The 71,938-nt window shown below is 42.3% G+C and overlaps 1 protein-coding gene and 1 long non-coding RNA gene across 4 annotated transcripts; one reads left to right on the top strand and one right to left on the bottom strand.

Moving 5' to 3' along the window:
* Positions 1-27,846: 27,846 nt before the first annotated feature.
* On the top strand, positions 27,847-66,350 carry LOC138106798 (uncharacterized). Of its 3 annotated transcripts, none has more exons than XR_011149113.1 (5): positions 27,847-28,196; positions 56,159-56,347; positions 60,768-60,974; positions 61,146-61,203; positions 61,938-66,350. It is a non-coding gene; the product is annotated as an uncharacterized lncRNA (long non-coding RNA). The 3 variants fall into 3 exon arrangements; XR_011149114.1 differs by lacking the exon at positions 27,847-28,196 and adding an exon at positions 53,641-53,723; XR_011149115.1 differs by lacking the exon at positions 56,159-56,347.
* On the bottom strand, positions 40,027-53,960 carry CD83 (CD83 molecule). The gene is made up of 5 exons (XM_069008033.1): positions 53,835-53,960; positions 53,580-53,710; positions 43,747-43,963; positions 43,538-43,641; positions 40,027-41,769 (listed from the first exon to the last, which is right to left on the bottom strand). The coding sequence occupies exons 1-5, from the start codon at positions 53,875-53,877 to the stop codon at positions 41,611-41,613; spliced, it is 654 nt and encodes a 217-aa protein (XP_068864134.1). The 5' UTR covers positions 53,878-53,960; the 3' UTR covers positions 40,027-41,610.
* Positions 66,351-71,938: the final 5,588 nt, after the last annotated feature.

The following is a 71,938-nucleotide window of genomic DNA, read 5'->3' as shown; positions in this document are numbered from 1 at the left end:
CTGGCTAGTGCTCACCCTTTGCAATGACACACCTACCACATACAGTGACAGGGATGTGGGCTAGAGCCCTTTGGGTAGCTGGCACAGCCAGGCTTGTCTGGAAGTAACGAAGGAAATGTAGGAGGCAGGCCTTGTTTCTTGATGAAGAGGTCTGACCATTATTCCTTCAGGGATAAACCCAGGCTAACAACTTATTTCATATCAGTTAGTGCCAATCTGGCATCTGAGGGGCTGTGAGAGCTCTGCTGCTGTGAGCCTGCATCGGATTCAGGCAGCTGACCTCGAGGTGAAAATCTCTCTATCCCATTATACACCCCCTGAGACACCCAGGCCTCATCTACTTTGTTTTCTCTGCTCCCTGTCATTTATTTTCATCTCTCGTTTTAATCTCCTTAGCGTGTCATGTGTGCCCATCAAAGAGATGCTTTCTGTGCAGTCTGGCAAGCACATTAATAGGGTTCCTTCCTCTCCACGTCTGGGTATCAGCGGTGTTTTTTGGCCACTTGTCAAATATTTCCGTAAAGATTATCTTTCAGGGTGTTATATCATCACATTAACAGGGCAGACGTTAAATAGAAGTGGGGAAAAGGTGCTCAGAGGGACTAGGGGAAGAGAGAGTAGTTCTAGGAAATGGTTCAGCTCTTTCATTGCAAGGAAAAGGCAACCAGGGGCAGAAGATGATTGCTGTATTTGTTTCCACACCAGGGCTGAGAAATAAATAAACCAAGCTAAGGATGAGTGACTTTAGCCCTGTTAAAGCTAGGATGCAAATATTCTGCAGAAATGGCCCAGAAATATTATTTTGCAGGTAAAGGGGGGTAAAAAAGCCCTCAGGGTTATGCTACAAGAATGCAGAGCAGCTGTGAAGAATAAACCTTGTCAATACAAAAAGCTTTATTCATTAGGAAAGAATGACCTTCATTTTTGTAGGGCAGATCTTTGTTAGGGATTTCTGGACTACTGTGGTCCCTTAGCGAGGCATCTTTCCACATCTGGCTTTGCACAACATGTCCCTGCAGAAAGTGAGGTGCTCCTGAGGCTGTCAGTGGCAGAAGCCCATGGGGCTAGTTGCAAGGTTCAGCTAGAAGACCCTTTTGTTTGTTTTTTTGTGCCTGAAGAGATCAGCTCTATTCAAGGTGAGGAATGTCACCTCTGATTCCTCTAGTATCGATCTGTCCACAACTCATTAGCTTATATGTAAACTTTGGATTTTAAATAAACAGCAGTATACCCTGATTTTGTATCATATCATGTATCTGAATATAAATATGTTTTTGTTCTGAACTGGAATTCATGACATGTTGAGGGCAGCTCTGGGTTTTGACACTTAAAAATTCCTTCTATCTTTGGTAGATAGGCTCCAGATGTTTTCTTCTCATGAAGTAAGTCTTGCATCTGGGACCTCTTCTTCTCCAACTACCTACCTACTTATATTCCTTATGCTATGAATTAGCTCTGCAGGATCTTGCTATTGTCTCTTGATGCTTTAAGAGGCAGTTCTACACTTTGATGCTTTATTCCAGATACTTTGTCCAGGTAGATGAATGCCAGTATATTCAACATTGCTGGCTGTTCTACTTGCTCACTTGAGGAGAGGTGAAAAAAAGACAACCTGAGAAAAAAAAGTGGATGATTTAATATGATTTTTTGCTTGTGCTGTGCAATTTGTGTTGCTGGAAGTTGCTGATGGTACAAAATTTGCTGAATTCTTGGTTAAATATTAACATGTGGAGGGTATCTGTAATTTCCATGTGACACTTGATACAATTCCTAAGTATTGTCTGAGGTCTTTTTGGCAACTTTTCTGCTCCACCAACTCTTGCACAAACATCTAACTGGATAATTAACTTGCAGCATATTTTATCCAGGTGTCTTCAGTGGTGTAGGAAGTTAGACAGTTCTTGTACTCTGATGGCTCTGTACACCTAGGGGTGCAAAGGGCCTCGACTTTTGGCCTGACTCTGTCCCACCGTGGCTCTGAATGTCACTCCTTCACCATTTCCATGAGGTTTGAAGCAGCACTTTGTACACCCCGGGCATTCTGCTGCTTGTGGGTTGTACCTAATGATGTCATCTTAAGGTGACTTCCAAACTGCCCTTCTGCCATCTCTCTCCCCTATTTACAGTGGTTTCTGATTTGGGAAGAGTGCTAATTGAGGAGGGGGTTGGTGGGACTATTAGGGGATGAGTTCGAGAGAGGCAGGCACAATCAAGATGGGGAGAGTGCTGTCAGCAGAAGCCTGGTAGGAGCTGATCTTTATGCCCTGGGGCACCAGAAATGGGAAGGCAGAGAAAAACACCTGAAAAGACAGGAAAAAATATAAAATGCTAAAGGAAATTGATGCTGAAAAGGAGGGGAAGGGCTGCAGTTGGGAGTCTGCCAAATGACTGCAGTGCAAGTTGCACAGTTGGTGTTGCTCTGAGACCAGCAAGGACCCAGACACACTATGGTGTCCATCCCATGCAGCCAGGAGCTGGTAGCCACACAACATGGAAACTGTGCCACAGCTGCCAGAACTTGAATAATGCACAGTTTGGCATTAATTTTTGTTATGTGAGTGGATTATTCTGCCTAGAAAATATGTTTTTTCTAACTAAGCAGACATTTTTTTGGTGTTGTCTGACCTGGCTCTTGATGCCAAAGAGATCACAGGATGAATACACTTTTATGTATACCATGAATCAGGATAGTAAAGAAGGCAAGGAAGTACTGACCAGTCCTGAATCCTGGTTGCTCTTCTGCATAATTTCCAAGTGGGAGGGCCAGGTTAACCCCTGGCTCAGTCTCTGAAGTATAAATGAAAAATATGATATAATATAATATAATATAATATAATATAATATAATATAATATAATATAATATAATATAATATAATATAAATATGAAAAATCTTTTTCAGACTTTCTTAGTAATGTGGTATATTTTTTGCTTGCTGGGGTTTTTTTGCCCTTTTTTTTGGTTTTGTTTTGTTTTGTTTTTAATGTGGCCAGCCTTGGAAATGTTATATGCCTGAGTACAAAATCACACAAGTCAAAGATAGAATAATGAAAGTCACTCTTTCACCAAGCTAATGAGATAAAACGTCCAAGGAGGAGCTTGTTAATACAATCACAGGAGTTTTGACTTGGATATCCCCTCAATCATCTGCATCTAGCAAGTCTGTGTTTCATAACTCTGTCTGTGAAGACTAAACATTAGATTTTGTGTGCAACCATAGAAGCCTTTTAACACAGGTTTAATTACAAAGCCCAGAAAAATGGTTTATCTCTGGAAAGAAAGTAATAAGCAGCAGCACTTCAGTTGAAAGAGGTCATTTCATAGCTGAGAAGAAGCATACACAAAAACTTTTTTATTATGTTAGGAAGAACATTAGAATAATGGATGCTGTTGTTTTTATGTTGTGCATTGTGATTAGTACTGGAGAAAGTGTACTTAAGTATGTTTAGGTCACTTGCAATAAGGAAAGCACTTATGCACATGATATAACTTTATGCAGGTATTAAAATCATCTCTGGTCTCTAGAGGATTTACTGAATCAAATTCAGTATTTATCAGTAAATTGTATTAAAAGCTACTTTCATATACACACAGCTTGAATTCTCAAAACCAAATGTGAAATAGAAATATTTCCATGGTTCTTTCATTAAATTGCATGATAGAGGAAAAAAAAGAACAGTTGTAAAGAGAATAAAAACAGTTCCCTGTAGCATATTATTAGCTTTTGAGCCCAGATAAAGAGCTCATGGGTAATAATTAGAACAGGACAGTACTTACTACAACAAGAAACAGAAAACCGATATGAAAGGGTAAAAGGTGGGGGTTTAAAACCTTTGTCTTGGGAAGCTTTAGCTGATTATCCTGTTTGCTATCTGAAAAGTGTCTTAAATTAGGCTTCTGTCCAACCTTCAATGCATCTTTGTGCAGCTTGAAGGAACACTTGGAGTGTAGCAGTATCATTTACAATAATAAAGAACCACTAAGCCTGGCACTTCAGAAACTCAGATCCCCCTCCCTCCCTCTCGAGCAGTTCTCCATCTTGAGTAACAGCCCTCTAAGTGTTATTTGTAATGCGAGTCAAGGCATTCCTACATACACCTGGATTTCAATCTTTGCACCTTCTACTTCAGTTTTCAAGGGAAAGCACTAATGTATAAAGATGCCCTCTGACAGATTTAGGGCATGACTCTCCTACATCTCTTGAATCAAGCAGAATAATATCTGTTATGGTGTTGTTCTCAAGAATATGAATGTCAGTATCAGCACCAAGCAGCCTGAAGGAAAGCAGAGACCTGGGAATATAGGAAGACATCTAAGCAAAAGCAAGTATATGGGTTAAATGTTATTTACAAAGGAAAGAGCTCAGACAGTCATTGCTATAAAGCCACCATTTGAGGAAGTAGGTCCAAGCTTTCTTGGTTCCCCCTAAGTTTTTCTTCAATTTTGGAAATGCGTCTGCATATACATGCTGACCTTTTAAATCTCCTTGAAAAGGGGAAATTTTGGGTTCAATGATGAGTCATTATGTGCCTTTTTGGTAAAAAAAACCAAACCAAACCAACCTCCCACAAAACTTTAAGGTAAATAAAGAAGCAGGTTACCCAGCACTGAGCACAGAGGGCTCACAATTCAGAATGAGACAAGAGTAACACAAAGTACAGCCAGAAGAGAGTCAGTGATCAAAGTACACCTCCTTTGCCTGTATGTTTATGTATTTGTTGCAAAACATACGGCTCAATTCTTCTCTTGTGCCTATATAGGCATGAGAAGTCTCCATAGTAAACAGAACAATACCAGAGAAAGCAAGGAAACAAACTGGGCTATTTATACTTGCTCTGTTACCAATATACTCCTTCAACAGCTTGCCCAGATTAGACCTAATTGTGTATTTATACTCTCTGGGAGAGTAGTTCAGAATAATTTTGTCTCTTTTCAGAAGATGCTTTTATAATGCAATCTGTATTAGTAACTGGATTCTATACATCCTATTACATGCCTAACTTAATATTAATTACTTTGACCTCTGCTTGACTACTGTGTAAAGGGACGGGGCTTTTTCCAGGAACATAATCCTTTTAATTTTTCAGGAGAAAATAATTTTGGTTAATTTTATTTCTCTCCAGTTATTGTAACATTTGTCTTGTTCCCAGGGTCCTTTTATTAGAGGAAATGATCCTTCTGTGTGAGCTTTTTTCCCTTAAAATCTCCCCTCAGACTTTTTCTCTACCAACAGACAGAGTAGAGACTCTGGCACACTGAAAAATAACAAAAACTCAGGCTCCTGCAAGTATCCTGCCAGTCTGTGGGCAGGTGCAGAACAGCATGGCTGCCTGCCTTTCCCCTGCAGGCAGGGGAAGGAGGTTGCTTGGTGCCTCTTTCTGCAGAGGGAGGATTTAACTGGTACCAGTGTTTAATGTGGAGCAGCACCCACGTTAAGTGTGACTGCAGATTTGGCAGAGGAGAACAGTTCACACTGTGCCAGAAGACCCACTCTCTGCTTCTTCTGCAGCAGGTCAGAGAGGCAGCCACCTTGCTGATACCCCAGGCCTTCCTGGCACTTCTATTCCCTTTTCCACCTTCCTTCTGCCTTGCCTAATTACAGTGTGACCTCTTCAGGGCAGTCTCTGCTGCCATGTGTCCAATGCAGTGGGGCTCTGATGTGGGTTAGGGCCCTGGGGCACTGAATGCAGTGGAAGTCATTAATAGGTCAAGAGAGAAATTTTGAAGTATGCAGTAAGGATGGAGAATGTGCAAAAACCCTGAAATTCCCAAATGTTTACTGACCTGAGCTCAGAGCAAAGTGTTCTTTGAAATCTTTGAAAGATCTTGACTTAATACTTTGATATTGCTTCTTTTTCCTGACTAGGACTGGTGGGTTTGGCAAGTCACTCTGCTTCCCTCTTCTCCTCCCTTCTCTTGTTATTCACTGACAAATCCTCTGAATGGTACAGGGGTTTGGCTTGCAGGGGAGAGTGTCATCTCCAGCGAAGGAACTGGGCTGTCCATCTCCAGCAAAGGAACTTCTTCACTGACATCCTCTGGAGGCTACCAGCCTACAGGATTACAGTGGAGCAGACACTTTATTTTACAGGAAAGCAAACGTATTGACAATATCGGTGATTCCCATATTGAACTCAACCATTAAAAAAACCCCTAAAATCAAAAGGACATCAAACAAAAACCCCTGTAGCTAAAACCTTTACAAATGATGGCATCAGGGCAGAGGCTTCTCTGACCTCACAGGAAGAGGGGACAGGGAAGGTGCTGCATTGCAATGAGTGTGTTATGTGCCACATAAGCAGGCACTCATCTGCTGGTACCCATGAGGGAACTAATGTTCCCTTATTTCCCCATCCCTCCACTGCCAGCTAATCTGTGCCTGCCCGTCTAATTTCCTGGCAACTGTTCTAATGTACAGGCTAATAATGTTTGCAGCAATCCTGGGAGACATCAGCGTGCAGGCTAGCTATGAGGTTGTAGGGTCCAAAGGAGGATTAATTAGGGGAATTGTGACATCTGGATAGGGGGAGCTTTTGAGAAGCCCTTCATCCAGGTGGTGTGAGCAGTTCAGATAAGCACCTAAATATTTCTGTGAAGAACTAGGATGCCATCCCTAATTGAAGTTCAACCGCTACTAAGTCCCCTTGATGATTTCTCCTCTTTTCTTCCTCAGAGTATCTTTTTTGTTGTTGTTTCCAACTATAACTTAATGAAAACACATTTGAAAGTAAAATTACGGATTTCTCAGGGACTCTGACCCTTAGGGGCAGTCATGGAGATACTGCAGAAGGAGCTGAGTACACAAGCTCCTGTTAATTAGAGCAGAGTGAATGATTCATAGGAAATAATTTATTCAATTAATTTAGCCTCTCTTTCTTTTGCAAATTATCTATGAAAAGTTTGCGGTTTTATTGCATTCAGCTGCTAGACAGCAAATTATTTCTCTGCATGTAGTTGACCCCTATGTGGCTTGAAACTTAAGGTCTGGCTTTTAGTTTTTTGGTGGACAGGGGTACTGGAGTTAGTGTTCTTCCTTGATTAAACAACTGACTTTTAGGATGTGCCCTGAAAAACTGATGTTCATTTTTACAAATGTAGAGGTGACCTTCCACGAATATTATTAACCATGGCACAGAAATATCTCTGCCAATGAACCCATTTACTAGAACAATGATCTGGAAAGTCTGTCCAGCACTTACCCTCCAGTGTCCGACATGGTGTGTCTTTGTGGAGCCTTCCCCTCTGGCAAGCTCAGGGAATTTTCACTCTTTCTCCTTCACCAGTCCTGCTCAGAGTCCTTTGCTTAAGCTTCTCTCCACGTGGAGGCAACCTCTCCAGAATATCAATGGTCTGATCAAAGCAGCCATGAAGCGCAGTTGTTAAAGTCAAAGTCATAAAATTCATTGCCAGTAATCTGATGCCTACTTACTGAAGTCCTTGTCAGCAAGGTGGGTATTTATTCACTGAAAAGCATTCATGATGCTTACCATAAAGATTACAGAATACTTCACAAGCAGGACAAAATCCTAAACAGTGCCTGTAATGACCCTCCACCACCAAGCAAACAGCCCTGCTCCATAACCTTGCAGCATTTCCCTTTGCCTGAGTTCCACACAAAGGATAAACTAAATTGGCACAGAGCTTGGGTGTGGGCAACTGAATTTACATATCTGTCTGTCCTGATTTAGGGTAGGGTCGTTGTCTCCAGCAGACTTCTGCTGCCCTGGGAAGAGGGATGTGCGGAGAGCCTGACCCATGGCAAGCAGGCTTTTCTTGAGATGCATCCCAGCATGGGGTTGTAACTCTGAGCTCAAGGTAACATGAGTTTCAGTAACAGCTTTTCACACTCCATCAGAAAGCATTTTTAAAGAGGGATAGTACTGCATGAAAATTAATGCATGGGAGCATTCTTGTAACAGGTGCATAATATTTCAGTAATAGGCTTTTGGGATGTTTATTCACTTGCCAAATTCATTTATCAGGTATTGGATCCAAAGGATTTCCCAGCAGGATATCTGCAGAGATTAGTGAGCTAGGCAAATGTGCTTTGAACAAATACATCCTTTCATCAGGCAGTCATTTGGATAATTCCAGCATCAACATGCTCTCTGCTGGAATGGGTCTGCTGGTAATTGCATTAACTACTTTTCCTGTGGTCTGACGTATGTGTGCCTTTAGATCCTACAAGGGCAGAGTTTGGCCTGCAACCTGTTAGTCAAGAGGTACCTGCCCATCTCTGCCTGCACAGATGAAGTTTTAGCCAGCCCAGTCTTGCCCAAAGTAGCCTTTCTTGCCTGGAAAGACCTGCTGCATCAAAAACACCCAAATAAATTTGCCAGCACAGGTTGACAATACTTTTTTGAAAAGTAATTGAGGAAAAATTGCCTCGAAGATGTACGAACACTGTATTTCAAAGTATTTTAGAATAAAGTATGCTTCATTTTCATTTTCTTGTTTTTTAGTAGGTCTTTCATTTTGTTTTTGAAGCTGAAAGTAAAATTAAACTTGCTTTTACCAGGAGAAATGTTTCATCTGATTTTACCCTTGAAACTTTAAATAGATTGTCATTTTGATGGAGGACAGGAATCAATACTGAAATAAGAGGAATTGCCATGGATTGAAAACTTCAGAAGTTCATCTCTGACAAGTCATTCAACAGATATATCGGAACCCATGTTTTATTATCAGATTAATGGAGAAATAGCAAAAGTTTTGTTAGTCTCGTTCCAGCAACTAAGTGGCCCATTTCTTTTCTTATCTGCTGTATCCTATAGTATTTCTGGTCTTAGACACTGCAGTAACTAATCATGGAAAAACTGATCAGCTTGGCTTATTAAATGGCCAATTACCTTTCAAGAAAGGATTTTTCTCTTTTTAGCTGCCTGGTGTAAGAAAATGAGTTTCTGTTTGAGACACCTGAAGTAAAGAACCATCATTCTTCCATTGATTTTTGAAAATGTGGGTCACCATATATAATGTACCAAGCTTAAATCCTGTAATGACTTAAATGTGGTTGTTCTGTGCCTTGAGCTGTAGAAGTACAAACAAAACTGAGGATTTAAGGGTTAGCATATGACTTTTCAACTCAGTGTGTGCTTTTTTGTCATCTTTTTTGAGCCTTTTAAATTGTAGAGTGTTGAAGGAACATTCAGTAAATTTATTTTTGAGTATTCCAGTGCTTCCCTGCCTTATGAAACCAAATCTTACCAAGCCTTCAGCGTGAAGAGAACCAGGGCCATGGAAACAACATAAAAGCAAGAAGGACTCTGAGAAACAGAAAAGGTGAACAAGGAGGGTGAAAGTGTTTGGAGATTTGGGAAGGCAGTCTACCATGCTTTTGGTTTTCTTCCTTTTTAGGTCTTTTTTTTTTGCTTTATTTACTTTCCCTTTTTTTTTTTTTCCAGATTATTTTTTGTTGTTATTTGTAAAGCATAATATTTTGCTATGAAAACAATGGTACTCTCCCAGCAACCTCTTTCCCTTGTTTGCATACCTTGGAGGTCACTAGCTGCTCACACATGCTATTGAGCGGAGGACAGACTCCTTCTTGTGCTCATTACAACAACACAAGAGCAGATGTCTCAGGCTGTAAGCCTCAAGTTGAGTTCTGCAGGCCCCAGGAATGGTGAGACGTGATACACATCTGTGTTTTGGGCTTGGCCTGCTCCAAGGATGCGTGTCAGCTGTGTGCTCCACGTCTGAGTTCAAGTCCACATTCCCCTGAAAGTTCTGCTCAGAGTTCCCGACCACAGGCATTGCATGCGCCCACCTCAGTGCATTAGAAATGGCGTGGGAGGGGGCTGACAGCCTCTCACACACATGATGATTGCATGATGATTGCCATGGTGATTGCACAAACAGGTAGGACATCAGCACCTCATCCTCCCCTGCCAGACAGCCTGCATAGGGCCACGATGTCTTCGCTCATCCCACCACAATTTGCCCCAGTGTCCCTGGGCCAGGCTGTCCTGGGGGACCAGGACATTGTGCCCCACGTGCCCAACCATGAGTGACTGGTAGGAGGCAGTAGAGGAGGATTCTGGCAGTTGTCACACTCTTCATCATGAGCAGGCTCCTCTGGATGTCTCTGGCATGGAAGCAAGAGCATGCAGGAGCCCTTCAGCAGTGAGGAAAGGAAAGCCAGAGCACACTGCTGCTTTCTGTCATGGAGAGGTTAAAAGCAACTTGCCAACTGACAAGCAGCAGCTGCAAGGAAATTTCCCCATCACCACCATCACCCCTTTTTTTTCCTTTTCTTTTTTTTTCATGACAGCAACATTTTAATCAGCTTGGGCTGAGCATGAAAGTCTGAGTGGGAGGTGGGAGGAATATCTGGGGAGGGGAGGAGGAGCAGAAGAATGGCTGGCTGCTGGCATATGTCTGAGCTGAGGGACGGTCTCTGCCTAGGAGGACAGTTAACCTACACAAAATGTTCTGGCTTCCTGCCTGTATCAGCCACATCATGCTGCTCCAGCCTTTTGTGCCAGATCCCCGAGATGGTGACTGTCACTCTGACAGAGGGAGAGAGAAGGAGAAAAGATAGAAAAGATAGAAAAGATAGAAAAGATAGAAAAGATAGAAAAGATAGAAAAGATAGAAAAGATGGAAAAGATGAGGGGGGGGGGGAGCAAAACAAACCCATAAAACCACCAAATCTAACACCACAACCCAGCAATAAGCTTGCTGTCAAGCCCAGGTAGAACAGCTGTATTTTTCAGAAATGAGCAGCAGTGGAAAAGTAGCAAGCCAGCTGTGTGCTTCTGCAGAATAAATCACGGTTGGACAGAAGGCCTCGGAGAGTAAAGTAAGCAAAGCTCCACAGAAAATGACTATGAACATATAGCATTTAATAGGGAACCTGAACTCAGAGTCTCGCTGCAAGCAAACCACAGCTCAGGATGGGATTCTTTTTTTCCTCTTAAATCCAGGTGGAAGAAACATAGTGATTTCTAGAAGGGAAAAATTCATTGTCAGAAATGCTCTGATAACACCTTTGTTTATACCCACAGACTTTCTTATAAGAGGGATATTATGATAGCCTATTGACCAAAACTACCCCTGGTCTTGGGTCAAATTCCCTGATTTCCTTAAGCCAGGGCTTCTGTCACCTCCTCCATTACAAACTTCTTAAAATCTTCTGTAGAAGGCTGTTATCTCCCACAGATAAGAAGCTGCCTTTCCAAATTATTCCAGAAAGCCAAGTGGTTGCTCTCCACCCCAACACTTTACGTGTGGGAGTTGACAGACCCATGTCATTACCCAGTCCACAAAAAATCTTTTATTATTAGCAACACAAATGCCGTTCCCAGGTTACACCACACAGCTCTCACATGCAGCTCCAGCACCAGTGAATTAGCTGGACATTGTCAGTGCAGAGCAAAAATAGTCTCCTTTGTCCTCGGATGTCTTCTCAGCCTTGTGGCTTGAGTTTGGAGCTGGCAGCTCCCTTGGCAAAGCCCGGAGGAGGGACTGCCTGTGCCCACTGAATGCTGGGGTGGGAGCAAGCAGGAAGAGCAGCTCTTCAAAGCATGGGGGAGGGTTACAGCTGATCCAAAAGTAGTGTTCAGAAGTGAAGAGACTGCTGGAAAGGGCATCCTAATAGCTAAAAGCTGTGTGTGACTTCACTTTGAGAGCTGGCTGCTGATCTCATAGCTTGCACTCAAGTTGTGCTTTCAAGCTGTTCTCCAAAACCACTTATATACTTAAAAGATATTTTTGATGGAGCCCGAGATTTTCCAGTAGCTTGAGTTCTAAGGGAAAACACCAAATACAATGAGATTCACGTCAGAATAACACATTATTCCAGGATATTTGAAGATGAAGGAAGATACCTAAGGTCATTCAAATGAAAGCATGTGAGGTGGGGAAGCTTTAGCATAATTTCATTTATTTTACTTAGACTCATCACAGAAAAAAAGAAAAGCATCTAGGGACACCTAATGTGATTTTTAAAATCTGCGTAAGCCACAAATCAAGAAATTTGTTGGAAACAAGTAGACAAATGGTTTAAAGTACACATTAGGTGCATATGGACCCACAGCTGCTCTTATTCCCACTGCCACCCAAAGTACAGGTCTTTCTGTGATACAGCCTGTCACACAAGGACTGTGCCAGATGTCTTGCAAAAACCCTCTCAGCACCTCCTCTCCTGTGCTGGCAGGTTCTGAAGGGCAGAAAGAGAGAGAGAGTGGACAGGGGGTTACAGCAAACACCTTCCAGCTGGTTGGAAGCTTTCATCTGCCCCAAATGGATGTAAGGCTACTTGAATAAGCTGTGTATTTATCTCACATCTCCTTAGAGAATTCTAGAAGTGACACTGCTGTACCTCAGTGGAAAGGCAGCAGAAGTTGAAAAAATAAACAGAAGAGCCTAGTGGATGGTTTTATAGAAGGTTCAGACCTTACTGCTTTCTTACTATATATCCACTGATATCTTGCTGTAGGTAGTCATTTGTGATGTAAATATATCTGTGGTTGTTTAGGTGCCAGGTTAACACCATGCATTATATGGGATGCAAAAGTTGGAGGGAAAAAAAAGTAATTTCTGTGCTTGTTGCTACTTGCTTAGGGTTTACGTGTAAAGAATCATGAAAGATGTTGTTTTCAGGACCCTATTTTCTTCCCACCTCTCTACTTTTGGCAATATTATCTGTGTCAATTTTGTTGTTCAGCTACCTCTGGTGGAAAACTTTTCGCAGGCATCAACATTAAAGGCCCTTCAGGACTTACCTGGATATTTTAGCTCTTGAACAAAGGCTCCCTTCTTCTCATATCTGTTAATAAAAAATACAAGCCCCTGGAGCTTTTAATAACTGTATAGATATTAGGATAAGTGAAAGATGTTAACAGAAGGGGGGGATGCTTGTTGGAGCATCTTTCACTGTGAGAATGTTACAGGCTCACCCAGCAGTCCTCCATGTCTGCCTACACTGAAAAAGCCTTCAACAGTAGCGCAGGCTGGGGTTCCTTGGTGCACAGATGTGCTCTGACAGTGGCCACCTCTGAAACCAAAGGTAGAGGGGAGAGTTCTGTAGGAAGGTGGCACCAGTTGGGAGTGGCATTTACTGCACCCACTCAAACTCCATCAAACTCAGTCCATTAGTCAGGCATCAAGACCAAAACAGTGACCATCTGGTCCCTGGAGAGAAGTTGCTCATCCTGATGTGGACACAAATCCTTCTTGTGTTAAACACCTGCCTTAGAATGCTGTGTCTCACTCCCCACTGGTTGCCCCCACTCTGGGCATTTTTCCAGCCTAACCAGCTGACTCTGACTTAAAGCTTCACTTTAAGGTGGGGAAAGTTTTAGACAGCAGGATAAATGCCATCTCTGGTTTCTGAACAGCTAAAGTAACAATCAATTGTTAAATAATGAGTGTTTTGTCACACTGGCCTTCTAGCAAGTCCTGTGGTCAAAAGAGACTCCAGCAATTAGCTTTTCTCCATCTCCCTGACAGAAAAACAGAGTGTATCACTGTAGTGGTTTGGTCTAAAATACTCATTACTGTTTATCTTCTGTGAGATAAGAATTAGGAGAAATGCAAAGCAGGCACCAACTTGAAAGAATATAAAGAAGTTTATTAACAGACCTAAAAGAAGAAAAGAAAAAAAAGAAAAAAAAAAATTATACCACCTTCAGAACTCTCCTCCTCCCCCCACCTTCCTCCCTTCTCCCACTGACAATGTAAAGACAACCCGTAAGATGTTTAGTCTGTTTACCACTTCCATAATAACCTGGTTCAGTCCATTTAGAAAGAGAAGTCTCTTCTTGCTCGTGCTATGAAAACAGTATCACAACGAGACAGCCGCCCACTTCCAAATATTGTTCAGTCCATTTAGGAAGAGGAGTCTCTCTGCTCTCATGTGAGTCCCTTCCCCCGACTTGCAGCTTTTCCCGCAACTGCTTTCGAGGGTCCACTCTTGAAAGTTTTTTGGGGTACAATTTTAAGGTTAAGCTGTTCAGAAACAAAGAAACAGAGGCCCTTCTCCTTCCCTGGGAGCAAAGGGCCTTCCTCATCTTCATTGTTAGGACTATCTCTGGGAGCATCTCTAGGAATTGAGGTTTTTCTCCTTTCCCATTTGGAGCAAAAGTCCTCATCTGGTTCATCTGGTTCATCTCTCTCTGTCCAAACTTCTCATGAAATTACAGCTGCGTCAGCATCTGCCTATTGCTTACGAGTTGAACACTCCACCCCCCATATCTTCATGAAATTACAATGGGATACTCTGATATATCATAGCTTCACAACAGACTTTCAGCTTTAAGCATCTCCTCTCTCTCGTCTCTCAGGTTTTCAGCTCTTCACAGCACTAAGAGGGTTAATCTCACCTCGGCCTTGCAGCTGGAATGTGGCTTATCGCTGTTGGTCACTGACCTCTGCCGGACAGAGGTGCCGCTTTGCTGAATCTCGGCCGCAGTGGAGGGGGGGGGTGGTTCCGAGCCGCTCTGGCCACCCATGGCAAGGCAGTGGGGGGGGGGGGTTCCATGGCTGGAACAGGCCCATGGCTCCAGGCTGGCCGTGGCCCGCTGGCCCCCGCACGGGGCCTGCAGCCACCTGTCCCAGCGCCGGAAATGAGAGAGAGCTTGGGGGGGAGTTTGTCTATTCTTAAGTGTGGATCACAGAGGCGGTCACAACTTTAAGTGGCTGAAAGAATTGTCCATATTCAAACTGGCCAGCTGATAGGTTCTATCAGGTCCCAGAGGAGACTGTAAGCACCCCTTAGCAAGGACATCCCTTCTGGGACTGTGCTTGCTAACCTATGACAATCACATCATTTAATGGACAACATTGGACATCCAGAAAGAGGTACTGATGCAAAATGAGCTTTGGTTAAATCATGATAATTGGGTTCAGCACTTACTGAGTTAATGTTAGACATTGGAAAAATCTGCATTTTGATCAGGATGAATTTAAGTGTGGCATAAGTGTGAATATCCCATAAGAGGTGGTGCACCTCATTCAGCTGATGAGGGATATAAAATCAGAATTGCCCCCAGAAGTATGTGTAGCCATCCAGAGAGCAGCTTTTAGATAAACATCACTTGAGAACACGTTTCATTGAGACACTAGATGTGTCTGAAGGAGGATACACAGTACTTGTAAAGCAGAGCAGAGCATAACACTGCCCTCTTTTGTGTGAGACAACACATGATCACCTAGCATCCCCGATATAATTCCTGGGAAATGCTGCTTCTATGCAGCTGGTAATAATATCAGTCTCATATAGAGATCCTTTCTGCACTGGGGAAGAGGGAATGAGGTATGTACTTTTCAGCCCAAATAAAGGAAGAATTATGAGTTCAATTTTACCTGTGCAAATTATTTGAGAATCAGGTTAGGCAGGTAGACTTGCTGGTATTGGGAGGGTAAGATTATCATTTACCTGTAGCCTTAAAGAATTAAAGCGCCTTGCTCAAGAAGGACCCCAAAACGTGAATGTGTGCTGAGCACATGTGCTGGAGCTCAAGTTTGTGTCAAGCAGAGCTCTCGGTCTGAGGGTGGATTTGGACCATGTTCACGGGCTTTAGAGAAGGCAGGAGCTTCTATTATGAAATAGGGGTTTCTGCTGCTTGTTAGAGAAGTGGGTCAGCTATGATGTTTCATGTGTGATTCCATGCTCATATTAAAGGCCTGTTTCTTGGCAGTCATTACAAAATGAGCTGAAGTCCAAGTCTGCTTCTGAGCCCGAAACACCGCCAGTCACCAGATCAGTAACCTTCTGCCAGCTCTCACTGGTTGTGAGGAATGAGGAGGGATATTTTCATCACCCCTAGTTCAGTCACCAGCAAGAATGAACAAAATAATCATCAAGATCTTTGGCGCATCCCTTCCAGGTCCACATTTTTGATGCACCAGCAGTGTTCTTGAGAGGGTCACGTATTTCCTTTGGAGTCTCAATACGCAGCGATAGGCAGGAGAAATGTTTGCAAGGCAAATGCGTTCTGATGGGCCTGCCCCTGAACTCACCAGTCACAAGCCATTTGTATGGAAATGACACTAAAATTGCTATCCTGGAGCTGCATCCAACCTCAGCTTCTGCCAGCAGAAGATACTGGGTACCAGATGGCAGAAATCCTACCCGAGCACCAAGTGGTTTAAACTGCTCTTTTTGCTAGGAATTTAAATAGTCCATATGCTGAAAGTATAATGCTTGGCTGCACCCTGGCTGCCTAGTAGAGGCCTCTGCTGCCTGAGCTAAAAGAGATGAGCAATTAGCTCGTAGCAGCTTGGAGCTTGTATCCTCCGTACGTCCCAACGTCAGGCCGTGCTACTGTCACACACACATCAAAATGTCTGCTCGTGCATCTGGAGAAAGATGGTGGTATCTGAATATACAGTCTGATTGTCAAACTGGGGCTGTTGTGTCAAAGACTCGAGAAAGAAGCAAAGACTGAGAGTGGTCTGTGTGTCTGGTCTCCTCTTTTTCTGAGCTTCTGGGATCGCCTGGTGGACCCCAGGCTGAGGTACTAAAGGGGCATAGTTTGTCACATATTTCAGGGGAGCACAAACAGTGCTCTCTGGGGGATTTGCAGCCTCAGATTTCGAGGGCCTGGTGAGACACCAAGGTGCTTTGCAGCATGATGCACAGTGCCTGGAATAGAAGGTCCTCAGCTCTGGTCACAGGTTGTGCTCGCCATTGTGCAGCTACGGCAGCTCTGCTCTTTGATCATTTGGGTGATTTCATTTAGTTGCTGGAAAGGGCTTGCTTCTCCCTGGGCAGATCCCCTACTTTATAAGTCATCTTCCAAAAATATGCCATCAGTCTGGCTGGCTGAGGCTGTACCTGTTCCAAAGCAGTAATGTCCTTTTGTGTGTTGAAAACGTTACCAAGCACAGTGTTTCAAATGAAGAAGTGCCCTACCTCATGCAGAAATGTTATCCCTCCTCCTGATTTACAGTCTCTTTTCTGATTCATCCAGTTTCCCCTTGCCTATTGTGCTGGAGTTGAACTCCAGATGGATGGCTCGGAGGGTTTTGCTAAAGTAACCCCTGGAGAAAATTCCTTTCCTGGTCAGATCACTCTGAATTAGTCCTCTGCTTAAAATGTACTCTTGCTGTCCTGGCTCACTGCTTCTAGATTTATTACGTAACATTTTTCTAATTTAAATGGTTTTCTATTTACTGGCCCAGTTGTCTGAAAGATCTGCTTCATCCTGAATCCAGTTACATTGGTCATTATTCACCTTTTCTTTCTCCAGTACTGTCACTATCAACAGACATTGGTATCTCACATCTGACGTCCTTATCTAAATCATTTACGTACATTCATTCAAAGGATAGGGAGGTCAAATGTTTTGAAATCTTGCAAGGTCACAGAAAATAAAGCTAAGATGTCATTTGGGTTTTTTTCTTGTCCTTTTTATGTGAAAATTGTATTTTGGTATTCATAAGGAGACTTTTATTAGCAAATGCAAGAGTGCCTTGAAATGGATATTTTAATTATGCATGTAATTCTTTATGATTGTGACTATTAGTATTTAGCATGCTTGTTATCCTTGATTTTTTTTATTCCTAGAGGGTCTCCAGATGAACAAAGCAGCACATTTTAGTAAATTATTCTCTTTGTGTCTATGAGTTACCGACCCTTTTAAAAACACTTTTTGCTAATATATATATATATAAAATAATACAGTGTTCTTTCTAATGAGAATAGACATCAAGAATTTCCCAATGCAAATGATTCTCTAGGTGTTCTTTTTAGCCCTGTGCCAGAGCTAGATAACTTCCAAGGGTCTCCGAACCTCGAACTTCAGGAGGCTCAACCCCTCCTAATACTTAGGAACTTGCTGCAGTGTTTCACTGGGCTTCAGGGCAAGTTCGTTCATTTCAACCAAAATTATGTCTCTTCCCAAATGCAGCAAATTGTAGGCAATCCTTAACAGTAGACATGAATCCATTTTCACAGGTATCAGATCTTACATCTCAGCAAGTAGACTCCATTTTCACAGAATATGTAGATAAAGGGGTTGAGGTTTGGAAATCTCCAAAGCAAGAATCACATCATGGGGTGATGAAAAGCTTTCTCACATACACCATGCACTGAGCTGGTTTTTCCACAGCTTGCTTTACTCTACATCTCCTCACTCTAATTATGTCTCTGAAGTGAGAAAGCACTGTTATTGTCACTGAATGCATGGGTTTGTTTGATGACGGACAGATGAGAAATCTGTAAGAAAGATAGAAAAATATGATCTAGATTTCATAAATTCTGGACTAGGAAAAGCAAGTTAGGGGGTTGAAAAGTGCTGTGGATTAGCGAATAAGTCACCTGAATAGAAGAGTGGAATGTGTTTCATCAGGGATGTGTTGTATTTTCTCTTTTTCAGCTTACAGTGGTGAAATAAAAATGTCAACAATTGACTAAGAAATTAAACTGATACAATATCTGTTAATGTTTTATACTCCTCAGGTGGCACTAGTCACAAAATAGCCTCGGTTAATGTATGTTCGAAATATCAACCATAAGTTTTAGTATTTGTCATCAAATGGGCTTTAATACTGAAGCTACGCATGCACAGAACAGCAGAAGGAGAAAGCAATGTTTGCAGACAGCAAGACTAGAGATGCTACACTAAATACAAAAACAGCCCTTCAGAAATCCACTCTGGTTACTAGTTAAAGAGAACGATTAGAGACAAAATAAGCATTTAAAATGAGAAAACTAAAAAAGATGATTTTTTGCAAGCTAAATGTAAACCTAAATTAAGCAGGAATAATAGATTTTCAGGGGATCTTTTACAAAAACATAAAAGGTACCAGTGATAAGAATGGCAGCAGAATCAGCAATAACAAAAGCAACTACCTTTGATACAGAAAAAGAGTCATGAAACCAGCAGATGAACAGGAAGCAAAAGAAGGATTTAAGAGAGACAAGGTCTTATGGCAAGAGAAAATTAATTATTGGTCTCACTACTCACTACCTGTGAGACAGGGTCTCACACCAGAACTCTCTTTGGTGTTAAGTAGCCTGAGAAACTATCTAAAACAGGAGTGTCAGAGGAAGAGATTGCTGGACAAATCACAAGAACAAGGCAGAGGTCACTGAAGAGTTACAAGGGAGTCAGATGTGAAATTCTTCAACAACTAATTGTCATGTCTAACCTACCATTTTTTCTGCAGAATAATGTACAGTGGCAAGTGTGTCACCAGCCTTTAGTAGACTGCAGGCTTCACAGGGAACTGCTGATCAATAAAACCACAGTCAAACTTGTAGAAGCAATAATAAACAGAATTCTTAGACACAAAAATACATACATGTTGTTCAGAAAGAACAGTACAGACTTTGTAGAGTCTTACTTGCAGACTTGGAGGAGCTAGAAACTACCTGAAAAAATGTGATCCAGCTGATAAGTATTGAACTTATGTTTGACAATGCTGTTGACAAGATCTCTTGCCATAAGACTTTAAGGAAAGGCAGTTCCCGTGGACCCCACAGGACCAGGGACATGGCAGGGAGGAGAGTTTCCAAAGTTCTTGGTTTTGCTTTATGTATTTGTGTGTTTTCAGCAAAGCTAGTGAATGTTGAAGTGACAAATTCTGCAAAAAAGATAAAATTACTCAGAATAATAAAATAGGAGATAACTTCTGAGGGAGACTATTAAAGAAGTCTACAGACTGGGGAGTGATGCATAGCAAGCAAATGGGGAATGGTGATTCATTATTTCTGTCAGGTCCAGACCCATGAGGTACCAAATGAAAACTATGAAGTAGCAAGACTGAAATAAACAAAAATGGGTTTTGTCACAATATATATAAACTCTTAATCTGTGGTACTCATTACCACTGAACATTGCAGGTGCCAACTAAAATCAGGTTCAAAACCAGATCAGGCAACTCAGAGCTATTAGGGAATAAATTTCAGGTCAGACCTAGTATGGCAGTTTTAATAGCCCGTGGGAAAAAAGTCATGTTGCCGATGGTACAAAATGGTACTTCTTGCATGAAGGCATTCTTACATTTAAAATGAGTGCATAGATGGTGAAGTGAGCTGTCAGAGTTTGGTTCTTGGCACAGTTGGTCAGAAAAATTGCAGAAAGTCTGTACTGCCATCAGAAATCAAAACAGTTTGCAAAAGAGGATTGCTTTCAGTAGATTCCTGGAAGAAAATCACTGAAAAAAGTGCTGACAGTGTAAGGTTGAAACATCCCAACCTATTTTTTACTTTGAAACAATTCTCTGCCTTGGTTTTTTTTTGGTATTACCTTGTATTAGCTTTTTTGCTGTAACATAATATTAACTTTAAAAAGTCAAAACAGAATGTTTCAGTTTCCATTACAACAAAACCTGTCAATCACCTTGAAATGCATTGAAGGATTTTTTCAAATTCCCCTTTGCAGAGAATTTCAGACTCTGGGGGTTTCACTGCAATTCAGAACAAAGTCAACTTTTGAAACCTGAAAGATCTGTGAAAATCAGGACTCTTGTTCTTTAAAACTTGGCCAAAATCACTCTATTTTCTTTCTCTTTCAGTTTGCTTATCTGAAAGGTGGTAAGAATGTTGCAGATCCATTTTTGCAAAGCCCTTTCAGACTGAGCATCCAAGAATTCCACATTTCTGTGTCGGATGCTAAAATTGTATGATTCCCAAGCACCATCCCAATTCCACCACTTTCAGCTGTGTCCCTCTCTCCCCCAGTCATATGTTCACAAATTTCAATGGTACTTCTTTTTCCCCCTTTCCTTTTCTTCCTGTCCCCGTCTAATGTTTCTGGCTTCCCTTCTTATGTGTGCAAACTGGGAGCTGTTCCCTTCTGTGATGGAGGGAGGAGTTACTTTCCAGAAGGCTATTGCATTTGCCCTTGTCCAAGATCTTTTCATGATTAGTGGCTTAGTGAGTGGAGCAGGCAAACTCCTGACATCCTGAGCAGAGCTGAATCAACTTTGGCAGGACAGTATGAGGAAGTTCACAGTGCTGCCGCTTGTGCTATAAATAGAAAAATAAAAGGAAGAGCTCATCCTCTAAACTATGCACATTACATCCTCAGATTGGGGACTCAAGCATGCTTTGTGCTGTGCATTAGCCATCTGCACCAGAGGGAATGTCTTCCTCGTTTTGTTCCCAGGACAGATGCATCAGGGTTGCTACAAGATAGCGTGAGGCAGGAAGAGTTTTCTGGATCCTGGAATGCCAATAAGCACTTCAAACATCTTTCTTGGCTTCTGGAGTCCCTGCATCCAGCACCCTGGAGCGTGATTTCTTTTTATAAAAAGAAAGCCTGTGCTATTTTTCATACCAATCACTCGCTGTTCTAAATGGCTTAAAAGTTTCAAGGACTCCAAATGCTGAAAAACAGCTGTATGCTGATGTGAGCAGCATGTGTAAGGATGATTTAAATCTAGTTTTTATCCTGTTTAACTCCCAGTGGCTTTTATGTTTTCCATAAATGGATGAGAAAAGTTCTTGGCTGGAAAGTCATAAAAACATGTAATAAATTCTTTGTAGCCTCAACATGAGCAATTCATCATATTTTTGTTTGTTTGTTTTCTGGGATTTTGTTTGCTTTCTCTGACTTTGACATGTCGTGGATCTCTGATGAGTCTCTTGTTACTCACTACATGCTGATCCACACTGATAAACTGTTTTTCATGTTCTGGTTTCTGGTTACAAGGTGCTGACTTACATCCAGAACAGAACATCCACTGCCTGGGATGGCCACAAGGACAAGGCCCACCTCTGTCCTGCTGGAATGTGAGTCTTCCTAAAAATCTCTCCTGTTGGCTAATTCCTCTCGGCAGGCCAGAGACCATCAGAGGCAGCAGGACTCCTTAGCAAGAGCTTGGCAGATTACAAGTGGAAGTTTGGGGGTTTGACTGTCCCTGGTTGCTGATTTGAGAAAGTGCTTTGTGGCACCCAACCCAGCCCAGCAGAACTGCTGACAGAGCATTCCAGGCCCTCCTGAACAGATCCTAGTGTGTGTATTCTCATCACATCTCCAGGGTCAAATTTAGTGATAATTTGACTCAAACTAATATCTACATAAGGGGATTTTGCAAATTTATAATTTCCAAAGGGCACATCTGCTAATATTCTATTATAATTTCTGAACTCCATTTCTTTCATTAAGGAGCTAATTTTGTTCCCAAGAGGATCATTAGCTTTTACCCATTTTGATTAATTTAATTCATATTACCAATAGCTACCTAAGGCTTTATGAACTGGATGGGAACTTTTAGCTTTTGCTTTAACGCAGTCTCTCACCATGAGAAATCTTGTCACCTCTAATTGCATTTAGAGGAATTTAAATTAATTTCCTTTGACTTTTTTTTTTTTTTCAGATCTATACTAAGTGCATGTTACGCTCTTCAGAATGCTCTTATTCTGCCTTCATAAAAATGTTAAGCATGGAGGGCTCTTTGTCCAGGATTATCCCAAAATCACTCTCAGGAGACTCGATCCCAAGAGGTATGGGATTTCCTCAACTCCTGGTGAGTTACAGAGCAGAAGTATAGATTTTCTTTTCCTCATATCTGTTTCAGCGGAGTTTAGCCTTGGGCTCTTCTCCTCCACAGCTCTCCCTGGGGTTCTTACATCCAACTTTACAGCTGTCTTGGAAGATTTGTGCCCAGGGGAGAGAAAGTGGCCAAGGGAGTTATCTTTCACTCATCACAGACATGGGGATGAGGTAATAACAGCAAAGAGCAGACCAAAGGCTGCTTGGTGTATGGTGCTTGGGACAATACCAGTGCTTTTACAGATGTAGGAGCAGATGCTCTTAGTGAATGGGCCAAACAGGGCTTCTCAGACATCTCTGGTGGCTACCACTCTCTCTGCAGCCCCTGTCAAGTGAAAGCCATCATGCTTCCTCTTTTCCCCACTGTCACATTCAAGTTCCAGGCCCTGGCTAGGATCATATATTTCACCATTACCAGCAATTTCTTCTCAAATCATGATGGCGACTTGACAGCAAAATGTAAGTGCATGTCCCTGTGAGCCTCATTTCTTTCCATTTTTGCCTGGATTTGCAAAGGCTACAGTGTTGTTCAATTTTCCTTTCAATTGACTATCAATGGGAATTCACCCTAGCTGGATGAAAAAATCACCCTCCTCAGGCCTAAAATGCCACTCTGCATGTTCCTAATAACTTGTTATTTTTGGATGCTTAGCTTCAGCCATGGGGATTGTAGCTGTTTCTCCAATTCCCTGACATTATCTTTAAAACTGGTGGGTTCTTATCACAGGTAAAACCATGTGATATAGGAAGCTGGCCTTCAAAGCCCTTTACAGTGGCAGTTATAAAAGGCAGAAATGTGGTAAATGTTTTGCATGGGCAAAGCACAGGCAGAGTCTGCATTCTCCAAATGGCACATCCTTGGAGACCACACAGTTGCTATTTAGAGACCTTGAGCATCCACTAAATCCAGCAGGAACTGTGGGCACTATAAATAGTCCATGCTGGGACTGACGTAGCAGAGCTGAAGCTGAGGAACAGTGTTGTGAAACCCCTGGGATAAAGGCAGAGATGTAAAAAAATAGGTCTGGATGCAGAGTCTGGCCCATACCTTTGAAACTAAGGTAGTTATACCCACTACTTACATTAATTCCCTTGCTGTGTGTGTATTTTGAAGTGCACAAGCAGGAGGTGGCCTGCAAAACCTTACCTTGTTGAGTGCTGATTGTGAGCTGAAGACAATCCTGAGCAGGAGCGCAGACAGGACCTCCTGAAATGGCCGGCTGCCCTGTGCATGCAGCACAAAGGCAATAAATCCCTTATCTCACCAGCCTATAAATCTTTGTTGACCATCTCTATGCATGTCTCTATAAGAACATTTGATCTAATAGCCTTTTTAAAAATTTCCCTTCCTTTTCCAGCATAACCCCCCAGTGAATCATTAATGTAACAAGATAAAGATCTCTAGCTAAGGAATTATTCTTATTATAAAGTTCCCAAGTTCTAGTAGCAAACCTCTCCGGGGTATATATTAAGCCAAAAAGGTCCCACACAATCATTTAAATCTATGAAATTCAATTCATTTCTGACTCCCTCCAGGCACTTGTTTTATAGTGATCTAATAAAGGAGAGTTGTGGCTGTTAAATGATAAAGTCTCCAAAGGGGACGTGGGAACTCCGCACACTAGTCCCCAACATTTGCTGGGAACCTTTATTCCTCCATCTCACCTACATCCCTTTTGACAAGAAAACCTTTCAAAGTCTTGCAAAATGAGTAGTTGATTCTTTATTCAAGGGAAAGCAAAGTCCAAAAAATTTCCATACATAAATGTGTCGCTCAAAGATATAGGTTACAAAAAGATTAAGCACTCAATTGTTCCAGAAACTGTATGTATGTCTTCACCGAATCACTGAAACTGAAGATGGAGCAGATGCACATCTGCTCTATTTCCTTGCTGTTGCATCCCTGAGATGCTTTTTCTGCTACTTCCTCCAGCCTAGTTCTAAACTACCTGTGAAATTATCATTGGTGCAATTCTGTTGTGCGATAATGCACACAGATTCCCTGGAAGACGGAGTCTAATCATGTGGGGGTTTTTTTCACATAGTCTTGAGAATAGAAAGGTAGGGATAATACAATACTAGCTCTCCTGATTGCATCAAAAGCATAACTGCAGGTATATCAGTATCATCCACTCAACTGCACTCAAGAGACATTAGATACTTTTTTTTACAATTGAAAAATGTATTTACATGAGGTTTTGTGTAAGAAAAATGACCCTCTTACCTGATGTTAAACACAACTTCCTACCTAATGCAGACACAGGGCTAGGTCAGGCTTGATATTACCACAGCTAGTTACAGTCCACCTGAGAATCACCAGGGTTAATCAGCATCGGGTAATACAGGTTTTGCAGTATCCATTTTGTTCATGAAATAAGAGATAATTTATGTTCATTTTTAACTCTGTGGTAACCACTGTATTTTGCAACACACAGAATTTTCCTTGCAAAGATGAGGCATAAAAGAGAAAATTGGAGCTTCCTACCGAATTGCAAAAAATAACAGTTCTGGGGTGGATGCACAAAGACCAGGGGAGAGCAAGCTTTATTTCCAAGGAAGCCATTTCAATTTGTCCTCCAGTGCCCACACCTCAATGCATTAAGTGTTTTTGGGGCTTGCCACTGGGACTGAATTTTTTTTCCAGCCAAAGGCAGGCTTTGTGAGAATGTTTAAAGAAATCAATATGTGCGGTTTGTCTAAGGTTACATGTTTGTTAATGTTTTATTGATTACACTATTGGTTGTGAATTATGTAACTTAATAAAGCTGTGGACTCTTTCTAATAAAGACAAAGAGGTTATTCCATTAGCTGGCAACTTAAGGCAAAGAAACTTAATAATATAGCACATTATAAGACCACAGCCCAGAGACTGACAAATCCAATTCACCATGGCAGTGGCTGTGATGTTGCAGACTGGGCTGTGTCCTCATGCAATTAGGCTGTGCAGGTCAACATTAAAAGAGGGTGAGGTCTGCTCTCTGAAGCTGTGATGTGGCCATAAAAAGCAGATGAGAACAGTGAAACAGCCTGAAAGGACACACAGAGTAGTTCTGGAGCCTTGGGCACCCCCTGGGCACCCCACACACAGTTGAGATGGCATGTGTGCCATTGCAGCCTTCTGTCACATTTTCATGTTTTTAGCTGAGATTTCTGTTGAGAGTTACTTTTCCCCAAAACTGCTTCTCACATCTCCTTGGAGGTGAACCTGTTTTATTTTATTTTATTTAAAAGAAAGTTCTCAATACCTGGGGGGGGGGGGGGGGGGGGGGGGGGGGGGGAGAGAGAATCCTGAAAATGCTTTAAAAGGAAATGAAATGGTGAATTTCCAAGTGACTAAAGATTGCCTCTCCACAATACAATTGCACTTCCACAGCGGTGAAGAATAGATACTGCAGCTCCTCTTGGGACACATGGGATTGACAAGCAGTCACTTGCAGAAGGAGGTCTAACATTTGACTTGACTGCAGTTGCCAGGCATGGGAGTTGTCTTGAGAGCAGAAAAAAAGCACCCCATGTCAAAGAGTGATGGAGCACCTCCTCCAGCTGCCTTCAAAGCCTGATGCTTTTTATTTAGCTGGGAGCAGAGGCTCCAAATCCTGTCTCCAGAATGATGCCCAGCCATGGTTCCCTGCCATCCTCACACATCCCTCCCAGCATCCTCTCAGATCCAGACTCAGTAATTAAGCACAGGCATCAGCAAGGTCATCTGGACCACTCTTACGGTGAAGCACCGTTGGTCCACAGCGGACATGCAATCACACAAATTTCATAGAAACATGGAATCATAGGACGATTTGGGTTGGAAGGGACCTTAAAGAACATCTGTTCCAGCCCCCTGCTATGGGCAGGGACACTTTCCACTAGACCAGGTGGAAGCCCCATCCAACCTGGCCTTGAACACTGCCAGGGATGGGACAGCCAGAACTTCTCTGGGCAACCTGTTCAGTGCCTCACCACCCTCATCCTAGTATGTAATCTAAACCCACCCATGTTCAGTTTAAAGCCAATTCCCCCTCTTCTATCCCTACATGCCCTTATAAAAAGTCCCTCTCCAGCTCTCTTGCAGCCCCTTTTCAGGCACTTTAAGGCTGCTCTAAGGTTTCCCCAGCGCCTTCTCTTCTCCAGGCTGAACAACCCCAACTGTCTCAGCCTGTCTGCACAGGAGAGGTGCTTCAGCCCCTTGATCATCTTCATGGCTTCCTCTGGACTCACTCCTGCAAGTCCACATCCTTCTTACATTGGGGACCCCAGAGCTGAATACAGTTAATTGTAAGCTGTGGACTGGAGGAGTGGGTCTGCTGCTAGCCAGAGTGTTCCTCTCCAGGACAGGCAGACCTCTTTTTGCTTGCCAGTCTATCAGCACAACAATTACCTGCTAACATGGAAACTGTCAGAACACACAGGTCTGCCCCGCCAGGAAGCACCAGGTGTTGTCAGGTGAAAACACCTGAAATCTGTCTCTCGGGTTAATGAATTCAGCCACCTAAAACGGACATACTCAGGGTCACCTGGTACATTTTGCAAATGAAAGGTCTTTCAGCTGCTGTCATTAGAAGCTTTTCAGTTTCTCATCTAGGTAATTAAACCCCTTATTTCCACAAGAAATTCAGAGGCTGAGGACAGATTATGCTCATGGTTACATCTGTGTCAAATCAAGGCAGTTACCAGGTGCTGCATGCATGGAGCAGGCTTTGTGGATTTGGAGCTGTGAATTAATCCCACAGGAAGACACATTTACTTCATTGGGAATTTAAAGGGAATGGCATAACAAAACTGACTCTGTGTATGTGGGATTTTTAAGTGATGTGTCCTGCCCTGCAGTATCTGTTGTTACAAACCCACTAAGCTTGTAACCACCATTCTAAAGCGAAGTCCATCTCCACAACTAAAACCTTTCCCTTTCACTAAAATCACCGACATCTCAACCCTGGAAGAATAACAGGAACCTCACAGCCCAAATATTAACTCAGAAAAAACCTAAAGAAAATATCAAAATAAACTTAAAAAAAAAAATCCTTAAGGACAACGATTCTCTTTCACACAGCCCTGCAGGAAGGAAGACACCAGGCCACACTAGTACAAGACCACAAAGTGTGTTTTGAACGAGGCAGATCTCAGAGAATGAGCCTGTGTGCCAGCAGTAATAGAAGTGGTGCTGCATCCTCCCCATCACCACCAGGTTTTGTTTTTAAAGCTGAGCAGTGAGTGAAGGGATCGACTGACAGTGCTCTGCAGGGCACAAAATGAGCTCTGAAACATACAATCCACATAACAGCAAATTATTCTGACTTGACCATCAGCCACAGGTAATGAAGCTAATGAGCTAATGAGGTGCTGCCAGCCCAGGCTTAGTCTTGAGTGGGAGATGTTGGCCTGAACGCATTCCTACTGTAGCAATGACAAGTTGCTCATCTGTTAGCAAAAGAGCAGCTTCAAATCCTTCCTTTGTCTGGTCAGGAGTTCAGTTTTGTGGGGGGTAGAAAAAGTGGTGGAAAGGAATGATTAAACAGCTTAAGTAAGACAGTTAAGGTCATCTTTGCAAGCTGAATTTCTGCTGTAAGAAAGTGAATCTCCCAGCTGATGGTTGTTTTAGCCGCACTGCTGTTACTCCGTGCTGCTGCCAGTTTAACACTGATACCAGTCCCTACCCCGCTGTTCCTGGCTCTCTCTGGGCCTCTGGTTTCTGACTCCAAGCAAGCTGGAAAGGACAAAAAAGGGAAACCAGAAAAGCTGCTACAGCACCCAGGTGAGCTGTACTCAGTCATTACATTTTTCCACCTTTCTTTTGTCTTGCAATGTGTCGTGTTCACATCTAATTATGATCTGACAGTGCCAATACTTGGTATTATTTTAATATTTATGCCTGTGACTAACCCCTCTAAAATGAAAGGATTAATGCTTGTATGATCAAAGCCACTGTAAACTCTGTGTTCTCTGTGGTGGCAAGTGTGTTTTATATTTGCTCCCTAAGCTGCTTTGAACACTGTGGCCACTGCAAAAATAGTGCATAACAATGAGTTTTCAATAGCAATATTTAACAGTTCTTCAACTGAGAAGGGAAAATGTCTGATTCAATCATAATTTTGTTACGGTGCTGTTGGGTTTTTTCTTTACGAGATCGTTAAATAAGCATGAATGAGGTACAATATCCTGGGTTTTATTGGAGGCATAAGCATAAGAGTCATTCACAAAATGTTCCCCATTATCACATGTAATTGAAAAACAAAAGAAAATATTCTCTTTGGGAGTTTAACATATCTGATTTCTTTTAAAGAGCTAATGCTGTGGGAGATAGGCAGCATTAATTCTGTACATGATCTTTCTAATTTGCATTATTTTTTTAATCCTTTCAGCAACTCAAGACCCAACATTCCTAGTTAAATGCGCTTTTACTTTTCTTCTTTTTAATTAATGCATACAGTTCAACGTCAGTTCACTTTCTCTACGCTTGACTTGGATACTTAACTTTATTGCTCATTGATTTATGTTATGGGGGACCCAGCACTGTCAATCATTGAGCTGCTCTACAGATTTCAGACAAAGATGATGATCAAACCTACATGATCAGAAACAACATTTGAGCAAAAGCAATAAGCAGCAGCTCCCGGGCAGGGGGAGGGTGGGGGCATGTGGGAGGGAAGGCAAGGCAAGGGAACAAGTTCAGATGTTGCTGTGGAGTTATACAGAAACCACTACCCCACTTTCCCAACATGCCTTCTCCTTGTCTGTTGCATGCAGCTTCTTAAAAATACAAATCATTTAAAAGAAATAGATAAGTAAATCTATCACCAGAGAACGTGGTGAAGTACAAAGGAGGATCTTGATGGGAATTGTATTTTATTATATGGCCTGTGGTAGGAAAGCATTTGGAAATTAGTCTTGAGATTTCTGTTCTGCTTCAGTATTTTTGTCCTTGGGAGAGGCTGTCTTGCTGCCCTTCCTGATCATATTGACTCAAAGGAGAAATAGGTGCTGAGGTTGCAACGGGGCACAGAGTGATGGCTGAGGCATGGGGAGGCTGCAGCACAAGGAGTCAATGCAAATGTACAGAGAAAGTCTTTCCCGTGTTCGCAGGGGGTGCTGATGGTGACATTTCTTCCACGTCTCAGAATAGAGCAGTTCTCATCCCCAGCCATGACGAAGCCAGGGAAGCTGGGCATGAAAACTACTCTATCCCGAGACGTGGAAGAAATGTCACCATCAGCACCCCCTGCGAACACGGGAAAGACTTTCTCTGTACTTGTTCCCTTTCTCATTGCCAGCCTCGCAGCATCTGGGAATGGCACAGAGCAGCAAAAGGTGGGAGGAGAGTAAAGATGTTATTGAAGATCATAGATCAGGTACTGGCAAACTCTTTAAGCTTACCCTAATTTTGTCTACTTAGCATTTCATCAAAATGCATCCATGTTTTAAACAAATCTCCAAAGCCTCTCTCTCCAGTGAAGCCCATTACATTTTGTGCTGCACAACTTTGATCTCGCAGAACAGTCTCTTTATATTAAGTAATAAGGCATCATTTGGTTTCCATTTCATCCATTCTTTATCACATCTACATTCAGGTAATTGCTTCCACATGCTCTTTAGTAAAAGAGAAACTCAACTGCAGTTCAAGCGTGTTTACATTTATGGATGGATTGAGTATGTCAAGTGTTGACACTTGATTTTTTTTCTCCAAGGCGACCAATCTTCACAGACTATTTAAAGGGGGGAGGAGAAAAAAGTCAGTAATTCATGTTTCAAAAATTTCCAAAATTGCTCCCAACTGAGATGTTCTTCAAAGCTCTAATTTACCATACACAAAGCTTTAACACTTGCCATGCCATTGTGTTTATGTCAGGGTAGGCCTCCCATGCGTTTGGTTATGTGTTGCTATTTAACGTGGCAAAAGCTTATACTCTTCCTATACTACAAGGTGTTAATAAGGTAACCTGTGACTAGTTCTTCAAAGTGGATCAGAGCTGTATTTTGTCTTTCCTAGGAATTTGTAGTGAGTAGCTCCACTTCTCCCCTGTGCTGCTAGCAGAAAGAAAAACAGTTTGCCAACTACAGCATGAATTGTGAAGCTTGAGAGAATAGCAGTGTGAAAATAGCAATGCTAAAAAACAGTGATTTTAATTTTAATTCTTTTTCTTTTTTACATGAAGTCTGTTGTTGAGAAGGATTAGAAACAAAGTACGAGCTGTTCTGGAAGATGTAGAACAGATCTGTGTTCTGCATGCTATATAAAGATTAATCTTCATACACTGATAGTTGTTGTCAGCCGAGCTGGCTTTTTTTCCCTTTTGATAATGTTAGTGGAAATGTACTAGCACAATTTACCAGAGACACAGCTGTTAAGATGGAGTGAAATGGAAAGAAGCTCTGTGAAGACAAACCCAGGAGATTTGACACCTGCTTAGGTGACAAGAAGCATGAACTGAGGGGAGAATCTCTTATTATAGGGTCATTGCAAACTTTGCCAAATTTGGTTGTTTAGGAGCTGTAGGAGTGTCGTTTGCCTTGTTTTACTGGTGTTGGGTGTGTCTTGCGGGGAGCACTGTGGGAGAGTAGTTTCTTTTATTTCCCCAAGGGAATGAACCCTTTAACTAGTCCTTTTAAGTAGAAAGCAATGAACCAGTGACAGTGGCCTGGATCTTAATCCACTTGACTGTACTTATGTAGTAAGCAGGACAGAGGGCCTGGCAACCTGATTTGCCTGAAGATACTGCACTGTACACTTAACAAAAGAGCTTCTACTGTATACAAATCTCTCATTTCTTCTTGGATACCAGGTGCCCTCCCAAAAGTCCCACACAGATCATCTGTTTATCCTGGGCATTTGCTGTAATATAAGGGCACTTCATAGTCCTTAATATAGGCTTGCTACTATCCCTTAGAAATAAGACAGCAATAAGGAATTTCTGGGTAACTTAGGTCCTGCAAAATGCATGTTTAAAAGAGCTTAACTAAAAGATGTAGCCTCGGGACCAGTGTTTTGCATCCTAGCAGAAAGGTCCCAGCATCTGATCTGGGATCTCAGCTTTTGGCAAATCAAGGGCACAGTTGCAAGGCCAAGGATAGGAGCTGAGTGAGACAGTAGGGAGAAGGGTAAGCTGCTTCCCCCAGCCAGGAAAGTGGATTCCCAGCTCCTTCAGCAGTGACCCTCCTGCTGAACTGCCCCACAAGGCAGTAGTTCCCAAGACCTGATGTCTGCAAGGACAAAGGTTGTGTAAACATAAGGCTGGCTCTTTTTCCACAGTATGCCACAGGTTAGGAACTTATTTTGGTTGGTTTTATCCACCTGTAAAACTCAGTATGGTTAAGGCTTGCACAGACTAAAAAAATGATGAGACCCTGTGCTTGGCTCTTTGAGCCTGTGTGTGTGCATGTGCAGTCACTTGCCCATTGCTATCACATAGTTCTGAGACTCAGGGATGTGATGAAGACAAAAACTGTCTTTATTAAATGTCACATTTTATGAACACTTTGAAAATTCAAATACAAGATGTACTGGAGACTGTGGATTCCTACAGGGGCCATGATAAGATCTGTTTCATACTGAGAAAAGCCAGAACACAGAGAAATGTCTCTGATAGCATCCCATATATCCTTGTGTGTTTGCCCTTGGGTGAAGAAGTAAAGTTTAAAAAATCATGTTTGTTGCCATTTTGCTTGCATTCTAATTTTGAGGCATAAATTGCCCATAGTTTGTTTTTTCTTTCATCCCACAACAACTTTTCATACCGTATTCTAAAAATTTCACCTGAGATACTTTTGGTCATTACTGGCAGCGGGCAGATGTCTTGGAGTGGTCCATTCATAGTGTGATGAACTTGAAGAGTAGTAATAAATAAATGTTCTCTGACATGAAAAGTGTAGGTTTATAGGATAATTGATGTGGTAGGGGACCTCAGAAAGTCTCTAGTCCAACCTCCTGCTCAAAGCAAGGTAAGCTTTGGGATCAGAATAAGTTGCTTTGTTCAGTTAGGTCTTGAAAACATTTAAGGATGCAGACTCAACAGCCTCTGTGAAAACCTGTTCCACTGCTTGGCTGTCCTCAAAGGGAAAACAATATTCCTCTCTGAACTACTCTCATTCATTTTATGCTCATTTCCTTTCATCTTCCCACCTGGCTCTTTTTTCTTGATACCTTCCTCATATTTACTGGGGCACTGCTTTCAAGGCCTCCCCAAACCCACCTCTTCTCCAAGCCCCAGCTGCTCAGCCTCTCCTCACAGGACTAGCACTATAGCCCTGATTGCCTTGGGGGCAGTTTTGGGGGTCTGGAACTGGGTGACAGAGCCAGGTGTAGTCTGAGAGGCTGAGCTGAGGAGGTGGACCTGCTTGATCAGCTGGCTGTTCTTCTCACGGAGCCCCAGGAGCTGCTACTCTTCCAGACCTCTTGCAGTCAGTATGTGTGGGAAACACAAAAGGTGGAAAGGCTCTTAGGTGTGAGAAAAAAAGCAGGTTTCAGAAATAAAGCAAAAGAATGTAGGAATCAGCTCTGGCTGCAAAAACTTGAAGACAGAAGAAGATACAATTATATAGCAAGCAAGGACATTAAAACAATGGTTAGAGTTTTTAGGTTTGGCTGAGATAGGTCTTGAAGTTGTAGAAAATATGCTTAGCAAGATAGATAAGTTCAAGCTTAATAAGGGAATATTGTGCATTATTATATAAGGCATAACAAGCAAGTATTGTGTGCAACAGATGTACGTGCGCTATTGAAGATTGGTTAAAACAGTTGTCTGTAAACTTTAGAAGCATGCCATTGGCTACAAAGCCTTTAAGAATGCTCTGTAACAGGGAAATCTGTGGCTGCCTGTGACTATGTGAGCCTTGCACCATCTCTTGTGTCTCAACTGTGTATATGAGACTGATGCTGGAATAAAATAATGAAAAGGCTCCTGGAATGGAGCTCCCCGTCCTGTTTGCTCTCCAAAAACGCTGGCAAGTATGTACCAGCCAGGCTATTTTGGCAGTAATGCACTCAGCACACTCTCCACTTGGGGAGCTGACTCTGCTGCCCACCCAAACAGCAGCAGCCACATGCTAAGAGAGGCAGGCTAGCTGATGTTAATGAAGGGAAGGGGTTAATTTGTCCTGGCTTCTACATAGCCCTACACTTCCAGCTCAGTAGATGGAAGGAATGTGATTAAGTCAGTGTTGATACCAAGTCTGAGAACAGATGTGAGAATGAATTGGCAGAGCTGGAATTCAGATGGGACAAAAATAGCAAAAGGGAGTGAGTGGAAACTGTCACACATTTGTGTTACAGGTGCTTGGTCTAGACCCCAACATTTACAGAGACTCCTGAATTTTTCTTCTTACTAACTCTTATTAATCTAGTATCTCTTGTCATCAGGGCCTTTTTCCCTTAACAGTAACATCCAACAACTCAAGCCTGCTGTTCTCTACCCTGAAGAACAACTTGGGCAAAAAGTTCCTTTCAGGTCCAAGCAGAAAAGTTGCAAATATTGCCAGTTTCCCTGCCTCTCACACAGGGCAACGCTTAAGCCAAATTGCTTCCATTTATAGGGAAACGGAGGTACACGGTGCAAATATTTCTTAGAGTAAACACACAATAAACCCCAAACACTACAGGTTGTTCTTATTCCCTTCACAGAAGCAACTGAAAGACTGCAGGGAACAAAGCCCATGTCTGTGCTGGGCTTGTGCAATCCACATTGCCCCTTGAGATCTGTTTCTTCTCTCAGTTGTTGCCCCTTGCCATCAATCTGTCCATGGGGTTGGTTTGTGGCTTTGTTAGGGTTCTTTTGTCTTGTAACAGAGCAAACACTTAGAGTCAGCCCAGGCTGTCCATTTGTAGTGTAACAGAGGCACTTGAAGTTCAGCTACAAGGACATAGCATGTTTTTCCATCAAAGGGTTTGAAGACTCATCAAAGGGTGGGACTTAAGATGAAGCCTTCAAAGGACTGACCACTCCTTGCAGCGATCTGTCGGTCTTGCCACCGCCCATTCCCTTGGTGGATTTTTCAGGATTTACATCACTGCTCCAGAGAGTTAACAGCACTCTTCTCGCAGCTTGATGCCGAAGTAATATCAGCTGTAGCCAGCAAAAAGCAGAGTACTGCAAACACAGGTCTTGGCAGCAAAGTGAAAAGAGAACAGACTATCACCCAAAAACTTTCATATTGCTTTTATTTGTAATTTTTTTATCTCCCCAGCAATTTGTTCCACAAAAGACTAAGAACCAGAGTTTCACTAACATTTACTTAAAGAGGAGCTATGGGGAAAGCACTTACAATTTACCTATCTATGTAGCTGTAACATGGTGTAGAAGCATTGTCTTCACATGTAGAAATGAGGAAAATCAATTGTAATTCCCCAAAGGCAGATGTATTGGTTGAGAAGGTCACAAAATACTTGCAGTTGCTCAGTGGACTTGGAACCAGATCCCCTCTGCACTGCATCGCTGCTCAGCTCCATACTGAAAGAGGGAAGAAAGGGGACTCATGCTCTAGGGAAAAGCTCTTTATGCTGCTCAAATGGGTCTTATCAAGGGCAGAAGAAAGGAGGGAGTCATTTGTGCCCGAAGAGCCCTCTTCTGTTTGTGTCATTGACAGGCACATACCGAGGATTACTTGGGTCCACGTTGCTGCACACAAGCGTGCTTGTAGCTCCTGCTCAGGAGAAATGGGCTGAAAGCTGTCCAGCCTTTACAGAAAATATTACTGTTGCAGTGCTGTCAAGGTCACTGTCAGCCTGGGTTATCTGCTGTGTAAGTACTAGCCTCACAAATCAGGCTTAGCTAAGGGCTATAATTCATACACTCAGCATTTTGTGGATTATGTCCTTTAGCTTTTCTTCATTGCCATTTTGGATATTCATTTAGCTCTGGTGTGTGACTCCTGTGATTTCTCTTTGGGGTAATTTCCTCATGGGACACAGTGTTTCTCTGTATATTTCTTAATCACAGGTGTACAAACTCCCTCTGTATGAGTAATTTGATATATAATGCTTATCGTTATCTTTGAACACAGATAGTTCACTGTTGGATAAAACAGTGAAAAATGCAGGCCACAGGGGGGAAAAAAATCAATGGAAAAGGTACAAAACCCACAAGAAATAATAACAAGAGAGCTCCCGTAACTAAGGCACCCACAGGAGAGTCAGGAAAACTCATCTCCCTCATTCTGATCTAGACTTTGCAGGAGCTGCTTTCCAGATATCCAGCTTTTATTCAGAAAACAAAGATTATGGGTTTTCCCACCTCATGGATTTATCAACATTAACTGAATTTCTCATTTTAAAAAGTATTGTAAGAAAGTACTATCAGGAGTGGTTCAGGCACATACTTGTGCTATTACATTATTTTGCAAAGCTGGGGACATAGATAATAAGAAGAGTGGTAGAAAATAAAACAAAATTTTTTGTCCAACAGAGCAATTATCCTGTGTAATCAAAACAGGCTTTAGATTATGCAATACAGAAACATGTTCCCTTCAATTATGGAGTGTTAAAGTCTAAAGAACGTGTGCATGTGCTCATCCCCTGTATGCTGGGTTAGCTGGGGCAATATTTTTTAATCAGGTTACTTAGATCCACAGATCCATATTGCAAGGAAAGCAGTGTCTCTTCAGAGATACTATGCTGAAAAACTTTTATGTCATTCTGCAAGACTGTCAGCCAATACATGATTTTTAAAAATTTTTTCCAGTTACTGCTGGAGTCATTGTAGGATATAAACTTATATTCTTCTTTCTGATTCATAATAATTCTGGTTAATGTTAGTTTTTGTCCTACAATGCCACAAAAGTTTCTTTATATCCTTTACACCCCAGATGTGCAGGCACCTTCATTGCTTTAGGAAGTTGCCTGTTTCTCTCCAACTTTGTGATTCAGTGAAGCATCTTGGCATAAGACTTTCTCTCTGCTTTACTTCTTCTAAACAATTTAACACGTTTAAGTGGCCTTGAACATGATCACTTCTACTGCACAGCTGGGCCTACAGCAAATCCCCAGAATCAACCAGCCTGAAACTTCTGAGCCTGAAATTTGACTCACAGTGTTGATGCCTCAGGCCCAGTCTTCTGTATTGCAGACAGTTTGGCTCAGGAAAAAGATAATGGGCATAGTTGTCTGCACAAAGTCCCTTTTTTTTTTTTCATTCTTTTCTATCTGATCTGATCCTATTCATCCTTCTGAAGAAATAATTTTAAAAGTGTTTCAGCCTTTGCTGCTGATTAATTATCAACTCCTTTCAAGTGAATTTTCCCTTCCTTCCTCTTTTCCGTGCTCCTAAAAAAGTATGTAAAGATATTTTTGAAATACATAAAGATAATGCAGAGGCATCCCAGATACTCCAGCCAGTGAGCTGGCTGTATCCAGGGCCCAGCTCAAATGCCTCTACACAAACACACAGAGTATGGGGAACAAACAAGAAGAACTAGAGACATGCACACAGCTGCTTGGGGACAACATCGTTGGCATCACGGAGATGTGGTGGGATGGCTGCTGTGACTAGAGCTTTGGAATGGAAGGTTTCAGACTTTTTAGGAAAGACAGGCTAGGGAGACGAGAAGGGAATGTAGCCCTTATGCCAATGAGCAGCCAGAGAATCTGGAACTCTGCCTGGGAAAGGATGAGGAGCCCCCTGAGAGCTTGTGGGCGAAGATTAAGGGCGAGGGCAGGGACAGGGGATGTTATAGTGGGAGTCTGCTACAAGCCACCCAATCAGGAGAATGGTGTGGATTAAGCCCTCTGTAGGCAGATGGGTGCAGCCACACACTCCCAAGCCCTGCTCCTCATGGGGGATTTCAACCTCCTCGATGTCTGTTGGAGGGATAATGTGGCAGGGCAAAAGCAATCCCAGAGATTCCTCAAACGTGTCAAAGACAACTTCCATACACAAGTGATTGAGGAGCCATCAAGGAGAGGTGCCATGCTGGACCTTGTGCTCACCAACAGGGAGGAGCTGGTGGGGAATGCAGTGCTCCAAGGCACCGTAGTGATGACGAGATGGTGGAGATAAAGATCCTCAGGGCAGTGAGAAGGGCACGCAGTAAAATCACTGTCCCAGATGTGAGGAGAGCAGACTTTGGCCTCTTCAAAGACCTACTCCAGAGAGTCCCATTGGATAGATCCTTGGCAAGAAGAGGGGCCCAATAATGCTGGCTGAATTTCAAGGATCACTTCCTCCAAGTTCAGGAGCAATGGATTCCAGCAAGGGGGAAATTGGGAAAAAATGCCAAGAGGCATCCATGAATGGATAAGGAGCTGCTGAGCAAGCTGAGAGAGAAAAAAGAAGCTTTCAGGCAGTGGAAAAAAGGACAGGTGATCTGGGAGGAATTCGGGAAACGAGGGACAAGGCTAGGAAGCCAAGGCCCAGTTAAAATTGAGGCTGGCCAGGTATATAAAGGATGACAGAAAGAGCTTCTATAGATATATTGCAAGCAAAAGAAAACCAGGGATAATGTGAGCCTTCTCCAGAAGGAAACAGGAGACCTGGCTACCCTGGACAAAAAGAAGGCTGAGGTTCTCAATGACATCTATGCCTCATTCTTCAACAGCAAGTGTTCCAGCCACACCACCCAAGTCAAGAAAGGCAGGTGTAGGGACTGACAGAATGAAGACCCTGAGACCTCTGTAGGAGAGGATCATATGATCAAATGATGTATTTGAGACCATCAAAGGAACCTGAATGCACACAAGTCCATGGGACTCAACAAGAATCATCCACAAGTCCCAAGGGAGCTGGCAAACAAAGTTTCTAAGGCACCATTTCTGAGAAATCATGGTAGTCAGGTAAAGTCCCTGATGACTGGAAAAAGAGAAATATAACCCTCATTTTTAAAAAAGGGAAGGCAGAAGACCAGGGGAACTACAGACCAGTCAGTCTTACCTCTGTGCCAGCCAACATCCTGGAGCAGATTCTCCTGGAAAATATGCTAAGGCACATGGAAAACAAAGAGGTGATTGGTAACAGCCAACATGGCTTTACAAAGGAGAAATCGTGCCTGACAAATTTGGTGACCTTCTGTGATGGGGCTACAGTGGACAGGGGCAGAGCAACTGACATTGTCTACCAGGACTTAGGCAAAGCTTTTGACACTTTTGACACAACCAATATCCTCGTCTCCAAATTGGAGAGACGTGGATTTGATGGATGGACCACTCAGTGGTTAAAGAACTGGCTGGATGGCCACACACAAAGAGTTGTGGTCAATGGTTCATTGTCCAGTGATGAGTGGTGTCCCTCAGAGGTCAGTACTGGGGCCGAAGCTGTTCATCATCTGTGTTGGTGACATGGACAGTGGAATAGAGCATGAACCCTCAAAAAGTTTGCTGACAACACCAAGCTGTGTAGTGTGTTTGACATGCTGGAGGGAAGGGATTCCATCCAGAGGGACATGGACAGGCTTGAGAGGTGGGCCCGTGCAAACCTCATGAAGTACAGCAAAACAAAGTGCAAGGTCCTGTACCTGGATCATGGCAATCCCAGACACACCCACAGGTTAGGCAGAGAAGTGACTGGGAGCAGCCCTGCAGAGAAAGACTTGGGGGTGATACTTACCGAAAAGCTCCACGAGCCAGCTGTGTGTGCTGCTCATAGCCCAGAAATCCAGTCAAATCCTGGGCTGCATCAAAAGGAGAGTGGCCAACAAGGTGAGGGAGAGGATTCTGCCCCTCTACTCTGCTCTGACGAGACCCCACCTGGAGTGCTACATCCAGCTATGGGGTCCCAACATAAAAAAAACATGGAACTGCTGGAGCAAGTCCAGAGGAGGGCCACAAACTTGATAAGAGGACTGGAGCTCCTCCCCTATGAAGACAGGCTAAGAAAATTAGGGATGTTCAGCTTGGAGAAGAGAAGGTTTTGTGGACATTTCATAGAAACCCTCCAGCATCTGAAGGGGCCTAAAGGGAAGCCAAAGTGGGACCCTTTATTAGGAGCTGTAGTGACAGGACAAGGACCAAGAGGTACAAATTGAAAGAGGGGAAATTTAGGCTAGAGATCAGGAAGAAATATTTTACTGTGAGGGTGGTGAGACCCTGGAAGAGGTTGCCCAGGGAAGATGTGGATGCCCCAACCCTGGCAGTGTTCAAGGCCAGGTTGGATAAGGCCTTGGACAACCTGGTATAGTGGGAGGTGTCCCCACCCATGGCAGGGGGGCTGGGACTAGATGATCTTTAAGATCCATTCGAACCTCTTAGCATTCATTCCATGATAGTAAACCCCAACAAACTATGACTGTCAGTTATTAAGCCTTTCTGACCAAATGGAGAAACAAATACACATTCAGTTCATATTTTTGCCTCCTAAACATACAGGTCACCCAGGATGTGGGCCATGTTTAAAAGTGACGGTGGGCAGACTGAAACACCCTTGTGTTTTCTCTAATCACTTGCTTTTTGGTAGGGAACAGGTGTTTTATAATGTACTTTGGACAGAAAGTGAAATTTTGAGGAAAATTTGAATGGTGTTAGGTCCTTAGAAGTGCATAAAATTATCCACTGATTAATCAGTTATACACACATACATGCTTTCTCCCACAGAAGAGGCTGAATCACATCTCCACCTTATCTGATATAATTATGCTAGTTGTAAAATAAAATGCAATTGATACGGAGTTATTCTGGGTTTATTTGCCATCTATGGCACACAAAACCAAATGGTAGGCTACCTCTGAATTTTTATTTCAAGTATGCTACGCACATTTAAATGTAAAAATTTAAAAAAAAAAAAAAAAACAAACAACCAGTGTGACATTACTATGTTCTAAGTAATTTGCAAATCCCTTTAACTAGAAGTTGTTCTGGTCAGGAGCCTCCTGGACTCCAGCAATGCAGACATCTACCCTGCTCACAGAGCCAGTGCTGAGTGACGTACAGCTTTCTTCCCATCAACACTTCAAAATTAGTTACAGGATTTAGGAAAGATTTTTTTGTCAACAGCCTGAAATTCCAAACTGCATTAAAAATCCTAATGTTGCCAGTCAGTTCTTGAAGTATTTTTTTAAGACTGTGTTCTTCAGGGTATGCAAATTCAGATGTTTGGGCTCAAACTCTGACATTATGGCATACGCACCCACAGTCACTCTAGACTTCTTTCACCTTCTGCACTAGCAATCCAATAGAGGAAGGTTCCTTGAATTCAGACTCCAGGATCCCTTGCACTTTGGGCGAAAAGGACAAATCTTCTCCCCCCTTTATTGTGTGCCTGAGTTCAGCTCTTCTCATGTCCGTCCTTTTTTCGCATATATACGCTGCCAACACCAAAAACAGGTGCTCATATGCCCCATCTTCCATTCCTGTGTCTCATAATTAACTTAATACATCCCAAAGACATGGTTGATTGATTTCTTCTCACTCGGTTCTCACTCATGTAATTTGACTGACATAAGTATTGCATACATTTGGCTCCACATTTTGTAAACCACAAAATAAGTCACCTTTACATGTCCTTAGTATCACAGTCTTCTTCATTCTTATTTAAGATTAACAGTCTTGTTGAAGCTTCCTATAGATTAATCTGGAAAATATGTCCCTATTTCTCCTGCTGAGATAAAAAGTTCATTCAGTCCAGAAATATTTTGAGAAAATCTTCTTCCTTCTCAGCCTGTCTGTCATTCTAAGATTTAAGAGTGGATGTTGCTTTGATCCATCCAGTGCAAGAGCATGAAGTTACCTCTTCAGCCTACTTGAACATCACATGATGAGTTACATCTCATTTGCAATAAGGGAACTCTGGGATCAGGCTCAGAGCAGAGACAGCCCCACACACTTATCTTTTCATACCACAGCATCTGTTGTGTTTGCTTTGGAAAGGTAGGAGGTATCAGTCCAGTGAAGAGCTTAATCTGCTGGCTTTGCACAGCCACGGCCTCCCTATAACTCAGTCTTCATGTTAGAAGCGTGCTCTTGCTCAGAAAAAGAGGGCTTCACAGCAGAGTGAAATAAAGTTGATACCAACCTCATAACAGCCTTGTAACACATTGGGTAGCTGTAAAGGTATTTCTTAGCTAACTCTCAAAAGTTACTGTAGTGCATAACAGTGCTTGTTGAAGGCTTGTCCAGCACAAGCAGATCACTGACAAGGTACCTGTACTCTCAGGCTGTTCTGAAGAGACCAGATATTATTGTTTGTTTCCTCTCCATACCACTCAGCCATCCAGCTTGTGTTTACTGATGAGTCCACAGTGCCATCAACGTCAGCTTAGGCAGAACTTGAAGTAGGCTCATCTTTGCAAGTGCTGTTGCCATTTAAATGCTGGAAAGTTGTCATTTCATGTACGTTGATGAGGGTGAGGATGTGCTTCATATCTGTTCTGTTTTTTTGGTAATTGGGAGACATACTCTCTTTTCTTAGACATGTCTAAAAGAGAAAACACAAGGGAAAGCTTAAAACTAAGAATTCCTATGAAAGCTAATTTAAAAAACCAAACTTTTGAAAGTTTTCCTTTTTCTCTTTGCTAACCATAGCTCATTACACCTTTCCCATTTGTTTGTCACTGGAAGCACCTAGTACAAACAAAAGCTGCTGTTTCTTGCTAAATCAATGAGCTTTATAGGACAAAAGCCTTAGTCAAAAAAGGAAATTTTTATTTAATCCACATTTTCATCCCCACAGGCCTTGCATCAAGCTCTTGCAAGTGTGCTTGCACCTGCTTTCAGTGCAAGCCAGTGCCTGAAATATTTTCATCAAGTTGTCAAAGTAAAGCCCCAGTCCTGCCAACCCATTCTAAAGTGAATGTCACTGTTGAGTTTAGTGGAGATAAGGCACTATCTCCACTAAAGAAGAGGACGAGGCAACCTGTAAGAACTTAACAGGCATTTTAAATAATGAACCTCACTTGTGAGATCAGGTCAATATTAAATTTTGATGAAAGCTAGGTTGATACCTGAGACAGGGCCTCACCCAAAAGTAAGATACACATAATTCCACCAGAGTGATTATCTTCACTACACAGCTCTGCTTTTTATAACTGCACCACTAAAACTGGGACTTTTTTTTTTTAATGTAAGGGGAGGGGAGATTTCTGCAGAGATCTGAAATTCTTTCAGGACACTGAGAAGAACATGGGGCATCTGTCTCTTCTGAGTGATATCTTTGCTTTCATACTTCCATCCTAACAAATTCCTACAAGATTTATCTTGTCAAACTTTAGTCTGAATGGCACAAATTACTGGCAGAATTGTCAATCTAAAAAAGAGACAGGCATAAATTTAATTGCTCCCTGAAGATACATGGAAAGCTACATTTAGCACAGCTAATTAGATATACTCTGATCAACAGTTATGATTCATCTGCTGAGGAGCAAAACAAGAAGGCAAATATGAAACAGGCAGCAAAAGTTAAAGCTGACCTCCCAAAATGCTGGGGTTGGTTTTGTTTTGCATTATTAAAAATGCAGCCAGTGATACACTGACACCCCAGATTCATGCTGCCTCTGAGCCAGGAGGTGCAGACCTCTGCATGAAGGGGTGACCTCACTGCCACGGCACCCAAAGCATAGTTTTGTTTCTATGGAGTGAGCTTCCCAGGTACCTCCTCTCCCTTCCTTTTCCAGAACTACCAGCCAGCAGTAAAGGTATGGATAAACCTCCCAAAGAGGTTTTTTTCCATATATCTTAAAATGTCTGTTTAACAAGAAAGACGTTACTTCACAAAAATGCTTGTCTGAAATGGGGCTGTCACCAATTTACCAGAGAGGGAAACTGAGGCAAAAAGCAGGTGGACTTGGACATGTCCATCCTGCCACCACACAAAGCAATTCCACAGGTGGGGAAGGGCTCCAAGGGGCCTGTGCATCCATCTTGGACAAATGCTGTTCCCAGGTACTAAACCAGAAGACCCGTTGCTGTGCCCCTAAACTGATGTGTAGTTTACACAGAGTAACTGGAAGCAGAAATGAGCAGTGAGAGTGCAGAAAAATAACGGATGGTTTGAGTTAGATCAGAGTTAGATCAGGATGCAGTTCTCTCTCTTTGGAAATCCATCCTCATGTACCTGAGTTTAATCATAAATTAAGTATGGACGTCAACTTCAGACCAGCTGTGTTAAAGTAGTGCTAGCAGAGAAAATGAGTTGGGGAATTTTTGTTGGTTTTGTTGCTTTGCTTATGAGAAAGGGAGTTACTTACACAGGTAAAGAAGATGAGCAGCAAGTAAAAAATCCCAAGGCAAGTCAGCATGAAGAGCTCCCCTTTATATTTTTTTAGTTTGTCCTCTTCTATTCCAGGACAACCTAAAATATAAAGCAAGGTGTTACATTGCTCTGGTGTTTGTAAAATATTCTAAAACTGTTAACTTCCTGACATACCACGTGGAGCATGGGAGCTCTCTACTGTACCTGTTACTTTTAATGTGACTGTGCTGCTCAGATTGTGTTCTCTGCTCTGCCCCCACAAAGTGCACTTGTATGTCCCGCTGTTTCGGCTGGTTGCATTTTTGATCCTCAGTGAAAAGGAGGTGTCATTGGAGAGCTCCAAGAACCCCCCAACTTCTCGTGGATAATGAGATTCCACATCAAGGACTTCCCATGCTATTCCTTCGCTGTCTCCAGCCATCTGGAAAACACAAATATATTTCTTTTCTTGGGCAACAGTGTCATCCTCAGTTTTAGGGTAAAGAAAATTTTAAAACTGGCTTATGGCTGAAATGCAGAGGCTGAAGAGAGGTCGGGGGAGCACAACCTCAAACCCATTTAATACGTTCATGCTTGCAGTCCAAAAGTATATGGGGTTTTGCTTAAATGGACTCTCTATATAAATAGGAATTATAGAACTATTCTGTAATGACTTCTTAAGCTGCCTCACCTGGACAGCAACATGATAGAAGGCAGGGGTAGAATCTGCCTCAGCGGCCCTGTGCAGAGGCCCCAGAAGAGTTCAGACCAAGAGAGGCAGTCCATGGGGATGGAACAGAGACAGCAAGAGGCAGCCCTACCCAGGTGCTTAGCAGTGGCTCTGGGGACCAGAGGTGCCCAGGAGAGCATGGCAGCAGACAGGGAGGCTCCACTGCTGCCTGTGCTCACCCTGCCATCACACCTTCTGCCATGCAGTGGTGAGAATTAAACCTGCCAACCCAGCAAGTGTCCCACTGCATGAGGACTCTGCCAAGCACAGGCTGGCATCCTCCCAGCGGCTCCGCAGCCCAGAGTTCCCTGTGGGAATGCAGCCCTGGAAACGGCACTTCCCTGTGCCAGTTCCTATGTAGCTGACCCCTGAAACCATGCTGCCTCTCTGGAGGAATGGAGGTTCCCCACATACACATTTCCCTCCTTTCCACTCATTATTGGAACCAAAGAACAAAAAATTGCTTAGACTCCTTCAGATTCAGTTGCGTGAAGGTCACAGGCAGGTTCTGGTGCGCTTGGGGAGCATTTGTATGTTGAATTTCTTAATTGTAACCAGAAGAGCTACATTCCTTGGCATTGCTGAGAGGCTGCTGGAGGAATGAAGTGTATTCCCAGAACAGTTCGTACTGTGGGGCGATAGGATGCACTGAAAATGACAATTGGCTGGAAACCACAAAGAAGAGAGAAATCACTAAGTTGATTTGAAAGATGGAAGAAGGGTTTGAATTAGCCCATGTCCATTCTTATTCATCGAAGTTGCTCCCTGGGATTTGAGGCAGCATGCCCTCCATGAAGGTTTCCCAAGTAATGAATTCAATCTTTCTGTGGACCAGCAGAGCTAGAGCCAGCTCATAAGTCCAAGGCTCAGCATTTCAGCCAAACGTGCAACTAATGTAAGCCAAGCCTTTTTATTATTATTATTTTATTTTAATAGACACATTTTTGGGTCATATGTTGGTGCTTACTTTCTATCAGCATAGCTACTGCATTGGGGTATAACAGTTACACTGTAAGTTATTAAAATTAACACAATTTTCTCACACTGAGGCTAGAAGTATCTGGTTTCCCTTTCATGTGTTTGCAGGAGGAAAGCACACTCAGGAGTCTGGAGGGAAATATGGGTCTGATGCTCCATTATACTTTGCTATTTTTGCAGCCTAAAATGGTGTAAAACAGGCTGTGAGTTGGGGAACTTTTCAGGAACTGAGGAATGAGACTAAAGCACAAGATTTCCTTAATTGTAAAGATTCTTTCTCAGAAAGGTTTTGGGCTTTTCAGTGCATCAACTGAAACACAGAGCAGTAATTTCCTGGGGCTTTCCACACTTTACCCAGAAAGAGGGAAGAAAGTACCTTGTTCCCCTTAATCCCCCAGTATATTTATCCCAGCTTCTCTTTCTTATTACACTCAGCCCCAAGCAGCTACAAGCAGTATGTATGGTGGTTTTCAGGCTGTAGGGACTTCACTGTGCTACAGGGATTTAGGTATTTTCAGGCCCTGCACATTGTCAGAGATGTGGCCAGAAGAATTCCAATACCCAGGCTGGGCTCAGCTCTGGTTACAACTAGGTCAATAGCAGTTAAGTGGATATAGTTGACCTCCCTCAGATCTAATTTTTGCCACTCTCCCTTCCCTTACCACCCCCTTCCTCAGTGAAATTTAAAACTGCCCACAGGGCAATAAAAGGAACCAGCCCGGCTGCCCTTTGCATTGCCCTAAATTGCAGATAGGAGGTCTGAGCTACACACAAAAAATTAGATTTGTTTATGGATTTTTGGTTTTGTTTTCTTCCTTTAATTCACTGGCAGCATAAATAATTGCTGTCTTGGGTGGTAAATGGTGGTGTGATTCTTGTGGCTGAGATCTGGGAATGAGAAAACACTTTGATCTTTCTGTATGCAATTGCAATCAGCACTGCTCCTATAAGGGAGAATTCAATTAAGTGGATGCATCCCACGCCTGACCATGCACTTATCCAAGTGAGATTTTGGGTAAATGATTTAACTTCCCTATTTCATGGGAACAGTGAGGGATAGGATTGATTATTGCCTCCAAAGCTTTTAAGATGTTCAGTTGATGTTGCAAGCATGCTGATGGTCACCCTGCTGACAAGACTGTCAGATTTTTGCCTTAGACATGCTCTATGTAAGGCAAAGCAATGCCATGAAACTGCACTATCAACATGCTTTTCCCCAATACAAGAAGGAAAAGTTACTTTGTGGCGTAATCTCGCTCCCTCACTTGTGGAGAAATCAGTGGTGACCTGGATGGGGGTTGTGAACCTTCCATGTGGGGAGGAGGAGGAGGAAGGGGTCATATGTGTGGGTTTAATTCAGGGTTTGCACGCCTTTCTTCCTCCGTTAAATCTCATCTTTACTGAAGGGCAAGGGCAGGTAAGGTAGTCTGTCCAGCAGCATCCCAACATTTTTTAGGCTGCAGAGACATCTGGTGGCATTTTTCCAGCCTCTACAGGCAATGCATCCACCCCTACTCAGAGGTCACAGCAACCCTTTCTCAGATGCCTGAACCAAGCCTTTTTCCACAGCAATCTTACTCCTGTTATCGTATTAAAAAAACAAACAAACAAACAAACAAAACAAAAAAAACCCCAACAAAACAAAACCCTCCCTTTATAAATTCTCTAAGTAGCAAGAAAACATCTGAGCAAATTTGCAGAGTGCATCCTCATATCCCAGGAAATATATCCTCATATAAAAGGAAGTCCATGAGATATTCAGTAAGGTCATCGTTCTGCCTCTTGCTCTGTTCAAGTTAACCTCTTTCCCACCCCAAACCTAATTAAAATTACAAAAATGCTACTTTGCTTGCCACCTCCTGTGACTTACTTGGCAGACTCTCTCACTAGACAGATCATTTTGCGGCTCAAGCTTCTAGGATAAACCAGCTCTAATTCATGCCAAGTGTCCTCCAGGTGATACCACAGCCCAAGGTAGATGCTGGGGGTTTTACCTAATTAGTTCCACACAAGCTTAGACAGATCAAAGCAAGCGTTTCCAGAGACAGCAATCCACTTGTGTAGGGACCATCCTCTTCTTTAATCAGTGAAAAAATCTTTTCTTCCCACATTTCATTTGTGTTTCATTTCCCTTACACCTCACTGCTGAGCAAGCTGCAGCGTGCCAGCTTCCTCTGCCCCTCATGCCCAAATAGAGGAGAAAAGGAAGGAGGTCTGTTCCCGCTCCCGTGTTTGCTGTTAATGGCTTTACCAAAATTCAAAAGGCAAAAGATTGCTTGTGTGGGGAGAGGTAGAAATTCTACTAAATCTATTTGCATAAAAAGAGCCTTGTTACCATGCAGTCTGCTGGGGGTTACTGGAGCGAGCATTTTGGGACTTGCTGGCAACATTCTGCCTATCTGCATAAAACTACCCATTAAGAAAATTAAAAAACAGAAGAAATGCAAGTTTATGTTTAGTGTCACATATACATTGTCCTTCAGCAACGTGTGTGGCAGACTTTCAGAAATCACCTGGCAGAATTTCTTCAGAAGATGCTGAAGTGAGGTGATCCTTCCCCTCCGCTCAGTCCCTGCTGAGACACACCCTGGAGTGCTGGGCTCCCAGAGCAAGACAGACATGCTCATATCTGAGGGAGTCCAGTGAAGGGGCACAAAGATGAATAATATCTTGGAGCACCTGACATGAGCAGAAGGTGGAAGAGATAGTTCAGCCTGGAGGAGACCAGACTCAGGTTCCTCTTATCAGTATTGATTCAATCTGATTAACAGGGAGATACAGAAACTGAAGCCAGACCCTTCTCAGTGGCCTTCTGAGACAAGAAAAGAGGCAATGGGCACAGACTGAAATTCAGGAAATTCCACTTAAGCAAAAGAAAAACCTTTTTTACTGGGGGAGTGGTTGAACACTGGAATGGACTGCCCAGAGAGGGTGTGGAGTCTCCATCCTTTGAGATATTCAGGACTAAACTGGACACAGCCTTGAGCAGCCAGCTCTACTTGCCTGTTTTTAGTGAGTTTAATTGAAAGTTATTCTAGTTCCCAAAAGCTTGGAAACACTTGGTCTAAAGAGGTTGTGATTTTCCCACATATATTCTCTAGTCAGTTGACTGATTCCTATTAAGTTTCTCCTAGCCTGGAGCTTTTTGATAAGAACAGTGGTGGTGATACAGTGGATATTAAAATGGGATATGTTTGATTGAAAATACCACTGAGCTGATATAGTTCTGTTCTCTGACTGGATGAATTATGAGAAATATGTAGAATAATTAGGCCCCCAAAATTTAAGTTCTTTTCAGCAAATATTTCTTTTTCAGGGAACTAAAAACAAGGTGGAAGAAGGAGGAGGAGGAATACTTTCCTCGGTTCTAGCTGGCTAGGTTTTAGCTATTGTTTTGAAAACTGCTACAGCATTACATGGTAGTACCCTAAAAAAAGGCTATTCACCCATGCTGTAGTACTTACGCCCAACTAATCAATTCATATTTAATTTTATCGTGAACATGTGAGAGTGAGCAGTTTTCACGTTAACTCATGTTCTCTGCTCTCATTAAATACCTTTTTTCATCAAATTTTTCTCACACTAAGGTGTCTTCCAGGTAAATCAAAGTGCCAATATAATCCACTTTTCCCATAAAATAAAGGTTTTATTTCAAAAAAAATGGTTGAGGTCCAAAACTGATGTCAGTTTAAAGGTGGAACATATTAACATCAGATTATTTTCTAATGAGTGTGAGATGATTGTAAAAATGGTTTTGTTTAAAATTATACCAGGCATAGTGGCCAAGTTGAAATTTCTGACAGTTATAGTGAGCTAAAAATCTTCATACGGCCAGAAGGAATTTATTTTCTGAAGCAAAATGTATCGAATTCTGGCAATGCCCAATAACCAACATATAATGAAACACAACTGAGCTGAAACCACTTAATAGGTGTATTTTTCAGCACAAAAGTGCTTCCACATTTGATTAGTGCTAAAGGTGCATCCATATGGTTCCTATACAGTATCATGTAGAGATACCAAAGTTAAATTTGAAAATAACAGACATAAATTGTGGGCACATGTGAGTGAACTCTGAGTGTGCTGTAAAAAGGGGAGGGGGGGGGGGGAATATGAGGAAAGAAAATCCAAAACCCAACCCCAAAACAACAGCAAAGGGACTATGTGTGACACATGAGCCAGCTGGAAAAGCCCTTTGACTCACTCACACAGACTCTTTATTGTTTAGTTGGTTTGATTTGGGTTTTTTTTAGCTAAGGGTATCCAGCCTTAGCTCATGTCAGGCAAAAGAATTGTTTGGGTCATGAAATAATTTCCACTGCTCCCTTCCTGTCTAAATTATCAACGTGATGAAGCTACTTGGGGATAATAGATGTCTGAGGAGCATTTGACTGCATTTCTTTGTGTAGGTTAGAAATTAGACTGAAGTAATTTAGCAAATATTTACTTATCCTAATATATCACAGCTATGCAGTTTTAGCAAAAGTATTTTCCTTTGAAGGAAGGTGCAGTCAACATTATATGTCTATAATGTTTATTCTGATTTTGTAATATGGCTTCCCCCTCTTATTCTGCCACAATTTTATATTTTTCAGGGAAGTGCTGTAAAGTTAACAAATTTCTCTCCGCTGAAGCACAGCCTTCTTTCCTCTTCCTCAAGATTTGTTTTAGATTAAGACTCTTCTGGCTATCACATGAAGATTATAGTGAAATATCCACAGGGACTTCATTTGAGTGTGTTTAAACTTGATTTTCAAACTGGATATAAAGCGATAATTATGAAGGTTTATGAAGTGGTTCTCATTTTCAGTGTGCTGCACAAAGAGAAACTATTCAGTTTTCAATAGCCCTACGAGGCAGAAATGTAAGTTTCATTACCTAGACTCTTTTCTTGTGGGTGGGCTGTAGAGATTCAAACCATTCAAGCATTTCCATAGACAATTCCCGGTGCCTGGGTGTTTAGGAAAAAGACCTCATTTTCAGTTCTCAGCTGGTAAATTTCCATGCTGCTCATATACACGTTTATGGCCTGCAGGCTGCCCAGCACTCCTAAAAATGTACCACACTTTATCATCATTATGAATTCTTTTTCATGGCCTCATAGTGAATGGGATGAGAGCTGCACCAGGCTGGAAGAGGACTTGGTGCTCTACCTTCTCCCCAGTGTGTTTGGCTGGCCTACTTCATATGTTTTTAAGTAAAAATAATTTTGCCTGAGCTGGCTGACTGTGGTCCTGATTCTGCACAGAACTACTGACACAGGGACTTCCTGCATGAGAATAATTACCTCCAATGATCTTGGATGCACAGCAGGTCAAACACATCTATGCTTTTTTTTTGGCAGTATGAGACGTTAGCAAAAGCAAAGGAATTGAATGCAAACCTTCTTTTTCACACCCAGTTGGATTTTGACACCAGAATATTAACTCCTTTAGACGATTCCTTTTCCATACAGCAAATACTTTTAAATTACATCCTTTTTTTTTAGCAGATTGTAACAAACTGGCCCTTAATTGGTCTGAGCACACAGAGGTGCCAGCAGGAAGGAGGGGTTCACTCACAGAACATTCACCCTGTGCAAACAGCTGCACAAGCAGCACCGTAACGTTGCCACCATCTTTTTTTTTTAAGCAACAGAAGCAAAGGTTAATTGCTTGCATTTACTTCACAGTTCAAAGTGACCTCATACAAAAGATTTCGCCTAACAGCTGCTTGAACTTTACAGCCTGAAATTTCATACCATTTGTTGGAATTGCCTTTTAATTAGTCCTTTGGGGTTATATGTGGTGTTTATTGATTAATCCTTCAGTAGTTGTTTTTAAATAACGGAGTAATTACCTGTGTTGGGTAGCCCAGTCACACTTCACCATTCCCTCACTTTCCTTTTGCAGTGTTGGGTGGGGACAGTAGCACGTAGCCAAAGTGTAGAGAGGGGAGGAGAAAGAGCTTCAAGCCTGATGCCTATTTAGCTAGCCCCACAAGTAGAAGTATTGCTTGTTCAGTACAAAACACTGAGCCTAAATTACTTTTCCCCATGGAGAGTTAAGCTTTTTACATTTGGTGCTCTGCTTTTCCTAATATGGCTGCAACTGTGGCTTGGGCTGGCGTCACCGCCTGCCTGTCCCCACTTCCCACCTCTCTCATGGGAAAAGCAAACAGAAGACTGCAGTACCATGGTTGGTGCCATCAGCCCCTGAGGACTGTGGCAAGAGCTGACAATAGCTGACTTATGTTACTTCTTGTGTCAGAAGAGAAAATAAGTGCAAGGTTCTGTCATGCTGGACACTGGAAAACCAGTTTTTTCCTGAGCAAAGCAGATGAAGCAGGAAGAGCAAGGAGACCATGGAGGGAGTGGGGATTGTAGGGACAGGCAGGGGACATGCAGTGGCAGTCTAGACTGTGACGGCATAACTGATGCAAAGGGAAGCAGCACAAGAGAGGTCCCACACAAAAGGCACCATCAAATATCACCATCCTTGCCCATGCAGTCATTTTGTGCCCAGGTAGAACTGCAAAGAGCTACAAGATAACACAGAATTGGGTCGACAGGCTTTCCTTACACTTCGTCACCAGGGAATGGCTTTTGGCTGCTGTTTGCTGCTTGGCCCTCCCGGCTCCCACTGAACTTGGGGAAGCACATGCTTCTGGAGGATCCCCACAGTTCAGCCTGGTTTTGTTTTTGTTGACTTCCTACACTGCTATGGGGGAGAATTTTCTGGGATCCAGTCAGCCTTTCTGTTTATTCCTCCCCCACCCCCTACCACTTCTGCTCAACCCCTCCAGGTCCACCAGACTGCGTGGTTTGCCTTCAATGAGCTCCCTGCCCTTCCTGGATATTGTGGGAGAAAGGGAGCCTTAAATAATTAGCACACATCTGGATGGAAAATACAGTACCGTATCCAGCTTTTGAGGCAGAAAGCAAAAAAGAATAAGTTGACTTAAAGCCCATATCCCATAGTAAAGTTCAACTAAATGCATTATTCTCTCCTCTCTGTCTACCACCTGTGCTTAGTTCAACAATTTGGAAAAAGATGCTGCACATGGTGGGTTGGCAGTCAGATGTTCAAAGCAGCTCTTTTGAGGTGCAATTGTCATCTAGTCTGCAGGCAGACACTCACTGTTGTACCAGCAATGAAATTCAGATGCATTGCAGGTTTCAACCTCAGAAGCCCTGTCTAATAACGAACGCTGTTTGTTGGTTTACTGTAGGAAATGAGTTTAAAACTGTATCTGACTGAACTGCTGAGGAAGCCAAGGCTGTGGTTTTAGGTTCTGGTAGAGATAAATTAACAGTTTTCACCACCTATAAATAGAGTTTTTTCCTCTTCCCTTCCATTGCTCTACCATCTCATGGGAAAGTAATTCAACTCTGTAGCCCACAAAATCTTTATTCACAGGTTGATTTTCCACTATTATAACAAGCAACAGAGAGTAGTTGACTTAACAGGTAACAAGAGGACCACCAGGACTGTCCCATGATAAGCAGCAGGAGTGTATGGCTGGGAGTGGGGAATGGAGGAGAACAAAACCTTCATTGTTTTCCCATTAATTTGGTTCACACCGTAAGCTGAAGCTCTGCACTGAGATGCAAATACATGGTGCTGTACAGCTTGTCAACAGCCACCTCTTCCACCACTGGGCAATTCTACCTCTCTAAAACATTTCTTCTTGATAATGTTGAGCAGGACTTTTCTGCTAATTAGCTGATTGATTCCTGTAACCCCTCCTGCACACAGGGGTCAGCAGGGCTCTCCTGCTCTGGAGATAGAAACTCTGAGTCAGAGCAGCCAAGATGAGATTTTTACTTCATGAGTGCAAAGAGATAACTCAGAATTTCTAGCTCTCCATCCTTCTGCACATGCTCTGCCCTTATGCCCACCCCACTAGTCAAATCTTCCTAAAGAATAGCAAGTACTTTTTTAGTTCTTCTATTTCAAAGAAAAAATCAGCTCCTGTTTGGAGGGGATTAAACAAGGGCAACATCATTGACGTTGCAAGGCTTAAATACCATTTTTTGCTCTGAAGAAAATCCTGGAAGACTTCTCTTTGGAGTAGTATTTGTCAGGTTGTACATGGGGCATCACCTGAATTGTGATCCACAGAAGCCAGCAATAATTACATAGAAAAAGGCCAAGAGCAATTCAGGGAACCATGCTCAAATAGCCTATTTCCAATGACTTGGAAAACGCCTGTTCCCTGTGGTCAGCTCAAAGGTTTGCACTGCTGCCTGGTCTCTGCTGCAGTGACAGGAGGATACCTCGGCAGAAAACAACCCATTTCATACAGGACAAGCCAGTATCAGGTAGGAGAGCAAAGCAGACTACTCAGGTAACTTAGGCTTTTTTCTTACTTTATACCAAGATGCTGTCTGGTAGGAGATTGAGGAGTCCTGAAGAACTTTACAGGGCAGCACCGCTTCTTCAGCACACCTCACAGCAATGCCTGGGATCATCGCAGAAGTCCAACAGATCAAGCACCAAACTGCAAAGCACAGGTACACATCACCTTTAAAAGAGATTGCTTACACAATCCTTCCTGTCTTCCCAAAACATATCCCAATATAACATGAAAGACCAGAAGGAAAAATGCAGGGCTGCCCACTTACCATTGCACAGGATGATGAGCAGAGTGTAGACTCCCAGAGACATGGCTTTTACTGCTTCAGATTGCAGAGCAGCAACAGATGGACTTTGCAGGATGGACTGTGAGAGCAGAGTGAAGCTGTGACTGCTTCTCGAGTGATATTTCTGAAGGCAGACTGGGGAATCCCCCAGGTTTATCTTGAGGTTCTCCGTCATAGGGAAAATCCCTACATGTATGAACCAAGGCTCCTCCTCTTAAATCTGTGAGGTCACTCCATTTCTGCAAGCACTTGCGCTGGTAGCAACTCACCTCCCTTTTTTCTCTTCTTCTCCCCCTCTGTGTTGATCTGAACAGAGTTAAGGTTAACCAAGAGACACTGTGGGTTGCTGTGAAGGCCGTCAAAATCAGCACTGAACAAATCTCTCTTGAGTGGCAAAATGTTAGGGGAAAGGGCTTGTCAGCTCAAAATCCGCTCTCGACCTTCTCTCTGCCGCTCTAACAGCACAGTGCCTGTGCAAATGTTGTCCTTATGACGTGACATTTCTGAAACCACATTTAAGACCTCAGGTCACAGTGCCACCAAAACACTTTGACTTGGGCTAAACAGGAATTATCAGCATGGCTGAGGAAAACAAACTGTATTTCAGTAGAGTTACACATTTAACTCTGCAGCTAGGAACACATGCTGTGGAACATCATCTCTTCTTAGCATATTTTGTCATTTTCAAAATAAACAAAGGCATCTGGAGTGACCTAACTTTACAAATTATTTGCTGGAGAATTTCATCATGCAAAAAAGTCAAGGCAGCTCCCAGAAGAGGAACCATTTGGACGTCCCCTCCAGGTATCTGGAGGGGGGAGGGGAAATCCTTTCCCTGCGATCTGTGAGAGCTGTTTCCCCCTGGAGAATTTTTGAGGAAGTCCGAGGTCGATCACAGAAGCATTTACAAATCCTGAAACTGAAAGTTGCTGATGTTATTTTTGGAAAACACTTGTGGCTGCTGTCTTTAGGCTACTGAGATCATGATGGAGAGAAGCTATTTAGGAGGGGGCTTTTGAGATTTGATGGGTGGAGAATGCATGGTCAGTCCCTTTTGAAAACCAGGTTTCTGGAAGTCACCCCAGTCTGGGCACCCTAAATCCAAATCACCTCTAGAAAACTTTATGAGGAGAAGTCAGTTTGACAAGTCCTCACCATGCAAAAGTCCGACTCAGATGGGTAAACGCTGTGGGTGGGTAACACTTTTGGAAACTCCAGTCTGTTCTGTGAAGGAAGTTCAGACAGCAATTTCACTGGGAGCCTCACTGTTGAAATAGCCCATTTATTTTTAAAACTTTTTGCTTCTATCTTCATTGACCATAATGGTAAATATAACAGGCTCTAAGCTTTATTTTTCTCTTTGTGTTCTCTCATTTCAAGGACCAGGAACTCAGTCTATTACTTAGAAGGTACAAGTAAAATATAAAACCCAGTGGATCTCTTGAGAGTGCAAGAAAATCACTTCTTTCTCGTGTGTGAAATCATAGAGTGCTTGAGAAGACAGAAGTGAGGGGGGGGGGGCACTGCTGGAGGAAATCTTAGAGAGGAGAGGGCTCCAGTTAATATATTTCACATCTGTTCTTCACTAAAATTAGAACTTTTCTGCCCCCATGAGTCAGTCACACATCAAGCCGATCTCCAAGAAGGGCACTTAGCTTTCACCCAAGGGCCTCTTTCTGTGAGTCCTGCAGAGCTACGTGTTTACTCTTTATAAACCCATCAAGAGGCAAAACCCTTCTCTATCTTCCTTTTTGTCATGAGGAAAGCCCCCATGAGCAAACCACAGCAAGCTCCTGCCCCCGCTGTGGGTCAGCCCACAGCAATCCTTCCCCTGGTGGCCTGGCCAGCAGCAGCCTGGGGGGCTGTGGCAAGCCTGGGGCTGGGGTCACAAGTTTGCCCACACAGAAGTGCACTGAAGGTAAGCATAAAGGGTCAGGCTTCAGCACTGGGAAATGTACATGCAGCATACACTTGCCAAGGTGATGTTAAACAACATTCTTCCTCAGTTAGTTAAAACACAGGACTCTTAAAAACACACGGGTTTTCCCTCCAGGACAGGCATAACTTCAAGCAAAACAGTCCTTTTCCTCCAGAAGTATTTGCAAGCTCAGCTGCTGTTCCACAGCACACTACGTGAAGCAGGAGAGCAGGATATAAAAAACAAAAGCTGAAACTCCCTTTGCTAGGGAAGGAGAAATAATTTGGTTTCTATATTTTCTCTGGTAGGGATTTTTTTCTTTAGGGAAACTTTGAACTGGGCTGTACTTTCCATCCTAACTTTTAATATCCTTTCTACGGTTTCAAAGATCAAATCTATTGTCTCCAGAGCCCTGGAACCTGCTTTGAATTTCACTGAGCAGTGGAAGCAATGGGAGCTCTGCGGCACAGGTCCAGGTGTGGGAGTGAAGAGGTAGTGATTGCCTGTCAGCCTTCTCCATGAGAAACAGATCCACACCTTTGAGGGCCTTAAGGAAATGCAGGAGCTCCACAGTTATGTAAGTGGAAATTTATCAGTAAATGCGTTGTTCTGTGGACCTAATGAGACTTGCTTTTGTACAGGTGTGTCCTATTGCCTTTTGCTCTCCTTCCCTCACCTGTACCACTCACTACAGCAACAGTAAGCCCTTGATCTCACTGAGGAAGAAGCAACATCTGCTCTGGTGAGTCCAGAGCTGCACACGTGATGACTGACATTAGCAAGCAGTGTGTAAAACTGCTGCGGTCTGCCTACCTTTCCCTTAGCAAGGACACTCATTTGGATCTTCATCTTTGACCCAGCTGCTGATTTTCATGAATTTCATAGGCACTTAATTCTCTTTGAGCCTCAATCCCTCTGTCAGTTTGATAGAAAGCAGGTTCAGAACATACTGGCTGATAGACAGCCAGATGGCATGATCATAGAAATTTCATTCTCTGTGGGAAATGAGGCTAGAAGCACAAGGATGTGGGATGGATTCATAGGATGAGGTTAAAAAGTCAAGACTGTATATTTTTTTCAGTGTTGATAGAGCCTTGAGAATGCTGTTCATGGAATCGTATCCTGTTTCCTTGAATCAGATAGGTACTACATCCCTCAGATACTTGTGTAGTGGATTTTTCTGATTTCTCACTCCAGTGTGTGGCTGCAAAATGTATGTAAGAATGCTTCTGATTTCATGTGTTTTCCTCTGGGTGTGAGCATTCATCGGGAGCACAGCATTTAAGAAAAAACAAAACCTTAGGTCTCTACAAGGAATACAGAGCTCTCCACAATGAAGGATCAAAGGTTAAGACAAAGATGCCAAAACAGCATTTAGCATTTTTGTCGAGGCACAGATTTTTCTGTGTTTGGGATGTAATTATCAAATATCACTGGTTCCACCGCATTTAAGTTCCTGCTGTGAATAAGGTCCATCCATGTGCTTCATGTCTGTTGTGAAGTCTCTGGTGGAGGGGGTTGTTTATTTATTATTATTAATCTCCTGTGAAGCAATAAAAATTGTCTGCTTCAGTTCAGTTGACAAAACTGGAAGCCTTTTGTTTTATGTTTTAGCAGACAACTGCTTTTTAAATAAAATACTGTAACATGGCAATGTCAGCTGAAGGAACAGTGACAGAAGAATCCACAGCCACAAAAGCAGAGCAGTCATGTATTTTTAGGGGCTCAGCAGAGCTGCAGCCACAGCGTTTATTTTCCTGTCATGCTTTGATCTTGACACTGCCCACACCAGCAAGTAAAAGCAATTGAGACTTGCTAAAAGCTAATGAGAGGTATTTAGATTACTCGCAAACTGGAGTGAGGAAAGTTTAAGGACAAGTTCTCTTCTCTACCCCTTTATGGCAGAGGTTGGGTCAGGGACTGCCTTTGCTGTTTAAACAGTTTAAACAGATCCAGCAATACTGAGAAAACAAAACATTGGAACTGTGACCTTCTGGGTAGCACAGACCTTTGTACTACAGAATGTCTGCTGCTGCCAGCTCAATAAATAACGTCCAATTAATTATACACAAACAGCCAGTCCTCCGAAAGGCCTGGACTTTGGAGTGAGCCATTTGAGATGTCCCAGCCCTGTTTGTCAAAGTAGGAATTAAGCATACTCATGTAGAAATTGAAGTGTGACCCAAAGCACAGACCCAAAATGGAGGCATCCAAAATCAGAAGGCTCTTTAGATACTGTTGGCCTGGGAGTTTAGGAATTGCCTTTAAGCAAGAAGAGAGCAAGACATTATCTCAAGCCTATACACGTGACTGTAAGAATTAGGATAGGGCTGTACTGAAGTTGCTCCTAGTCCAGCATCTTGTCTGCAGCAGCAGAGCTATCAGGTAGCCAGGCAGCCCAAAGTGCTGGATCCAAACTGCAGTATCCAGGGGAGATACACATCGAAATCACATTTTTAACAGGGCCCTGGATCCTCTTTTTTCATCAGTTTGGTAGATGGTGCTCTTGTCATTAGGCCTGGGGACATCTTGGACAGAAATCTTTGCAGATTTCAGTACCCTACATTGCTTGCCCTACATGCTGCCTTCTCCAGAAGGTAAAGAGCAGGTTATTGCTCCTGACATCTCTGCTCAATTCTGCAGCAGTAGTCCCTATATAATCCCAGCTTTGCAGAGGTCCTTCTTGGATCCTGCACCTCCTTGCTACACCCAGCCAGGCATTGTTTTACTAGAGGTCTAAAGTTCAGCATGTCTGCGCCCAAATCATGCTGTGGAAATGTTTACTCCTCCTGGTGCTCCTCTCTCTTTTCTCTTGCCTGTATAACTTCCCTAGACACATGCTGTGGGACCTCTTACACTGGAAGAAACTAGGGATACCAGTAGGTCACCTTGTACTCCTAGCTGATTCCATGGCCCACAAGGAATGTAAGTCAGGAGCTCTTCCTGGGAATAGCCTGTGCTGACAGCAAGTCTTACAGGATGCCCTGACCATTGGGTGCCATCCATGGACCCAGCCTGTACACACACCATGTACACGTGCCAAGCTGTTGCCCCTCTTCTGGTGCCTTCCAGACCTCTTGCTTGTTTTTTTTTTAATACCTTCCCCATCTGTGGTCTCACTGAGTCATGAGATTTCCTGATCAACTTCCCCCACCATCCCCAGCAGAAGAAAGAGGAAGCCTGGTGAAGAGTCCTGGTGACGGCGGTGCTTATATCCATTCTCTTTTCCTCTGAAGTCTCCCAGTACAATATCGGTGACAACTGTCTGCTGGCTCCCCAGATGCCTTCAGGGTGGGGTGCATCCTCCTCTGCTTCCCTATCTGTACATTCCTGACTTTTTGACCTTGATCTTCCTTTCTTCTCCCCTTTGCTGTCTCTCGTGATCATTTGGCTTTCCCCAGGCCTTTCGAAGAGCATAAGGTCAGCACAGGCATGCACTAACACCTCAACAGAATATTCGTCTAGCCTGAAAAGAGTTAAAGCAACTCACCCCTATTATGTGTAATAACTGTGCCTTCACCAAATTGTCTTCTCACCATATGGCCTCTTTTCCAGTTCATTTATAAATAGGTTAAACAGCAGGAGCCCAAGGAAAAGAAACCCTCAAGCATCACTAGAGACCTCCCTCAAATGTGAACGATGGCCATTTACCCTCCTTTTTTAATAGGTTATTCACATGAAGGCTTTTTCTGTTGTCCCATGGTGCCTTAATTTCTTTCAGATTCCTTACTGATGGACCTTTATGTCCTCAGAAATTGTTACTGGGTTTCTATCTGGCTGACCTTGTTGTGGTTTTCATTTAACTTGCCAGAGTTTATGATCCTTTCTATTTTCCATTCTTGGACACAACTTCTATTTCATGAAGAAAGTCTTCTGCTTCTAATAAATTCCTTTATCCTGCTGTTAACTGTGTCAGCTTTTCTTTTCCAAAGCCTTTGTCCATACACAGAGGAGAGAGAAAATGTACTCCTACATGCTATTTTAAATAGCCACCATGCAAACTTTTTAGCCTTCAGGCATCCATTTTAGCTTATTTTTCACAAAGTTCCTTGTTCTTATGTAATTCTATTGCAGTTTGAGTTTCTTTTTTGTTTGGGTTTGGTTGGTTGGTTGGTTTGAGTTTGTTTGTTTGTTTTGTTCCCTGAGTAAGTATGTTGAGCAGGGGGGCATTTTGAACCAGGTTCTGCATGTTGCTCTGGGCTAATATAAAAGTTCCTTCTTCTTTTGTATGCTCTTTCATGCAGAAACAGTATTTTCGTTTTATGCAGCATCAATCCCCTATGTGACATTTATCCAATATACAAGTGGCAAATTGATACCTGCTGCTATTGTTTCATTTCTTGCTCTGTCAGCAACTCTGATCTCCCTCAGCATGTAATAGATACAGACACTTGATTTAATACTGATATGATATGGCATATTTCTGACTTAGGCCAGGAATGTCAGGCTATATAAGTTTTGAGCTGCTTGTAAACAAAATTAGCATGTTATTTTGGTTTGGCACAAAGGTTTCTCTAACGTATGTTACCAATTCTCTACTGCTTCTGCCTCCTCTGTCTCTTTTTTTATGCTTTGTGCCCCCATTCTAAAGTATCTGATCAATTGTCTTCTTCCCGTCAAGTTTCTCTTTAAAGTCATCTTGTTTGTTAGACCTCTAGCTTTCATGAAAAAATGCATCTTTTGTTTGATTATTCTTCATTGTCCCTTTTAAATTTTCACCAAATTATTGTTATTCAGCAGAGGATAAAGTTTTCCTGACTTCCTGCTCTGAATATGTGCCATCCTGAATCATGTTTTAGCACTTGTTAGCTTCTCCTTTCCTTCAATCTAAAAAAAAATCTCCTAACATCTTTTTAGGTGGCACCACTGGTTTATTTTAGTTTACCTGAATCTGACTCATGCATAATGAAAGTTTTCCCTTTTTCTAACAAGTTCAAGTCCTTTGTCTTCAGCTACTTCCTAGCCAGTCATTGACAGCTTGTCTCTGCTTCTCCCAGTTCAGCTCTGCTCATGGTATTGGAGGCATTTCAGATGAAGCTACTGTGGAACTCCTGGCCTCCAACTAACCGTCTGACTGCAGCCATTTTGTCCCCTGAAACTGTCTCCTCCCTTCCCGAGGTCTTTGCTCCATACACTGTGTCCAGAGACTTTCTCAAGCCTTCTTCAAGAGCCTGTCCAGATTTTCCACATCAACCAGCATGCAGGTATTGTATCCAGCAGTCTAATCATCATGCAGTTCTTTTTGGTATTGCAAAACCACATGGATGTATGCCTGATAGAGCATGAGTGGTCCTCTACTACGGTATCTTCCTGAAAATTCACCACAAAAGTGAATGTGGCCTCAAGATATGAGATCATTTCTGTCTCTCCCCCAGATAAGACTGCCACTTGCAGAGCCTTCCTCCCCCCCAGCAGCTTGGGATCAGCCTGGAGGTAGGTCTGTTAAGCAATGATACTAAAGAGATTATCAGTGCATCTGTGTGTTACCCTGAAATCTTTTAGTTCAGTTATCATGGCCTAAAGGACCGGGATGTTGGGCTAATTGCACTGGATGCACATTGCCATTACCTATGCACGGAAATGATTTACAGTGGTCAGTGGAGCAAACTGGGAACTCCTTGACCACTCATTATGTAAATAGCCACTGCTGATTTAGATTAGAAGGGGTCTGATGAGCTCTGTACCCAGCTCCAGGCACAGATCCCTGAGGGAGGAGCCATTCAAATGACTAAACCAAGGAGACAGGCAAAACTCCTCCTCTGGCAGATCTCCTTTTATGTCACCCAGCACCACTGGTCTGGACGTGCTGTGATCCCATGGCAAGTCTTTGGTTTCTCTCTTATTCCTTGTCACTGACATCCAGAGAGGGAAAAGTGGGAGCTAAAAGCACAGTGCAAGGGATGCTGGAATAAACAGCCATTGGTAACTATATACTGCTATGTTGCTTTGCCCTCTGGTACATTTTGGATTTTCATTTAGGCTGGAAGGACATTTTTACAAACACTTCCATTCAACTGCCCTGAGCAGAGGCATTCCACAGGAGTCAGAAATGGTGACTTGGAAATAAGGGACCTTATACTATTAGCACTGCTGGGGTTGAAGTATGTTCATTCTCTTTGGTTACATTTCTTGTATATACTGACAGTTGCTCCTTCATTCTGTTTTAGCTTTCAAAGAAGAAATCTACTGCCTGAGAGCTCCACACTTGTGGAAGAAAATAAGACCCAGCAAAATGGAGAGCAGCAACACTCAACAAAGACTGTGAAGCACCATGTGTGTAGTTGCCACTGGAACAGCAGCTTCGTGGGAGGTAGCCTAGAATGGAGCCTAGCTTGCCTGGAGGTGAGGGATGAGGACATCTAGACAAGAGAGCACACTCATGTGAGTTCCCATAAAGTCTCTGGGAAAACCACTTTCTTCAAAATAGTAGGACACCACTCTCTCCCAGACCTCTGCTCCTACAGACTCCCTCATTCCTTCAGCCTAGGGCTCTGCTCACAAGCTGTCATCAGCAAAAATATTTCAACCCTGCTGATGCACATAAGGGATGGAAAGGGGAACCACTCTTTCTTGAGGGGGAGGCTGAGGAAATAGGTGACGCATGGTGGGAGGATGAGCAGTGAGAAATGGAGAAATGAAAAATGGAAAGTTTTCACTAGAGTTGTGACAAATACAACTCTTCTAATAGAACTAGACAGCAGAGGGGGCAGAGGCAACTTGACGGCCTTTTAAAAGAGGAAGGAGTGACAAACACGTGAAAATACCAAAGTGGCCTATGTCCTGAGGGCCCTGACTCTCAGGCTCTGGGGTTTCATGCTGAGGTGATTTTAAGAAGCTCCTAGTCCAAGCTGCTCACCCATTACTGCAGGTTACTGCCCTGTCACTGACTTGTCAGAAGTAGTGGTGTGCTCACACCATAGGCACCAGACTGATATATTGACATAACTGAGGTGGCTAATTCAGTTTACTAGGAAGTGGACTGTGGTGGCCAAGGCATCTTCTTGATCCCTATCAGGTTTAGTTGAATAGGTCAGCTGAGGTCAGAAACCTCCTGAGACACCACAGCCTAACCAGACAAGCACCAAAAGTGGCCAAGAGATCACCAGGAGAGCCTTGATACCAATTTAGCCATTTTTCTTGTCTTTAGACCTCCTTTTCTCTGCTTTTCACTAACTCCTTTGTTGCCCCCTAGCTTGCAGAAGGCATTGGGTAAGGTTTTCTTCTGGTGCCTCCTTTCCTCTAGGGAGCTGAATGCCAGACTGAGTAGTGCAGGTGGGAAGTGATCCCATGACATGGTTCAGAGAAGAGCACTGGTACTTTTATAGAGTGGCTGCCAGGGTGCAACAAGGGGTGGGGACAAATCCCAGGGTGGCAGCAGCAGGGTAGCCTGGGGAGAGGCAGCCCAGCCCTAGGCAGCCCCAGCCCTGGCCCCAGGCATGCAGCACCTCCATGGGGATGAAAATGGGCCTGTGGCCAGGCAGGGCAGAGCTCTGGGGAGCTGGAGACTGGTCCTGTTGTGGCATTTCTGGGGCAGAGATTCACAGTTCAGGGTCGTGGACCCTGGTCCAGCTTGGGGGAGCCCCAGGACATTTGGAGCAGGGACAAACAGGTCTGGTGGTGCCCTTGGGATCCTGACAATGTCATTGGCCAAGTCCAACACTTTTGATCATCTCTGTTCATATTCAAGAACTGGAGAAAAACCTACTCCAGCAAATGAGTTGCAAAACTAAGCTTAATTCCCTGTGATCAAATTCCTCATTGTTACCTTGCTCATGTGCTCAGAATATTCACAGAGCAAATGACCACTTCAGAGCATAAAAAGATGCCAGCCTTATACCTGGTGCCAGCTTTGGGCTGCTTCTGGAAATTGGCTTTAGCTCTGACTACAGCAATCCCTGCATGTGCAAGGAGAAGCAGCTAATAAATGGCAAATAGTCCCGTGAGAATCACCACTAATGGCTGCTGCTCAGTGAGATAATCACCCATTTAATAAAGGGTGAGCTTCTACCTCTGCACTTCCATGGGGACCATTAATGCATTTTTTCCCCCTCCTTAGCCACTTATTTCCTCAAAACTGGTAAGAACTCAATGTTTTTGCAACCACTCTTCCTCTGTTAATCTTAGCTGAAATTGCCCAATGGATTCAGAAGTTACTAGGAATAGCTAGATGGTTGTACAAATGTTGACAGAGACAGACACAAAGCATTATGATATTAAGAAAGTATTTAAGTTTATAACAACACAGATTTTTAAATCATGTTAAAATCCAGCAAATAGGTACTATTATGAGGACCGTTTCTGCACAAGTCTACTTCACTAACAGCCTGAGAAGGTAAAGGAGCTCAGAAAGAAGTGGCCATTGCTTAGACTTCATGCCTTGATGCTCTTCTCTGGGAAGGAGTGATGGAAGGGTCAGGACTTGACAAGAGGGCTTACATAAGTACTCTTTAGAGTAAGGCTTTTGGTTTACACATCCAATTCTAGATCTTTCAAAGCCGCAGTTATCATCTTTCTCTCTTCTCCAACATTTTATAAATTGAATCCCCTCTCCCTCTGTCCACTTCCCACGTTAGTCTGTCCCTTCTTTTACTTTGAGACTTGAACATGCAGAGGTTGCTACTTTTATTCATGTTGAGCTTCTTAATAGCAAAAAAGCCTTATTGTTTGGTGAAACTATTTGTTTCTTAGGGAAATTCAAGGCTTAGGTATAAACATCTGTGAGTAATTTCTCCTTAGGACTGTTTAAAATGTAATGAGATCTACATTGTATATTGAGTTTTGGTTTACTTGTTCATGCATTTTTGAGAAAGAACAGATGCTGCTTGAGTGTTTCCTATGAGGCAGATTAAGCACACTCTAGAGAGCACACCTGAGCCAAAGGTCAATCTTCCTCATCAAACCAGCCAGCAACAAACTGCTCCATGAGTTCTCAATTTTGGTAATGAAGGTTTATAAAATGAACTGTAAAGTAATTATATTTATTTTTATTTTAATTTTACAAACTACTGAAATCAAGTTTTGAAAAATTGTGCTTTGGTGGCCTCTGGAGGATTGCAGCTGGTTTTCTACATACAGTACTGTATAATTTCAAAAATTCCAAGTCTTCCAATAAATTGGTCTGGCAGCTTTCACTGCAGAACTACAAGTTGAGTAGTTTTCACTACCAGCCATGCCTACAGTTCTGTCCTTCTAAGAAATACATTTCTCAAGACTTAAGATTCTTTCCAATTAAAGTCTGAAATGGCTTTGTCATATCTGTGGGTCACTGTACTTTTATTGTAAAACACCTCTTTTAATTAATCTCATTGCCATTGGCTTTAAAATTATGGTGTTCATGCCCAGGACAAGAGCTCTCTTTCTTCCTTGGGAGGCTTGGTTACCTCAGGGAGTTATGCCAATTATGTCAGTAAAAAATCCTCCCTTCATAATGCGCCATGCTTGGCCCTAAGCACAGTAGTAAAAACAGATTGCTGAAATAAAAGCTGTGATCTGTCACTGTGTGTGGCTAGGAGGAATTACTGAAAAGCTCCTTGTGTTCCCTCCTCACCCTCTGAATTGGTCTGGGTGTTACAATTTACTCTGTGTATTTCAAAAGCAGAAGAGAAATCAATGTCTCACGAGTGTTCACAATGACAAAGCCACCGTAACAAGCAGTGGATGTGTTATTTGTTTGTGATGATCTCTCCTTACAGATTATTCTGTAAACTGTATCTTAAACTAAAAATTCTAGTTTGTTTTTTTTCAGAAAGCAAATGGGAAGTTTGAGGGAGGATGAAGGGAGAAAGAAATACTTTTTTTTTTTTCCAGGAAGAGCTTTTATTGCTATTCATCCAAAGATTGAGCAACAGTTAACTAGTCAGTGTGAGTGGTTTTGTTAAATGAATGTGGGTGATATCAAGTTATAGGAAGCCTGGCCATATTTCCAGGAGAGAACAGAGTGTTTGTCTACAATGGTCGGTGAAAATGTCAACTTCCCTCAGCAAAAAAAGCAGAATTACACTAATTTTAAAATATCACAGATATTTTAGTACATAGCTACATATGCCATGACTGAGACATTTCTTACTGATGGTTGAAGCAGAATATTTATATTATAAATTATTCTTGATGGTTCTGAGTGATAAATGTCAATAACAAGTGATCCCAGCTGGCAGAATTCTAAATCTGCTCTGAAAAGCATATTCAGCCTAAAGAAATTGATGGAACTAATATTTTTCTTAAGTCCTTGGTTTTCTCCTTTTATATACAGTTTCTCAATACAGATCTGTAATATTGTTTCCACACATTTGGAAAATGTGAATTTCTCCTGAGATAACTTCCTAACTTTTTCCACCACCACTTCACCCTCATTATTTATCTGTCCTGATATTTTACCTTTCTAAAGTTTTGAGTCAAGGAGTTATCTTTGTGAAATCAAGCATTTATGGATTACAAAACTCATGTTTGGAACTCTTTTTCTAGTAAAGATTATTAAAAATGAATGCAAGAGAGAGCAGTGAGAATAATATGGGGATCTTAGTCAAAATTCTGTTCAGTTTCTGTTTTCCAATTAGTCTGTGAATAAAATGGAATAAAATATAGAAGTGAATAAACTGATTTTGTTTCAGAAGCAAGAGTTTTATTGTCCAGTGTAGAAGTGGATACTCTACCTACATAAAGGAAGAGTTGTGAATGTGCACCTGTTGTTGAACCTTCACTGGGATTTATTTTTCACCGGTTTTCATCTCCACATTTCATTTCCTTCCTGGCCCTATGTATCCCTGTGTGACCAAAAGCAACGATATGTGAGCTGTTCGGTTTGAAGAAAAAGAAAGGGGGGATGGATGGGATGGGGCTCCTAGATCCAGATTATCCACCAGCAAAGCGTCCCAGCAGCCCCACATTTAGCCTTGGCACAGCATCCAGTGCACTTGTCACTCCTGAGTCAGTTGGTTCCATTGTAGAGGCCAGAGCTACGCTTCCATCTTCAAAGTTCAAGATCAGCGATGGGTGCAAGTGGTCCCTGCAGACCCCGATGAAAGTAAGGCTACAGGCTGCCTTGCATTCTCCACGAATGCACACAGAGGTAGGCAGCTTGTTGGAAACGCACATCTATGGTTTTTACATTTTGGATTTGGGGGATTTTGGGTGGGGTTTTTTTTGGAAAAAAAACAGGGCTAAGTTACAGGGTGATGGGGTATCTGGGTATGTTGGAGAATTCCTTCTGCTTTAAGTGGAGAGGAAAAAACGTCATGCAGAACTTCTGTTTTGATGAACTGACTCTAGGTGGCAACAACACCCTGTGTAGCCTTACTAGAGGCTAGTCAGGCAAAGACTAATACTGCTTACAGAGGAAAAAAATTATAGCACTTTCAGTACTGCTTCTAGAAAATTTTACAGCTGATCACACCAGCTGCTCATTGCTAGAAACATTTCCAGATTCTTCCAGTTTTAATTGTAATAGAGGACTTGGTTTTCAAGACATATTTTTAATAAGATGCTGCATGTTTCATTTTGTAGCCATAATACTGCAGGTGTGCAGAGGAAAATTAGCAAATTATTCTCTTTCGGTTATCTTGCTCGGATGGGCAATCTCAGGAAGCATATGTATCATCCTGATTTGTAATGATGCCTGTAAAAAGTGCACAGATGGGTATGTACAACTGCAGTTCTGTAGCATTCACTAAGGATGTTCTTGAAATGCCACTTCACCGCCTCGTCAAGAAAACAGCCACACATACCTATGAGATGCTTGACACATATTCTGCATACAACACTGTATTATCTGCCAAGAGGTTTGTAATGCCCTATGTCATTCCATCTTCACTACATATCCAGCCTCCTGGGCTTAGGAGTAGCTAAGCAAACACTTAAACATTATAAAAATTCTTACAAGTATGATGGCCTGCAGCATTATCACATTTTTCTCCAAAGTCAGCTTAACTCCACTGAACTTGAAATATTTAAATTTATTATTGATGTGTTCAGAGGCAAAGGGAGAAAGCAAAGAAAAAGATATTAGCTTTGATTACCCCTTGCAGAAAAAACTGTCACTGTAACCACACTATGTACTAATAATGACTGTAGAAAATATTTCAAGTGTAATAACAACATGTTTGTAGGAGGCCAAAGTGTCTGATGGCACCTACAGGATATGATGAACTTTATTATCTGTCAAAGTGACAAAGCTGTGATTAAATCAGATTGTTTGTGTAATTGACCCATTCACCTGCATGTTGTCAATTAATCTCCTCTGGAGCTGCCTCCAGTATTTCAACTCTCTAAGCTGCTTTCAAGGATAGGAACTGTCCTTTAAAATGTTAAAAGGCATCTCCTGAAAGCAATTTCTTCCTTTCTTATCAAATTGTGGAATTACCCTCTAAATTATACTGAATCAGATTTCCAGATTCACAGTATTGTAAATCAATATCTTACAATGCTCTATAACCCTGTAGGCTGATTCTTTAAATATATATTTATAAATGAATCAGGATTTATTCTTACTAGGAATATATAAACCATCTAGGATGAGAGTACCCTAAAAAGGAAAAATAGAATTCACTAACCCTTTTAGGAACTTTGTGTTAAGGTACTTTGTGTAATGCCTGTTTGTATTAGTTTTTCTTCCTTTCAATTAAGCAGTAGTTTTATTATACATTTTTCAAGAAGTGGGGACATGATGGCAAAAGTAGTGGAAATGCAGTTAGAAAAATTGGTTGTGTTTATGATATATTGTCCCTCTCCGGTTTCTTACTCCTTTCTCCTTTCTTTCTCTTTTAAGACATCAGCATTTTGAACACACCTGGCATATAAAATAAAATACGTTGTATACTGGGACTAGCACATTTTTCTGCCACCAGCTAGGCTCTTTGGAAGCTTAGGAAGTGCACTGTCAGTGCCAACTGTCCCTACGGCAAAAGTGGGGGAACGTGTGGCTTGCTGAGAGCCCAGTGGGTTTCCAGCTGCAGCTGGGTAGGACATATGCCAGTCTTACTCAGTATTGACATGGGCAAAATCAATGTGACTACAGGCAGTGGGAATTCAAGTGTAGGAACTGATAGGTATTAAATCATGTGTTCTCTAACTCTTCAGTATAAAATTGTGCAGGGATCTGTTTCCCCATTCCTTTACCCTATGAGCATCCCTCCACCTTGGTTGTCATCCACTTTGGTGAAGCTTTCCCACTGATGATTAAAATGTTCCCTGAAACTTGTGAACCAGTGCAGTAATCAAAGCTTATCATCCACCTAAGCTAAAAGTGCCATGCATGAAGTTGTAAAAAATAGCCTTGTCTCTCCAACCAGCCAGTGAAACATCAAAATCGTAAGTGAAATGTCAGGCACCAAATTATGTTTTAAGATGAGGCATCCTATAATAAATAGTTTTCAGAACTTTCTGTTATTCGTTGTGCTTTATTGGGTTTTTTCTTAAATAGGGTCAGACATTACTTTGTATAGATTAAAGCATCCTATTTTCTAAATGAAACTGTTTCACTTTTACAATCCAAGAGTTTGGGTGCAATATGGAATGTCATTCTCTACAGCAGTTCCAGAGAGTCCACAGGGGGAAAAAGACAAGATTCAAAACAAAACCAAATGCCCATGTGTCCCATAAGCATAGATCCCTTATTCTTGACCCACCTAAAGGAAGTCACTCCATTCCCTGCTTATTCCCTACAGCTGTATCCATTTCAAAATAAGTTTCATTTGGCAAAAGAGTTATCATGTTTTCAGGAGCTTGCCTTCTATCAGGTTTACCCAAATTTTATTTGGTGGAGCACCACCATCATGGAACAGAATACCTATTCTATTGTCAGTGGCAATGGCACAAGTTCTAGGAGATATCTGGCTGTTTGCATGTGATTCTCTTTCAAACAGCTACTCTCTTCTTTCTTTCACATTACAAGTCTCCACTGTGATTTACAATCCTAAATGCAACCCTACTTATTGCAGATGAGTTGGAAAGTAAAACCTCTCTATGGTTGATCTATACTAAATTCTCACCACAAGCTGTAGAAGAGTGAAGATCTAAACCAGCCTTAGACTTTCATTGATTGTATAAATGAAAACAGATTTTATGTTTTATGCTTATCAGGTAAATTGGAGTGAAGCAAAACTCCAAATTAAATGTAGATTGTACCAGATGACTTCTTTCAATGATAAATTATATTTCATAACTCTTTTTTCTCCCCAAAGAAAGCCTATCTTTCTGAATTGCTTCCCTTGTACTCAAGTTCCCTTCAAATCCTGGAGTTACTTTCTCTTGAAAAAATGCTATTCTGTTTTCATTTTTCACTTTGGCGCTCCAATTGACTTTTACCATAAGATAATTTAAAGTTTGGGTTTGGGTTTTTTTTCTACAAGGCAAGCAACATTTCATGTAAGTGTTATATTTATTATAGGCAAAATTGGTTTTAGGACAGTAATCATTAATTAATGGTAAATCATTGATTCAGATATTGAAGTTATTATTGAGTCTTACAGATCTTGGTGATGCAGGAACATTTATTCAACCTATTCTGCCTGCAGTGGCCTTCTTACTGTATGCCTCATTAGTTCCTTTATGTGCAGTTAACCAACAAACAAGAAAATAATATATTAAAAATAAAGAGGAAGTTGAAAAGTTATAGTGTCTTTCTTTGGCTTCTCAGTTTTGGGGGTTTTAAACCTAGAAGATGCAGTGTTTTGTTTTCTTGGTTTGGTTTTCTTGGTTTTAGTTTTTCAAACTTTACAGAATCACAGAACCAACAAGACTGGAAAAGAGCTTTGAGATCATCGAGTCCAACCTATGACCTAACATAATGTGAATGCTGTCAATGTCATGCCACTGATAGACACAGAATTACATCCCAGGGAAATTTGAGCTACTCTTGGATTGCAGTTCTCTTCCTTACTGTTGTTTGGGGAAGGGGTGGGGTATGTAATGGTTCATCAACATTTTTATGAAAATTCATCCTGACTCTAAAGAACAGCAACAACAAGAAAGAACAAAACATTATAGAGATAGTGTTGATGGCAAAACACTATTGAAATGTAATTGATACAGTTTTCTGCAGTTGCTTTAGCTGTGCTATCACATTTTGTAATGTGGATGGGAAATGTGAAGAGGAACAGCCATTGCTGGTACCAAATTGCTGCACAGACTCCATCTGTGAAGCAGTAATTGATTTTTTTTATGCAAGGCAAGAAAAGATGGGCACATTTTGAATCTATTGAAGTGTAGAGTAGTTCAGTGAATTTACTTGAACAATTCAGACTGGTCTAACACACAAATAAGCGTTGCTGCTCCCTCCCCCTTTGCCTGCCTCTGCTTGAAAGCACGAAAGGCAAAGATCATGGGTTGAGGTAAGAACAATTTACTGGAAACATCAATGACATAAGAAAACAAACAGTACTAGCAGAAATACTAATAATAAAAGTTATAAGCAAAGAAACTATTTACATGGAAAACCACAACAAATACTGACCGGCTCTTCCCGACCATGTTTCTCACCTAACTGGAAAAGGATGCCCTTCTCCTTGGAAACAAAAGAGAGTCCCTTTTGCCAGTCCCTGGCAATGATGTGAGGTGGTATCAAATAATTTTAGGGTCTGGCCATGGCCCCCTCCAGGCTACTGAAACAAATTAACCCTGCCCTGGCCAAAACTAGGACAGAATGTCACAGGTGTAGTAGAGTTCTGTACTGCATCATAATTCAGTATCTTAATTTAAGTATAATTCAGGTTTATATATAAGTAAATCTCTGTGAGGTATAAGTAGTTTTCAGTTGGCTGAACATCTTGGGATATGAGTGTTCTTGTCACATTGTCATCTTTCCCAAGATATATGAAGTCCCTACTCCTTTTGCCAGGCACATTTAGCATGTTGTTGTACTGAATATGAAAAATGTATATGTAAAATGGGTGAATCTATACTATTATGGGGGGAAAAAAGTCTCTCTTAATGTCTCCAGTTGGGAGTTTTGTGTTACTAATGACTGCAAGGCTTGAAGTGAAAATTTTGTTGGCTGGGGATTGTAACATATTAAAAAAATGAAAACGTTCTGCCTCTGAAGAACCTAGGTTCTGTTGGTTTTCACGTAGTAAGTTTGCATCTATTTGAAGAAATAATAATGGGTCACATATTCAGTCTACCCCTGAGCTGGGTTGAGTACGAACCACACAGCGAGTTACCAGCACCAGTAATCAAG

The sequence above is a fragment of the Aphelocoma coerulescens genome, chromosome 2 (assembly GCF_041296385.1).
Source record: "Aphelocoma coerulescens isolate FSJ_1873_10779 chromosome 2, UR_Acoe_1.0, whole genome shotgun sequence".
In the NCBI taxonomy this organism is placed as follows: Eukaryota; Metazoa; Chordata; class Aves; order Passeriformes; family Corvidae; genus Aphelocoma; species Aphelocoma coerulescens.
This window is presented reverse-complemented; position numbering and strand designations above follow the sequence as displayed.

Coding starts and splice junctions, on each gene's coding strand:
- CD83 (XM_069008033.1), bottom strand. CDS start 53,877: ATGTCTCTGGGAGTCTACACTCTGCTCATCATCCTGTGCAATG. Junction 43,964..53,579: donor AGACAGCATCTTGGTATAAA/GTAAGAAAAAAG, acceptor TGTGTTTTCCAG/ATGGCTGGAGACAGCGAAGG. Junction 43,642..43,746: donor AGTCACATTAAAAGTAACAG/GTACAGTAGAGA, acceptor TTTATATTTTAG/GTTGTCCTGGAATAGAAGAG.